General features: G+C 41.0%; 2 protein-coding genes across 3 annotated transcripts; one reads left to right on the top strand and one right to left on the bottom strand.

Moving 5' to 3' along the window:
* The first annotated feature begins 200 nt into the window (after positions 1–200).
* Rpp30 (ribonuclease P/MRP subunit p30) lies at positions 201–23886 on the top strand. Of its 2 annotated transcripts, none has more exons than XM_090346282.1 (11): positions 201–310; positions 3028–3083; positions 3803–3859; positions 5110–5184; positions 8646–8717; positions 12431–12520; positions 19362–19478; positions 19889–19918; positions 20689–20726; positions 21123–21202; positions 23700–23886. In XM_090346282.1, exons 1-11 carry the CDS (start codon positions 229–231, stop codon positions 23807–23809), a joined length of 807 nt encoding a protein of 268 aa, XP_090202408.1. In that variant the 5' UTR covers positions 201–228; the 3' UTR covers positions 23810–23886. The 2 variants fall into 2 exon arrangements, with proteins under 2 accessions (XP_090202408.1, XP_090202409.1); XM_090346283.1 differs by lacking the exon at positions 201–310 and adding an exon at positions 398–706.
* Positions 23887–26106: 2220 nt separating this feature from the next.
* Ankrd1 (ankyrin repeat domain 1) lies at positions 26107–33369 on the bottom strand. The gene is made up of 9 exons (XM_090346929.1): positions 33291–33369; positions 32489–32668; positions 30997–31134; positions 30794–30901; positions 29925–30023; positions 28455–28553; positions 28183–28281; positions 27976–28074; positions 26107–26951 (listed from the first exon to the last, which is right to left on the bottom strand). The coding sequence occupies exons 1-9, from the start codon at positions 33315–33317 to the stop codon at positions 26841–26843; spliced, it is 960 nt and encodes a 319-aa protein (XP_090203055.1). The 5' UTR covers positions 33318–33369; the 3' UTR covers positions 26107–26840.
* Positions 33370–60948: the final 27579 nt, after the last annotated feature.

The raw sequence follows: 60948 nt of genomic DNA, 5'->3' as shown, positions 1-60948 counted from the left end.
TGCCCCGGGGGGAAAGCCCATTCACAGCGTTGATAAACCCAGATTCCCAGCGTGTAGCTAAGGGTGGGAAATGGGCGGCTGTGCAGAAAAACCACAACTCCCAGCATGCCTCGGGGGGGGGGGGGGGGCAAGGCCACTTTATAAATAAACTACAACTCCCAGCATGCCGCAGGGTTAGGTACAGCGGCTGCGCCGACAGAGGCACGCGGGCGCTCCTGGGACGTCAGCATGGCGGTGTTTGCGGATTTGGACCTGCGAGCGGGTGCTGACTCCAAAACCCTTCGCGGACTAGTCGAGACCGCTGCTCACCGTGAGTGTGTCTGGCTTCGTGGGTCGCAGCGCTTGCCCCTCGTTGCGCACGTCGGGCTCTGCTCAGTAGTTCTTCCAGGCTTCTCGTTCAGGGCTCTCCTGGGGGCCACTGAGATGTCAGTGCGGGGGGAGCCTCGGGGCCGCTGTTGATCCCTCTCATGAGGAAGGTTCTGGAAAACATTTACCTGCCTCTGCTCTGTGTGCCTCGCACTGTGAGGGAACAGGCCCGAAGAAGACCCCGCAGCTGGACCCCAGGGGTTCCGTCATCAGCTCGTGCTTTGAGTTAAACCACCTCCTCCCTGACTCTGACGACAAGAGCTGGGCATAAGCAGGCAGGTGGGACACAGGCCGAGAGTGTCGTGGAGGCTCAAAGAATGCCGAAGGAAAATGAGGGGTGGTGAGTGTTGCAACAATAATATTTAGAGGGAGAGTAGGAGAGGGGCGGAGGACATGGAAGTACCAGAGCACTCATTGCTTATACTTCGCAGGGGTGAAGCTAGAAACAACTCCTTTCTGCCAAGTGCGTCACTATTTCTTCATATCCCCGTTATGAAGTACAGTCTTCCTGATCCTGAAAAGCTACCAACACCTACATCAGGTCCTTTGTACCTGTGGTCCCGAAAAATGAGTCCAAGATACAGAGGAAGAAGTATACTGGCAAAACTTATTGAAGAAATAGATAAACAGAGCCCCTTCTAGACAAGAGGTCACTAGGAGACGAGGAGGACACTGTCTGGGTTATGTCATTCAGGGGTTAATAAGGTGTCTTCCGGAGAAAGTGACTTGATTCTCAAGATCATTAGACAGCCTGCAAGATTTATCAGTCCCGAGTCTCCATGCATCTTGCACAAGCTCCTCAAGCATTGTTCAGCCCCTTTGGCTGGATGCCCCTTGAAGGTACCCCACTGGGATCCAATCAAACCTTTGTTCACATTCAAGTCTTCCAGGGGTAATGAGCCATCCATGACGTGATGGGCCAGGGGCCTCATGTTCAACTGACCAAGGCCATAGCAATGTGCCCGTCTCAAGACCTGCTTACAGGATTGCTCAAGTCCTGGGTGAGGGATGCAGAGCTACTAGATGAGGAGGCCTTGCTCTGATTGCCCACCAAGCTCTTTTTCTGCTCAGTCTCATTCCCTCTGCAAGAGGATTGAACCAAGGCCCATCACACACTGCAAATACACACACATCCCAAAATTTACAGATACTGTTGGCTTCTATATAAATAGGGTAGTATTTGCATATAATCTGCACACCTCCTGTAATCCATCTCTATAGATTGCTTAGGATACAGAATAAGATGAGAATTCTGCATAAGTACTTGTTATAATGTTTTGTTTAAGGCAGTAATGACAAGGAAAAAGGTACATGATCAATACAGGCACAGTCAGACCCACAACCCTTATATTTTCTGTCCATGTCCACGTATGCAAAGCTGACTGGGTCTGCAGGAGAAGCACTCCCTGTAAAAGCCACTAACTGGCATTGCCTTTTGGAAAAAAGGCAGATAGACTCGAAGACCAGATCTGTAAAGGGCTAGTATTCCTAGCAATTCCTACAAAATAGGTGTTCCTGAATGTTATTTCTTGCGAGTATTATCTTCTCACCTACCCTCTTACTGGATACATAAGCATCCTTAGAACAGGTCCATGTGTTATTCATTCTATTTCTGTACAATGTTCTGCAAAGTGAGCCAGCAAGCGCTGCACATTATAATTACTCAGTTAATGCGTAATAGGCAATAAATGAAATACTTTAAAAAATAAATAGTAAAAGTTGTATTTTTCTTTAGAGAATCGCCATAATTTAAAATAGGCTTGAAAGAAATGTGGAAAAGTATGTGCATGCTTAGCCAGTCTTTATCTCTTTAAAATGAAATTCATGACAGGAAATCACTTCCACTTATTAGGCAAAAGGCAAGAGACCAGTTGGGAGCCAGTGGCCCACACTTGTAATCCAATCTGAGGATAGAAGTGTGAAGCCAGCCCAGGCAGAACGATCTGAGACTGTCCAGTTAACTACCAAAAAAGAAAGTCCAAAGTAGAGGTGTGGCTCAAGTGGTAGAGCACCAGCTTTGAGCAAAACAGCTGGGCCAGGATATGAAGCCGTAAATGCAAGTCCAAGTACTGGCAGGAGGGGGTGGGCAGGGAGGGAGGGAAGGAAGGAAGGAAAGGAGGAAGGAAGGGCAGGAGAGAGAAGAGAGAGAGAAGACCATACCCAATGTCTGTTTATGCTATGACATTCAAAATTAGACAAAAAGATAATGATAAGCTTCACACATATGCCATATAAGTAAGAAGTATACCAAAAATTCCAGAAACTACGTGGGGAGTTGAGTTTCTCCTACAACAATAGATTAAGACTTTAGGAAAAAGTTCTGTAGAAGAATAGCTTAATGGCCAAAATGACATTTCAAATGGATGTAGTAGAGCGTAACATGGGAATGATACAGATAGAAAACCTAAAATGTATTTGGATAACTTCATTATATTTATATTTGAAAGCAATGAGATTTTTTTACCCACAACTTCTCTTCTTAGTTTTTTCTTTCCACTAGTAGGGATCAAACCCAGGACCAGGTGCATACTAGGCAAGCATTCATTCGACCACAGTTAAATGCCCAGCCTCATCTCCTAGTCTTTACATCTAGAATCTGAATGGTTAGTGTGTATAGGAAGGAGAATGTTTCACAAGAATATTCTTTTTTTTTCTTTGCAGTTGGATATTCAGTTGTTGCCATCAATCATGTTGTTGACTTTAAGGAAAAGAAACAGGTAAAAAAAAAATTCTGAAGTTAATATGTATGAAATACTTATAATTGGGCCAGGAGTTTGGCCTACTGGTAAGAGTGCTTGCCTAGCATACACAAAGACTCAGGTTGGATTCCTTGGTACCACATAAACAGAAAAAGCCAGAAGTGGTGCTGTGGCTCAAGTAGTAAAGCCTTGAGAAAGCCCAAGGACTGTGCTCAGGCCCAGAATTGAAGCCCCAGAGCTTCAAAACTGGCCAAAAAAAAAAAAAAAAAAAAAAAGAAATACTTGTAATTACTGTGGAGATATTTCTTAAATGCAATCCTTTGTGTACTGTTAAATTATCATTTTATGTTAGCAAGTCAGCTAGTTTGTGTACTTGTACACCTGAGCTGTAACCACAATATTTCTCTTAGATTATATACACACAAACTATATAAATTATATATATGGACACAATATGTGTATACGTGCGTGTCTGTGTGTGTGTGTATTTCTCTTTAGGCCTATCAAGAACTCTGTCTTATAGATATTTTCTATCTAAAAATTATTTTTAGTCGCTTTTATACATTGATATGATTAGCTATTTACCCTTTCTTTAAAGGAGGGGGATAAAAAAGGATAATCTTAGTCTATTTTGAATGCCAGAAATTAACTTTATTTTTTTGCCCCTCGACACCTCTTATGCTCATGCCTTTAACATGTACAGTTTAGGGTAACTTTGTTTTTGTCATTTGTTATAGGAAATTGAAAAACCAATAGCTGTTTCTGAGCTCTTCACCACTTTGCCAATTGTACAGGTAGGTATTTTGATGTTTCAGAAGCACTCACTTTGAAAGGTATTGTGTAGGAGCACCGTGCCCTCACCTGGATATACCACCCTGTGTTACCAATCTTGCCTTTCTATCAAGACTCACCTCTTCATGACATATATTCTTTGCCCGCTCAGTATCCTCCCCATATCCTACAACTCCTTCCCCCCTCCCAACCTCCCATGAGGGGATTGAATTCCAAGCCTTGAACTTGCTAGGCAGACCTTTCTCAACGGAGCCAGGCCCCTAGCCCTTTTTCTCATTGATTTTCTTTTAACCTGGATTAGCTAGGACTTCAGTCCCACTTATGCTTCCTAGAGTCACTGGGAATGATGTGTGCATGCCACTACAACCAGCTATTGATTGAGCTGGGCGATGGGCATCTCGTGAATTTGTTTATACTTTACCTGGGCTTAAATTACAATCTAATCTCTGTCTTAGCCCTACAACTTTTAAATGCTCTTGTTATGTAGATTAAGAGGCCTGTTTTTTGTTGTTGTTGTTGTTTTTTTTTTATCATTCCTCCTGTTTTATTGTAAACTCCTAGAGAACAAAAACTAGGCTACAAAGAGGTCATAATTCCATAAGTCAGATTATGAGGACAGTGCATCTTGAGCAATGTCCCCTTTCTATTGTTCTTCTCCATTTTCCCACAGTGAAGGCCTTTTGATGCGTGCTTTCCACTTAAAACAGGAAAATTAATCCATTGTGATTTATACTTTTTTATATTTATATATTTTATTATATAATGTAATATACAACATATATTAAATATTTGATTTTTGAATTTATAATATAAAACCATGCTTTTTGTAAGGGGTTTTTTTTTTGCTTATAGAGGTTATATAAGTTTAATGGATTCCTATTTTATTGAACTCAGGTTCATTTTTTCAGTATAGGTGCTCTGCAACTTGAACCAACCTCACAGCCCTTTTCTGCTTTTTATTTTCATGTAGGTTTCATGTTTGTGTCACAGGCTTCATTTAGGGTTTTATATTGATGTTGCAGGCTTGTCTGAAATATTACCCTCCAACCTATGGCTCCCATGTAGCATGAGTATATTGTATGCCACCATATGCAGCTCTTTTTTAGGGGGGTTAGAGGAAAAGGAAAAGATAAATATTTTATTGTGAACATCTAAGGATCATTGGATTCTATCCACATAATGCACTTTTTCATGTATAATAAATCACTTTTCTCTCAGTAATTTGATGTACGCTTTTTGTTTTTGTTTACAGGGAAAATCAAAGCCAATTAAAATTTTAACTAGATTGACAATTATAGTTACAGATCCATCTCACTGCAATGTTTTGGTAAGTTAACTGTTTTTCCTCTTTTGGCTTGGTAAGTTGTAGTGACTACTGTTGAGCATTGTTGTACTTTATCTTACCCCATTCTCACAACTGATGACACCTGTCTTTAGAAATCACTCTGTATATCTATGACTCCTGCTCATATCACCATTAAAGAATTTGTTCACAACTGTTACTCATTGAATTTTATGAACCAGACACAGGGTGTCTGGGAGATTGCTGTGTATAAAATAAACATGGTCCTTGAACTACAAAGCTTGCAGCCCTAAACAACAAATAATTGAAGATGTGAGGAATGTTTGAAAGGCACAAGAGAGGGAGGGAGTAGCAGATTAGAGTGTTCTGGGAGTATATAACCTTAGTAAATTGATGTTCAAGCTGGGACCAAAAGAGAGAGCAATTGTCAAATAGCTGACAAACAGGAAAGAAAGGTAATTTGTTCAAACAAGATGAATTACCCACAAATCTTGTAGTCAAGGAAAACATGATATGCACTAAGAAATGAAATAAGACAATCTGACAGAGCCTAGTAAGCTGCCTACCTGGACTAAATTTAGAGAAGCAGGAAGCAGACCTAGCTCAAGATCCAAGGGGAAGATCTAGAAGCTTTTAACCAAGAAAATAAGATGGTGAGATTTTCTTTACAGAGAAGAGATTAGCAAGAGAGGATTTGAGCTGTATCTCTAAAGGAGGATTGAATGGATTTGGTGATTGACTGGATATAGAATAATACTCCCTGGATTGCCTGAGAAGCTGGGTAGACAGACAGTGCTACCATTTATTCCTTTGTTCCTTTGGTCTTGACTTGTCTCACTCAACATGATTCGCTCTAGATTCATCCACTTCCCTGAGAATGCCATTATTTTATCTTGTCCGTTGGCTATGTAGAATTCCATTGTGTATATATACCACATTTTCTGTATCCATTCATCTGCAGTAGGGCATCTAGATTGTTTCCATCGCCTGGCTATTGTGAATAGTGCAGAGATGAACATGGCTGAGCAGGTGTCCTTATCATATCTTGGGTTATGATATTTAGGATAGATGCCCAGGAGTGGTATGATGGGATCATAGGGAAGGTCAATTTTCAGTTCTTTAAGAAACCTCCACACTGCTTTCCAGAGTGGCTGAACAAGCTTACAATCCCACCAGCAGTGCAGTAGGGTTCCTTTTTCTCCACAACCCCGCCAGCATGTTATTATCTTGAGTTCAAAATCTTGGCCATTCTTGTTGGGGTAATGTGGTATTTTAGGGTCATTTTTATTTGCATTTCCTTTATGACCATGGATGATGAGCATTTTCTCATATGATTTTCTGCCATTTTAACCTCTTCTTCTGATAAGTCTCTCTTTAGTTCCCTTGCCCATTTAATGAATGGTTTGTTGGGTTTGGGGAGGATTAGTTTCTTGAGTTCCCTGTAGATACTGGATATTAAGCATTTGTCTGATGTATTATTGGTAAATATCTTTTCCTAGTTGGTTGGCTGTCTCTCTACTTTTGTGGCTATGCTTTTATCTGTGCAGAAACTTTTTATTTTTAGGTAGTTCCATTTATTGAGTCTCTCTCCAATCTGTTGTGACCCTGGGATTCTGTTCAGGAATCTTTTGCCTATGCCTATGAGTTCCAGTGTCTCTCCAACTATCGTGTAACAGTTTCAGGGTTTCTGGTGACATTGAGGTCTTTGATCCATTTTGAGTTATGCTTGTGCATGGCGAAAGGCTAGGGTTCATTTTTAGTTTTCTGCATGTGGCTGCCCAGTTTTGCCAGCACCAATAATTGAATAGGCTGTGTTTGTTCTACTGTATATCTGGCTCCTTTGTCAAATACAAGTTGACTATAGGTACGTGGTTCTATTTCTGGATCTTCTATTCTGTTCCATTGATCTTCTGGTCTATTTTTGTGCCAATACCATGTTGTTTTTTGTTATTATGGCTCTGTAGTAGAGTTGGAAGTCTGGTATTGTAATACCACCTGCATTGTTCTTTTTGCCTAGAATTGTTTTGGCTATTCTAGGTCTTTTCTTGTTCCATATGAGCCTTTGGATTGTATCTTCTATATTTTTATAGATAAAGATAGATATGTTCACTGAAGATCGTGCTTGAGAAATTTGACCCCATAGGAGAACAAAAGCCATAAGGTAGTTAGTGAATAAAAACTTCTGTGTACAGAGATTTATTTTTAAACTAGGAGAGCTTTGAATGTTCCTGCTCGTAGAAAAGATCAAGTAGTGAGAGAGAAAGGGAGGTCTCTGAGTCATATTAATCTAGAATAGGACAGAAGTAAAAATAAAAACTGTCTTACTTCAGAATAATTGGCATTGATAAAGAATTTGTGAAAAGACCTAGTGTTTTATGTAGTTACAAGCCAACATTCTAGACGTCTAGGCCCAGATAGATACAAATGAAACTGAAATGACCTGATTCCAGCCCTATGTCACATTTACCCAGCATGCTCTCTTGCTTAATCAAGGCACCTGCTACTTCCCTGAAGCCTGCCTCCAATTATTATTATACTATGACTTTGCATAAAGTAAAAATTTAGATTGTATCAACAAATGAAGATATATTACAGTATTGTCCTTGTATTCAGAGATTAAACACTTGGACATGTATTTCTAGTTTTCACATACAAACCCATGTGATATAGTTTGAGATTTTCTTTTTTAAACACTAAGTCTTTATCTTTTACCAGTGTGTTTTTCTCCCATTCTAGGACTTTCAGGTGTTTTCTTGCAGATCTGACATTTTAATTTGCATTTAGCACTGTTCTCATTGTGAACTTAATTGTATCACACGTATTCAGTGCAGCACATAGCAAGTGCTCAGTAAGCCCTCCCACTAGTCTGTAAGATGAAGGGCAGCCAGGCATGGTGGAGTACATCTGTAATCCCAGCACTCAAGAGACTAAGCAGAATGAGGGCTTCCAGTTCAAAGCCAGCAGGAGCTACAATGAAAGATCGTACCTCAGATGAACAAATGAACAAACATACAAGAAAGATCAGGGCTTTTTTTTTTTTTTGGCCAGTCCTGGGACTTGAACTCCAGCCTGAGCACTGTCCTTGTGCTTTCTCAAGTCTAGAGCTCTACCACTTGAGCCACAGCACCATTTCCAGTTTTTTCTATGTATGTGGTACTGAGGAATTGAACCTGGTTCTTTGTGCATGCTAGACAAATATTCTACCACTAGGCCAAACTCCTGACCCCTCAAGGGCTGATTTTGATATCTCAAACATACTGGTATACTGTTAAAACATATATACTGTAGAGAGGAAGCATGGTTGATGGATTGTGTGTTGCTATCTAAATTCCTGTGAGCTTTCTGCCAACACGCAAAGCAAAACAGAAATGTCAACAACATATAAGAAGTCATGGTTGAAATGCTAAGCATAACTAGAACTGTAGGCAGAATTCCAGATGTACATTTCTTACTACTGTGGAGTAACACGTGTTTTCTATTACTAGAGAGCAACTTCTTCCAGGGTGCGGCTGTATGATATTGTTGCAGTTTTTCCAAAGACAGAAAAGCTTTTTCACGTAAGTAAAAGTTATTATTTTAAGTTGGATATTGTACCTTTGTACAGTTTTTATCTTGTCAGAAAACTCTTAGGACTACCCATAGAGTCCTGGGATTTCATGGGGATGTATTTAACTGTGTGCAGTTTTATTTTTTTTTATTCATCCTGTTAGATATCGGTGGACTCAGCTTGAAAGAGCTCACCAAGTTTCTTCCTGTTCCCTTATCTATGCTCCAGAAATTCTTCCAGAAATTTCCATAGTCAGCATGTATTGCTACGATTTCCTTTCCTATTTTGAAAAACATTATGCATTGCCTTCCTTTTATACTTGTAAAGTTAATGTTTTATTTTTAAATTATCTGCTTTTGCAGAAAAGCAGAGAGTTTAATATACATGCATCTCTTGTCATTTTAAGTGATCATAGTAAAGGAAAAAATATAGTTAGACAGCTACATATAATATGTATTATTTTTTTCTTTTTTGTTTTTTGTCAGTAGTGAGGCTTGAACTCTAGGCCTGCACACTGTCCTTAAGCTCTTCAGCTCAAGGCTAGTGCTCTGCCACTTGATCCACAGCAACACTTGGGCCTTTTCTGTGTATGTGCTACCAAGGAATTGAACCCAGGGCTTTGTGCATGGTAGGCAAGCTCTCTACTAATAGGCCAAACTCCCAGCCATGTATTATTTCTTGTAAAGACTATTTTACTGTGAAAAATTAAGTATAGCTACTTACAAAAATTTCAGTAAGTTGTATATTTATCTAGCCTTTAAAAAAAGATCCCTCTGGCAAAAGTGTATCTCAAAATCTGAAAGCAAAATCTGTTCTAAAATTATAGAAAGATTTTTTTTTCTGAGTTTATCCAGTAGATGGAGCTGCTGGCTAAACGTGACTGATAACTAGTTTTTAAGGTAGCCTATCAAATCTTTTTTAAAAAAATTTTGTGGTACAGAGGGATTACAGTTACCTAAGTCAGGTAATAAGTACATTTCTTTTCGAACAGTGTCACCTCTTCCAAGTTCATTTTCAACATAGAGTCTAGTGAGTGTCACTGCTATATTTGTTCACCTTTTGTCCCTCCATTTCTGTGCTGTCTCTTACCCCCTCCCCAAAGATAAATTTTCATACAAAAGTTACAAAAATCAAAAGGAGCAACGACGGAAAAAAAAAAAAGCAAAATAACATAAAACCTCTTGTTTCCTAAAGTTCATTTTAATAGATATTTTATATGATTAGATGAACATAACCATAGGGAAACATTGCAGGGTTAGCCATGGATACCTATTTTTTTTTTTAGTGGATTGCTTTATACAATACAAAAATAGAGGGGCTAGGAGCATAGCCTAGTGGTAGAGTGCTTGCCTAGCATGCACAAAGACCGGGTTCTATTCCTCAGTACCACATACACAGAAAAAGCCAGAAGTGGTACTGTGGCTTAAGTAACAGGGCACTAGACTTGAGCAAAAGTGTCTGAGGACAGTGCTCAGGCCCTGAGTTCAAGCCCCAGGACTGGCAAAATAATAATAATAATAATAATAATATAATGATACTTAGCGATTTTATTTTGGTTAAAGGGATGAGTGAATGAAATGCAAGTAGTAAGTTGGGCACATTCAGTCCTTATCACTGTAGTTAGGAGTTGAAGCTATGTTGAAGCCATAGATATAGATAGATAGATAGATAGATAGATAGATAGATAGATAGATAGATAGATAGATATAGATATCGATATATATATATATATACATATTTAGGTTCCATAACCAAAAGTGATTAGTGCTGAAACTATTGGAGTACACAACAGGAGGACCATTTCCAAATATGTGAAACAACCACAACTTAGTTTTGTTATTAAATAATAATAAAAGTGGGTTATAAATACCAGAAGTGGCGCTGGGGCTCAATGTGGTAGAGCAGTAACCTTGAGCTGAAGAGCACCTAGGCCCAGAGTTCAAGCCCTACAGCTGACTAAAAAAAAAGTTATGCACCTGTACCTTAGTAGTGATTATGGAAACAAAACACTGAAGGAACATTTGAGCTGGAAAATAATATACTTAAATAATCTTCTGAGAGAACTTATTTAACTGGGGCATGAGAACTTTAACCTAGCACATGTTAAATATCCACTTTACCACTGAACTGCACCCCCAGACATTTTTACTTGATTTCTGAGTCAGAATCTCATACGTTGGTCCAGCTGGCCTTGAACTTGGGATCTTCTTACCTTAGTTTCCTGAATAGCTGGTATTACAAGTATGTGTTAGTTTACCAATCCTTTACCTCAATATCTCCCTGCCTTGTCCTCTGAAATTCTGGATTATCGGCATGACCATACCTGGCTTTTATGGTTCTTTAAGTATTAGTTAAAATTTATGATTGACAGAAAGCAAAATGTTTTTGTTTAGAGCCAACTGGAGTGGTACTTTATATATAAAAGTTTATTTTAATTCACATATTTAAACCAACACAGATCCCTGTTTGATTGTGTACACCTACAGTAGAAACAGACTGGAGAGAGATGGAACAAAGATGTGTCCTAATTTACCTCCATTTGAGGGGGAGCCTTTAGCAGGATTTTTTTTTTTTTTTGGCCAGTCATAGGGCTTGAACTCAGGGCCTGAGCACTGTCCTTGGACTTTTCTCAAGGCTAGAGCTCTACCTCTTGAGCCACAGCACCCTACTCTGGCTTTTTTCTATGTATGTTGTACTGAGGTATCAAACCCTGGTCTTTGTGCATGCTAGGCAAGCACTCTACCACTAGGACAAACTCATGGTCCCCGCTTTTAAAAAAAAAAAAAACCCACAATATTTGTCTATGATGAACTTAGTAAAAGGGCATGCATAAAAACTATGCCTTCCTGTGGCTCAAGTGGTAGAGCTCTAGTCATGAGCACAAAATGGCTCAGGGACAGTGCCCCAGACCCTGAGTTCAAGCCTTACAACAAATGAAAAAAAAAAAAATATGCCTTCTGCCCACCTAGAATGTCCTCTCTTTTCCTCCAGTGGCAGTTACTACTACCATTCCTGTTATCTTTTCAGAATTACTATTTACCTAGCCCTTCTTACCTTCATTCTATCTCATTCCTCTTTCCTTATGATCATGTTCTTCTCAGCCAAAAATCAGTAATATCATGGTTTTCTTCATCATCATCATTATTATTATTATAAACTCAGGTATTTATTGATGGCAATATACTGGTAAGGAAACATAGTCTTCAGACACATAATGCCAAATTAATATTTCTTTTGCTACTTGATAGACTTACTAGGACTTCAGACCTAGGACAATTCATGGCATAAAGATGTTCAGTAAGCAGATTGTAGAACAGCTGGACCATGCATACATTCCATTTTGCTCATGGCTTCCCTGTGTCTTGAGAACAGTGTCTTATTTTGGAGACAGTCTGATGCAGCTTTTGAAGTGCTGAACCTCCCTCAGCAGCTCAGGCTTTTGTAGAAGATCATAAGAATCAGGGGTGTTCAGGTCTTATCTTTTGAGAAGGTTCGTGGCTGTGCCCCTCTTTCAGCTGGTTCTCAGTTAAACCATCTAAACCAAGGAATGGCTAAGCAATTAGCTTCATAACAGATCAGCTGTAGTTCAATACCGATGTCACAGAGCCTGTGGAGTGAGGCGTGCCCACTGAGGTTTTTCTATCAGGTGTGATCCCTGTCCTTACTCCTACTTGTGCCATGTTTTGGTTTATCCCTTACCTAATTTTTTTTTCTTCTTGACAGGTTGCTTGCACACATTTAGATGTGGATTTAGTTTGCATAACTTTAACAGAGAAACTACCATTTTACTTCAAAAGACCCCCTATTAATGTGGTAAGTGTTATCTCTTGAATTCTGTAACTTAGTCTATAAGAACTTACATTAGCAGATTGGAAAAGTAGAAATCAGTGTTCCTACAGGGAGAAAAGGGAAATAAGAAGGGGCAGTTTTAGAAAAGAGGATATTATTTGAAAGTATCCCAAGCTGGTCATGCTGTCCCAGCTACTCTGGAGGTTGGGGCAGAAGGATCACTTGAGTCCAGGAGTTACATAGTGAGATGCTGTCTCCAAAATAAATAGTGATAAATAAATAACCTATTTATTATCAAGGTGTTTTTAAAAGGCCTTAAAGTTTATGAAGCATGTTCATTTGTTTGACAAAGGGTCTCACTGTCTCCTTATATAGCCCAAGCTGGTTCAAACTCAGGATCCTTCTGCTTTTGCTTCCCTAGTGCTGGGATTATAGATGTGCATCAGCTTACCTGGCTCTATGAAGGATATTTTGTAAGATGATGGGTACTTACAGACTGAAAATTGTTGTAGGTATAGAGCAGTCAAAACATGAAAAAGGGGGCCAGGAGTTTGGCCTAGTGGTAGAGTGCTTACCCAGCATGCATGAAGACCACATACATAGAAAAAGCCAGAAATGGTGTGGTGGCTTAAGTGGTAGAGCTCTAGCTTTGAGGAAGCCCAAAGACAGCGCTCTGGCCTTGAGTTCAAGCTCTGGACCGGCCAAAAAAACAAACAAACAAACATGAAAAGGATAACACAAACTCTCAGGGTTACTTTCCTAATAACTCATTAGGGTAGTCATGTGTTTAAGAAACGTTTTACTTCCTCTTGCTATAGAATTTTTCTCATTCCCCTTCTACGTAATTTATCATGTTTTCCCATACCCTTCATCTTCCATCTGTCACATTGCCTTGTAATTCACATCCATTTTCACATCGGTGACTATTTCAGTAGCTGTAAGGTCAGCAGTTGTGAACTATTTGTTAGGGAAGTTAGAAATGCTGTTTTAGAATCGTAGCTACCAAAAATGTGGGTATGTTCTCAAAACCACTGTCAAAGAAAGAAATTTGACAAACATAGTCTAGATTACATACCTAGTTTTGTCAGAATTCGACCATCAGGTTTTTTGTTTTTGTTGGTCATGAGGCTTGAACTCTGGGCCTGGGTGTTATCTCTGAGTTCTTCAGCTCAAGGCTAGTGCTCTTCCACTTGAGCCACAATGCCACTTCCAGTTTTCTAGTGGTTAATTGGAGATAAAAGTCTCCGGGACTTTAGAGCGCCATCTTTGGTTTTCCATGTTGGTGCCAGTACTTCTAAATGAGCATTGAAGATAACCAAAATCATCCCATTTGATACTTGGAGAACTATGTTGTTCAGTAACTTGTCAGATGTGGGCTAACAAGAAGTCATTCAACTCTTCCGTCAGAGCAGTTAGAGCAGTACTGATTGGTTGCCTGTCTTCAGAAGTACCCCTGGTGTGTATGATGAAAGCACCTGCATGCAGTTTCCTGGCACATACTGGCTCTCTTCACACATAGTTACCTCTACCTTTGGAAGTTGGCCTCACCTTTTTGCCAGCTGCAACAGGCTGCCAACCCAGTCTTGTATAAACATCTCCCAAGTAAGGCAACCCAAAAGTTGTTATTCAGCCTTAACTTTTCTACCTTTTCGCCCTTGATGAGCTAGGAAGTCCATTTTCTGTGTCCTTGGTTGAAAATAGTGGCATGTGATACTAAGGCCAAATGCATGGAAAGGACAACAGTGCACAGCACATAATTAATTCCTCATGTCCCACAGCATTGGTGAGATTCCTGTGACTATTCAGTGAGAGCATTTAATTGGGTTTCTGCTAAGCATGCCTTAATGTGAACCAGATTGTTTCTTTGAGTGTATCGGCTGTGCCATGGTCCTTTTCTTAATTGCCCCAGCATCTTGCCTAAGATGAGTTTTTCCTGCAATCATTCTTATTTGAATCAGGATCTGTCTAAAGCACATCAGAATACAGCCTGGGACCCTGGCAAGCTATTTTATCATTAGTCATTACGTGGTTGTCATTGTTGGGCAGGAAGAGTGCACAGGGAGGGAGACAGGGCACTGGGGCAACATGAGGAGGAACATGGCATGCAGACAGAGGCACCAGCACAGTTCGCCACCGCCAGCCACCCCTGCACCCCCACCTGATTCCATCTGGACATACAAGAAAGCTGCTGCTGTATGATGGGTGTTTTGGGCATAATTCCCACATCTTTTTTGATTTAAAAAATTCTGAAAAGTAAAAAAGTTGAGAATTGAGAGGGAGAAGTGATATTTAACAGTCTACTTTTGAAAAAATAAAAGTCTAGTGTGAACATTTTACATATGTTGTTGAATAAAAACCAGATGATGGAGTATAAGGGAAGGCTGCACAAGATTTACTTTTAGCCTTCATCCAGTATAGAAGTAGACTGCTGATGTGAATTGGTCTGGAAGCAGAATAAGCCCTATTGATTTGTTCACTTATTTTTCATTTAAGAGAGAAAGGTAGAAACATACAGGTGTCCAAGCTTGTAGTTTGGGTAATAATAATCATTATATAGATGTATATGGCAAGATAGTACAGCATGGTGCATGACAGAAGTGTATGGTACAGAAAACTGCTTACCTCATGGTGGCTAGGATAAAGGAAGTGGGGGAAGGGGTAGGGAGTGAGACAGACAGGCAGACAGAGACAGAGAGAGACAGAGAAAGAGAGAGAATGTACATGCTCCAAGGTCCCAAGATACCCCCTTCAAGGGCCCACCTCTAAAGACCTAGGCCTAACCTCCTTCTACCAGGCCCCACCCCCCTGTGGATTTTCTCACCTTCTAGAACACCCGTAATCTGGCAACCAAGCCCTTAGCACGTGATCTTGAGAGACATGGAAATTCAAACCATAAAAGAAACGAAGTCCAATCTTGATAAGGAAGCTGTGCCGCTACATCCAGATGTTCATGTGCATTTAAAATATTCTCTGAACACACATAGCGTGTGATACTTACATACAGGTAAGTATCAGCTCTGTTAGTGTCGAGGAAGAACTTCAGCCTTGAGAAGTTGGTCATTAGCTGTATAGGAATCACTGGATTGAGTACATGAGGGAACAGCACAGATTTTTTTTTTCAGCATTGAAATTGGAACCTCATACCTACAAGACAAGTGCTCTGACATGGAAGACTGTACCTCCAGCCCTAGCACCAATCTGAGTTGGATTGGATTTTGTGCTCTTTTCTTTTGTTTTCAGGAAAAGCAGGAGGGTTAGAATAGGTAATTCATTAGTCTTTTATTGACAGGCCAGAAGTCATGTGGCAATTAGCATCTTAGAAATTGGGATTATGGAGGGTCCAGGAGCTAGAGTAAACACTGTTTACACCAAAACATTGCAATCTTGAACTTGACCAATACTAGCACTTTTGCCATCTTCGGCCACATGATAAGGGCAACTTTACAGTTCCCTCTAAATCAAAGCTCTCTGGAGTCTTAAGTAACTTGTATAGTGATCCTTAATCCATCTGAAACTTGAATTCACCTTCTCTTCTTTTAATTAAATGTCAGTGAAAGAGTTGGCTAGAGATTTGTACTCAAGGTTTGGTTCCAAGTATACAGTTATTCCCCACTGGTAAATTCTTTCCTTTAAGTTCTTTTCAGTCTTACTGTCCTAAAGCAATGGCTTCAAGTTTACTGAGTTATTTTAATGGGTTTTTCTGTGTGTGTGGTACTGGGGTTTCAACTTGTGATCGTATACTTGGTTAGGCACTGAGACACATCTCTGGCACTACTTTCTGTTGGTTTTGGGGGAGAAAATGTTTCAACTCAGTTAGGCTGCCCTCCAGTTGCAATCATTCCTCTCAGGCACTATATTAGTTTCCATAACAAAGTACCACGAGCCAAGTGGTTAAAACAACACAATTCATTGTCTCATAATTCTGAAGGCAAGTTATTAGCAAAGTGGAGCTCTATCCCATCTGCAGGGAGTCTTTCCTTGCCTCTTCCATGCTTCTGGTGATTTGCCAGTAACCTTTAACCATATCCAGCCTACAGTCACACTAACTCCACCCTCTGCCCCTGTGTTCACTCACAGTTTGTTCAGCTTTTTGTGTGTCTTTGTCTTCAGATGGCCTTTTTTTTTTTTTTTTTTTTTTTTTTGCCAGTCCTGGGCTTGAGCTCAGGGCTTGAGCACTGTCCTTGGACTTTCTCAAGGCTAGAGCTCTACCACTTGAGCCTCAGCACCACTTCTGGCTTTTTGCTATGTATGTGGGGTACCGAGGAATCGAACCCGGGTCTTCGTGCATGCTAGGCAAGCACTTTAACCACTAGGCCAAACTCCCGGCCCAGATGGCCTTTTTTTTAAGGGACACACAAGATTAGATTAGGACCCGGCCCTCTTTCGGTATGAAGTTTTCATATTCATTACTTCTGTAATGACTCTGTTTCAAAAAGTTACTGTTAAAAAAGTTACTGACTATGACTCTATAGACATAATGTTTTATTTCATAAATTAATATGTTTCTATGACATACAAACCCTTAGCCTAATTGTGATTAAGTTCTAAATACTAAGTCCCAGTGATTGTAAATAGAGAGTCCCTCCTTGAACACTGTATGTTAAACTTGTCATTTAAAATATGATGTAAAAATCAATGTTAATAAATTCTTTAAAAAAATAAACAGGAAAGTATTAATATAAGAAGAAAAAGTTACTGAGAATCTTAAGGGTTAGTAATATACCGTTAGGGACATAATTCATCTCTTAATAGCTGGCAATCCCTCTTTTTTTTTCTTTTTGAAAGTGTAGTGTTTGAAAACTCTTGAGCCATGCCCCACCCCTCCACAGGTATCTTGAAACAACCCAAGCCTATCAGTATATGCTTCTTATGAAAAATGCTCTACCTGTACCCAGTAGCATGTAGCTATAGAACAGAATGAGGAAATTCTTAACAAACATGGAAAAGCCAGGCAAGTCAAGATGGTAGCAGCCTCCTTAGTAGGTAAAGAAAAGAAAAAAAAATGTGTAGTCATAAATACTTACATTTGTATGGAGTAATTCTGGGGAACACACAAGAAATTATTGCAATTAATTGTGGGGATGGGGTAGGTGAGAGCAGGCAAGCAAGTAAGACTTCATTCTGTTTTCTTATGTTACTTTGTCTGTGAGTCATGAAATTACCTGTTTTAAAGAATGATGCACTGAAAGATTGTCATCCTTTTGAATTACTGAAATTAACAGGGAATCAGCACATTGTTCTCCTAATCAACTCCTTGTTTCTTTCCTCTTCTTTCTCTGCAGCTTTGCTTAGAATTGGAGTACTGAGAATTGTATTGCCAGTACTTTTGATTGAAATGTCACACACCTGCCCTTGGTAGCATCTTTATGACTATTATTTCCCATTAGTAAAGAAATCTGATTATCTGCCTATTCCTGAACCTTTGGTCAGACACACAAACAAAAGGCAATCAGGCAGGCCCTGTCATTCTGTATGAAGAGGCTATTATGAGCAATCATCTGATGAGCTAATAGCAATTTACATTCAAATGGCCTTAGAAGCAGGAGCCCAGGTAATGAATGTATTTTATCCATCTAAAAATGTAAAATAAGGTGTTATGAAAGAAATATTCATAACCTTCAATAGAACATTACCTTTTGGTTTCTCAAGAGTTTTCTTGGCAATTTTAAAGTGAACCTGATTGATGTACCAGGATCAAAGTCATGTTTAAAAAAAAAAATACACATTAAACTGATAATTATATCTGTGTTCCCCTCAAGAGGGGGGCACCTCCCCCTCCCCAATCCTGATAAATAATTAGAAATTTAGATTTAGTTAATTAGGAATATTTCAGGGTCTGATCATATAATTCTATATCACTCATATCTTATATTTCCTGTCGAAAAGGGAAAAGTAAATAAATGATTTACTTGACAGTCCTTCCCACCCTCTCCTTGGGACTTTTTTCAAACCTTTGTGTTTGTCTTCATTCTTGGGTCAAATTGGCAAGTCCTTGCATTCACTGAAGTAAGAATTCAGAGGCAGACATGCAAAGTCTTTCACAGAGCACACTTGTTAGAAGATATACGTGATCACAAAATAATAGCATGTATTTAAGGGAAACTGAGGACTGGCTGTTAGTCACATGCCTCCTCGTCTTTTCTCAGCACTGTTATAGACAGAATTTAAGGATTATGCCAAGGATATTTATGTCACAATAGAGTTTTCCAGGAAACAAGGGGGCATGTCCAAAAACCAGGGAGTGGGGAGTAGAGGTATCCTAAGAGCCAAAATTATTTGAGAGGGGGTCTGAGTCTACAGCGCCAACTATAATGAGATATAAATGAGGCCTCTGGCTAAACTCAGACTGGAAAACATCTCCATTGAAGTCGTTACTGGGGACCGTTGGTTGCTGTATCAGACAACAGCCAGCCTAACCACACAGTCAGCCATTGCTTCAGGACACTGGCAGAGCAGAATGCTTGGCAAATTGTACCCGTTTCCTGGGTTCTTTGTTTTTTTATTCTCTCTCTGCCTGCACATTTCATATTAGAATTGCAGTTAACCCTGCGGGTAATAAGCGCATCTATTTTCTTTTAATAGCTGGAGTGTAGCCTCTGTACCCCACTGGGACTTCCCTGCCTTTACCCTCACTGTAACTCCTGATTGATCAAGTTACTTCCCCACAGCTAACAAACTTTTTGTGACAAGTACAGCCCGGTCTGTTTTCTTGTGATGGTGTCTTTTGTGTAGGAATCTGCCTTTGCTTAAGGCAGTTCCTTGACATGTGGGAGAGGGTGGGCAGGGAGGTGGGAGATGAGGGGGAACTTAAATAGGATAGTGTGTATTTATTCTTGACAATTTATTTCCTTCATTTCCCCTGAAGGCAGTTGACCGAGGCCTGAGCTTTGAACTTGTCTACAGCCCCGCTATCAGAGACTCCACCATGAGGAGGTACACCATTTCCAACGCCCTCAATTTGATGCAGATATGCAAAGGAAAGGTATACTTGCAGAATTTCAGGGGGAGAGGTTCACCTCTCAAGGGAAGAATAACCTTAAAGAGAAGAGAAGGGTTGAAAGCATTTATCTTTTGATAAAGAGTTTACTCACTTGAAAAGAACCATCTAGATAGCAATTGCTTATGGGAGAAATTAAGGTTTTATGACCTTTACAACTAGACTCTTAAAAGCTAATTCATCTTGACTAAGATGTATTTGGAAAGCCTATTCTGTTTCTTTTTATAGGCTACCTTTAGTTTGTTGCAAAGCTTTTCATTTACCTTATCTTTAAAAGAAGTTGTTATCTGTGCCTTAAATGTTACAGTGGGATTACCTGTTATTTGTATTATAAAATTCTTCAATTTTTTGCTATATTTATTCAAGATTAATATTTATCACTTTCTGTTTTATAGAATGTTATTATATCCAGTGCTGCAGAAAAGGTAAGTGTAGCATGGAGGACTTTAATTTTACTTTTACAGTTATAGAATAAACCATGTTTATAGGATTAAAAACCCAAATAGTAATATTAAGAATTGCATGTTATCTGTTTTAACTGCATTTTCATGTAGTTATTGCTAAATAATAAAATTTATCTTTCAGAGCTTCAAGCTTTATCTGTAATTTTTTTCCCCTATGATGATACTGAGGTTTGAACTGGGCCTTGTACTTACTGGACCAATATTCTGCCTATTAACAGCCCCAGCCCCTTTTTTGCTGTTGTTATTTTTTGGGATAGGGTCTCAGGTTTTCACCTGAGACCAGCTGTCATTCTCCTGCCTATTTATTCCTTCAAAGTAGCCTACCCCTACAAAATACTTTTCAAGGCTCATTCATATTTTCAGCAACCTTGATCACGGTAAAAATTATGAGAAACAGGGCCAGGAGTTTGGCCTAGTGATAGAGTGCTTGCCTAGCATGCACGAGGACCCAGGTTTGATTCCTTGGTACCACATACATGAAAAAATCCAGAAGTAGTGCTGTGGCTCAAGTGGTAGAACTCTAGTCTTGAGAAAGTCCAAGGACAGTGCTCAGGCCCTGAGTCTAAGCACAGGACTGGCCAAAAAAAAAAAAAAATATTATGAGGAACTAAATGTGTACAGTTGGCTTTATTTGAATACTTAGGTGTGGCCTATTGATTTACTGCAAATAAAGCTGTTGAAGTGTTGTAAATAACTTCTCTCATACCTCTTTTCCCCCCATTTTCTTTTAGCCTTTGGAAATAAGAGGACCATATGATGTGGCAAATTTGTATCCTTTAACTTAGTAGGACATTGAAACTTTCTTTTAGGGAATTTGAACTATTCTTAAATTTGCATCAGTCTTTAATTGTATGTACACTGACTAGCAACTTCAAAATTGGATTTACTGTATGAGATTGTAGAGAATGTTGTCTTCTTACCTTGAAGATTAAGAGGGAGGCAGGAAGGGAGAGTGAGGGACTCTATGATAAAATCTTAGAGTTCATTAAATCTCTCTCTACTCAGATACTGGGTCCATCACTGGTTTCCAGTCTACATAGACTGCTGTAGAATTAATTAGGTTTCTCTGGAAGCAAAGAGGAGGTGAGCTAGTGTTTTCCGTTATGTTTGTGTTAGTCTCATTCTCTTGACTGATTCCAGTTGAAATCTTTAATGGTGTCACCAGAGGTTTGCTGTTTGGTCTCTCTGAGAATGATGCCAAGGCTGCCGTGTCAACAAATTGCCGAGTGGCGCTTCTCCATGGAGGTGAGCAAGATCTTCCACTAAAAACTGAACTGAGCCATATCTGCTTTGCAGAGTGCCTTTAGGGTCATCGTTTCTCAACCTGTTTTAAGACTCGTCAGTGCTTCCTCACTCTATTTCTGGTTTTCCTTTCTGTAGTTTATCGGATGAATATAGCTTGTACCATAAGACGACCAATGAATGTGTTCTTTAAGCTTCATTGGCTTATCTCTCCTCCCCACCCTCCTCTCTTGAGGGGCATGCTTTCTACACTGAAAAGCATAGTTTTGTTGCACAGTGGCTCACACCTGTAATCCTAGCTACTCAGGAGGCTGAGATCTGAGGATCAAGGTTCAAAGCCAGCCTGGACACAAAAAGACCTGGGACTCTTATCTCCAGTTAACCTCTAGAAAATGGGAAGTGGGGCTTGGCTCAAGGGTAGGGTAGTAGCCTTGAGCTGAGGAGCTCAGGGATTGCGCCCAGGCCAAGTTCAAGCACCATGATCCACAAAAAAACAAAAAACAAAACACTCTTTTAAGAGAACTGAGATGTTAGAAATAATATATTAAACTATTTATTAGGCAAAAACAGCAGGCACATTTTCAAACCCAACAAACAAAACTTTTAAGTTTTGCATTTATTAAAATACATACTGTGTCTTTTCTCAGTTTTATATATGGGGTCAAATATGTGCAGCATATCATGGAATTGAGTCATGGGCCTAGGAGCCTTCCCATATAGCCTGCTTGGCCCTGCACTGATGATTGTCATGCTTCACCCTCCAGAATCGGCGATTCTAAGCATGGCCAAAAGTCCTGAAAAGGTCGAAAACCTCACAAGAGGAATCATGGAAAGCAAAGCAAGACTGATTACCTACTTCTCAGTGCCAGTCAGAATCAGAGAAGCTCAAGGAAACTAGTGAACAACAGTTCTAAGGAGGTTGTAAGGAGTTCAGAGTCAGAGCCTTTGGCCTATGATTGATGGGTTTGGAGTCCTCAGGCAACCATTAGACCAAAATGGACCTCTTGGGGATGCGTGCTTTAGCTCCTATAGAACAGAACAGTAGCACAAAGTAGCTCCCTTAGAGCTGCTTTGGATTTTCTCAGCAAGACCATTTAGGAACTGCTGTGTATGAAAAACTGTACACAAGCTCCATTGAAATTAAGTTCTTGCTGATTTTTCTAAAAAGTGCTACTTTGATAATGATAAAAAAAAAAATGTGCTATTCCATTTAGAATCTGTCTGCTTAGGGCCGGGAGTTTGGCCTAATGGTAGAGTGCTTGCCTAGTATGCATGAAAACCCAGGTTCGATTCCTCAGTACCACATACATAGAAAAAAGCCAGAAGTGGTGCTGAGGCTCAAGTGGTAGAGCTCTAGCCTTGAGAAAGTCCAAGGACAGTGCTCAGGCCCTGAGCCCAAGCCCAAGACTGGCAAAAAAAAAAGAATCTGTCTGTTTAGATTAAGGAGGGTCCATTTCAACTGTGATTCTTTTGATTCTGCATTCTTTAAGATGAATGACCATCTCTCTAGTCTCCGTACTCCCATTTGGTTTCCAAAGGACAGTGCGTTATCTCTTTGTATGACATCATAGTCTCTCCTAGGCTGTCTCTCCTGTCCTCATTTCCTGTTTTTCATGTTCTTCTGCCAGACTCCCCATACTGTGCTCCAAATATCATGCCTGAGCATTTTCTCCTTACTTTTGCAAAGGAATACATTTTCTCCTTTGTTTTTTCCCTGTTTCTAGTGATATCACTATTTTTATATTTTGCTGGTTGATCCAAGCAGTTAATCGTTACATGTGTCTTCATTCCTATTATATTTGTTCTCAATGTATATATCCTAGTCTCCAGGTAGGAAAGAACACTGTTTTGTGGCTTTGAACTCCATGTGTGACAGTGCCTGCCTGTTAGGTTTTTAGCAGAATTAGCTAAGTTTTTGTTGAATAGTATCTCATCCTGATCTGAGCATGCGACATAAACCCCCCCTTTTTTTTGCTCATTGTCACCAGTATATAGAACATCATTGTAGTCATTCACTCAACAAGCATTGTCTACATGTTACTCTGTATCCAGGCTGTTGTTGGGTATAGGCAATACAGTAGATTGTCGAGAGGCTATTGACAGTGCAGTAGGAGATGCCATATTGTGAGGTGAATTATGACGCTGTGGAAGCCATACCATTGACTGCTGTAATTACCGTTCCTTCATAAAGCGATCCTTAGACCCAGTGCCTGCACCTTGGGTTCTGGCTGCATAAGACACCTGGACAGATACTTACACGTAGAGCTGCCCTGCAGTTCTCCCCAGGAGTTGGTCCTTAGGGATGAACTTGAAGTTGATGATGGACTGCCATCTGTGTCGCAGGGCAAGGGGAAGGATAATGTCATCAACATCTGTCCAAGTCTAGGGTCTGGGGTTTTGTCATTACTAATGCTCTAAGCCAAAGAAATGTGGTGACATTTCCACCTCTTCATGTCTTGCCTTGAAATAGTGTGATTCTTGTGATTCTTCCATTTTACAGAAACCAGAAAAACTGCCTTTGGAATTATTTCTACAGTGAAGAAGCCTCAATCATCAGAAAGGGAAGATGATTCTGTTCCAGCCTGCAAGAAAGCGAAATGCGAGGGCTGAAGAGGATGTCTCAGTGTGTCCGCTCTGCCTTCTTCCCCTCCACACTCATCCATGATGAAAATAAAACTTTTACAGGATATGTTGTTTTCATTTACAGGTAGAAACAAAAATGGTATACTCAAGCCATCGAACCAGCAAATAAAACCTAGTAAAGCAAGTCCTGCAAGGCATGGTAGGAAATGACACACATTCTCATTTTAAGCAGTTCTGGTGTGCAGGACAACTTAGCAAGACCTCATCTCAAAATTTTAAAATTTAGGGTTTGGGTTTTTTAAAAGGTTGGGGCAGGGAGGTGTGTGTGCGAGGAGGAGGCTCACAGTGTAGCTCAGTGGAGGAACATTTGCCTAGAATGTGTGAGGCCACAGGTTCAATCCCCAGTACAAAGGAAGATAGGTAGATAGGTAGGTAGGTAGGTAGGTAGATAGATAGATAGATAGATAGATAGATGTAGGAAAACTATTCTAATCTTATCTCACTTGTGAATGCAGGTGCCTGAATAAAAGCAAAGAATAACCATTAAAATGGGTGAGATTTATTCCAAGAATAGGATAGTTCAGTATTTTAATTTCTAATATATTTTATCAGTTATATATTAAATGGGAAAAATTAGAATAATAGGTATCAAAAAGACAATTGGTAAAATGTAGCTTCACTCCTGGTTTTATAAATAACAAAACCATTAACAAGTACAAGGCTTGGTGGCACACAGTAGCACGTGGGATGCTAAAATGGGCAGATCGTGAGTTCAAGGCCAGCCTGGGTTATAGAACAAAAACAAAACTCATGGCAGAAATACAAGTAGAGGGAAATTACACACCAACACACATGTGTAAGTGTGTATATGTGTGTGTTCATATACATATTAAGAGGCATGGTTCTAAAAATCTATTTGTACCAGTTGCACTTAATACTGTAAATTTGCAAGTTCATTTAAAAACTGAGGAGGGTCAAAGATCTCCCATTTATGTTGATGCTTTGGGAACACTTAGCAAAGGTGAGTCCTAAGAAGCAGAGCTGTGGCTCATACAGTAGAGCCAATTAACCACCAAAAAGTCAGATGTGGAGCTGCGGTTCACGTGGTACCACTTGGAACACAAATGCTCAGACAGTGCCCAAGCCCTGAGTTCCAGCCCCATAACCAGTATATTCACCAAAATGCCTTAACCAAGTACTTGATAGGCTTGGATAGGAACCACAAAAGTTAGTTCAAAACTGACTTATGCTACAAAAACAAGGCTTGGTCACAAAAGCAAAATCTCACAGGACAGATACTTTTTAGTGTCCAACCACAGCTGCTTTCCAGTCAACAAGCCTATCTGGCTGCTTCAGATGCTGCATGTTAGGGACATCTTCGCCTCTGGAAGAAGTCACTGCTCAGAATTTTGCCCTGTGGGTCTGGCCCATGCCAGTGACTGGTGCAGTACCGTCATAGCCTAACCTCTGAACCATAGGACGCCAGTTCTGATTCCAAGTACCTCTGGGGGATTAGGCTGAAGATTGCTTTCTACTGAAGCCACATGTGTGCCATTCCTGCCCTGTCCTCTCCCTCCTTGTTAAGTAAATCACTTGCACAAGAATCCTCATTTCAAGACCCATCACCTGACTTAGCAGAAAATTGAACAAAGTTAACCCCCTCCCCCCAAAATCCAATAAACATAGAATACTGGAATTTACTACTTTGGAAGGGAAAAATTACCCCCCCCCCAAAAAAAATGCCTGTTTTGCTGGTCAGGTTTGAACATATTTTAGTGTTCACCTATTCCAGGAAGGCTGAAAGGAACAATCTTTTTCTCATCAGTGGTTTTAGCACATGGTTTATAATCTGACAAGACAGCTCCCACCAGCAATCAAATCATTGACACTGGAAGGCCCTTGACCTTACCAGCCCAGGTCCATAACATAAAGATTGATAAACAGCTTTGATGGATAAACTTACTTTTTTAACGTGCAGAAACTACTCTGGCCACCTAGGGGCGCTCTTGCCACTCCATTGAAGGGAAAGAATTCCTCTGGCTATTGCGGAGGCCTTGCTGTTGTTAGGTAATAGTGCTGTCCTTGGCCTCCTTGTTGCCTGTTAGAAATAAAGACTCCCAGAGCTCCACCTGAGATCAGTGGAGTCCAGACCTGCAGTTAACTTCATCACCAGGTGATCTGTGGACATATTTTATACTGACTGCTGTTTATACAGGATAGTTCACAACTAAAAACTTGAAAAACAATAAAAAAAAAACCAACCCTCTTCCTAAGTGGACTTTTTCACATGAGATTCCCATCATACTGACAAAGGAGCTTAGAGGTAGAGGTTTTAAGTTTGATTTTATTTTGAATACAAAATATACATATAACACAATATACATTTATACATGGATACTTTACATTTCCTGTCATCATTTTTCATTAAACACAGTGGCCTCATTGACCACTTGCTTCACTGCCCTGCGCTCACCCTCATGACATGCTTTTCACCTTGGTACAGTGTGACTTGGTATTAAAAAAAAAAAATGCCACCAGGCCCAAGGGTAAGATGGCTGGCTTTCCCCTTCAGAGGTGAAATGGCTTTACTGTCACCTCCACAGAACTGCTTTTGTTCTCTTGTTATTCTGTTGTTTCCTTCACTGTCTCTACATGTCTTCCATTGCTTCATTCAAATATCACCATTCAAAACTCATGAAAAGAGGGTCGCAATAACCACCCTTGTCCTTTGAAAATACCCTGAAATATTATGTGAGTGAGGACACCTAAGACATGCGTAGGCACTCAGAACATTGCTCACGCCACAGTTTTGCTATGAGAAGGCTTAAAAGTGCTACATACAAATGGATGTTTGTGAAATTCTGCATCTCAAGGCCACTGAATAAATAAATAGGAATAAATACACATAGAATATGCATTTCATGAAAAGAAATGCAAATGCCTATCAGTGTGCTTTAAGGAACATCTTCACAATAAGTTGATAAATCAAAGCTAGTGGCTTTTGGACCATGCTTGCAAAATGCCAATGAAGAGCTCCCAGTGTGTAAGTGTGGGTCTCTTAGAATGTCACTATGCGAGAGGCTTTGTAGGAGCTGTCCTTGAGACTGTCGAATATTGCTTTGGTTCCATTCTGCCAGTGCAGCACCAGATCCATCGGGGTCTTCCCAGCCTAGTCAAAAGAGAAGAGGAAACTTGACTTGTTTCTGCCCTTACTTTCTCTACTGAGGTATCTGTGTAGCTGTGATGTGGTTTCCACTATGAGTAATTTGCAGTTGATTCAAACCAACTAGCACTGGGCTTTATGGGGTGCCTTTAGTGTTTTATATTGGTTCTACAGCTCCCCCCACCCTGCCCACCATGGAACTACCCCACGTATTAGTAAAAATCCTTCATCCCTAGACACTCAGTGGCAAGAATGCCTACAGACATCTCCACATGCTATAGAATGGGCCATGGGAGGTGGCTACATACTCCATCATATTGATTTGGAGAAAAAGCCAGTTTTTAAATTGGTGAGTATTATAGGTCTATGATGCTGCCTCCATACTCCTGAGCTGCTCCTCAAGGCACTTTCCACAACTCTTTAATGATTTATACTTATTCCTCCCGCTGATATTTTTAAGGCTCATAGTAAATAATAGTATCTCAGAAAAAAAAAAAAAAAAACAAAAAACTATGAGAGGAAGCTGCCTACATTCCCTTTTTCCAGATGAAATTCAGGGCAACTTATGCATAAATTCCTGGGACCTACATAAAAGAAACCATTTGGAGATGTGCACGTTTTAAAGCACAGTGGAGAATGGGGAGAAATCATCTGATTAATATCAACCAAGGCATGGCGGGCAGCAAATGGTGGCATTGTACATTGCTCAAAGGACAGAAGGGCTATCCTGGGTTATTCGGATGGGATATACATTAATTTAAGTTCATTATCACTGACCAGTGTGACACTTTGGCCCTCTTCAGACATGGTGGTGTCTGAATGCCTACCTGCCCTAGGATCTTCTCAGCAAGGTTAGACTTTCCCCAGGACCAGGACTGATTTTTTTTTTTAAGCAATAGGGTAGTCACCCCTTCTGTTTCTGATCATGTGACTCACTTCATGACCCAGGTCCTCCCCCCGCCCCCCACTACGCGATGGAGTATGTTCAAGACTTTCTGGGAAGGCTGAAAGGGGAGCCTGGTCTACTGACACAGTTCTTGACGTTGAGGTCGGCGCCGTACAGGATCAGCAGGCGAACCATCCGGTACCGGTTGAGCCTCACGGCGTCGTGCAGCGGGGTGTCTCCTTCCTGGGGAAAGTGCCATCTGAAGCGAGGGTGGCCCCCTGCCCGGGCCTCCCAGCTCGGCCAGGCCAGGCCGTCCCCCCCACCCGGTGCGGAGTCCCGCGGGCCACTCACCCTGTCCTTGGCTCCCAGCTCGGCCTGGCAGGCGATGAGGTGCTCTGCGCACTCGTAGTGGCCCGTCCTCACCGCCACGTGCAGCGCAGTGCTGAGCAGCTGGGAGGTGGGAGACAGGGCTGACTCGAGGAAGGACCGGCTCTGCTTCCACCACCACCACCACCACGCCAGGCAGGCCAGTCCAGACCCCTGCATCCGGGTGCAGGGGTGGGGAGGGAGGGGAGGTGGCAGGAAGGGAACCCCGGGTGTGTGTGTGGGGGGGGCGGTCATACCTTATCTCTGGCACTGATTTTGGCGCCTCTGTTCAGCAACAACTTTAAGACCTCCAGGTTTCCTCCACGGCACGCCCAGTGGATGGCTGTGGACTCCAGCTGTGGAGGAAAGGGAAAGGGACAGGACGATGTGGAGACGTCCATCCGAAGAGCTGTCCTTGGGCTGCAAGGCTCGGGAGGGCTGGCTGTGGGGTCTGTGATGGCTCTCCTCGACGTGGCTGCTTGTAACTATTGTTATGCTTAAGCTCCATCGTGTGTGTGTGGAGGGGGTGTGGGTGTGCGCACACGGGCACATGTGCCCATAAGTGTGCAAATATGAATGACGTATAAATATAATAACATTCCCCCCAAATGTTCATGCAGGTCTGAAGCGCCCTGTGGGATCCCTGTTGCTCTTGGCCCATCCCTCGGCTCTGCATATCCAGGGCCTGTAGAAGACTGACTTCTCTCTGGTCTCCTGCTGGCTCTCTCCTATAATCCTAGAAATCAAGAGGCTGAGATCTGAGCCTCTTGGTTCAAAGCCAGCCAAGTCAGAACAGTCCCTGTGAGTCTCTTATCTCCAACGAACTACCCAAAAACCAGAAGTAGAGCTGTGACTCAAAACCGTAGAACATTCACCTTAAACCAAAGAGCTCTGCCCAGGCCCTGAGTTCAAACCCCATAAGCCAAAAAAAAAAAAAAAAAAAAAAAAAGATTGACTTCTCTCTACTCTATCTGGCATCTCTGGCCATCCAATTTCCACATTCATGTCTGGTGCCTCCCCATTATCATTTTTCTAAGTTTCTTTAATTATTTTAAATATGTTTTGTCTTTGGATCCAGTTTAAAGCAATCCCTTTCGATTCATTCCTCCTATTCCTTTTCCATCTTTCCATGAAGATTAGGCTTCCCAGCACACTCTTCAGTCCATAAAACAAGCTGTGTCTGGACTGGTCTTTGTAGACATTGCAGTAGGTAAATTATTAAGGTCTGAACAGCAACTACTTTCCCTTTGAATCAACTCATTTAGTATGAGGTCTAGCTCCAAATCTCACCCTGGAGGGCAATTGGCATCTATCATGCAAAGGTTGGAGGTAGAGAATTCTTACACATTGCGAGGGGCTATGAGCAGGCTTCCATGTAGAATGCAGGGACAGGGACGTTGAAAGGCAAGTGTCAGCTGTATTTCTTTTCTCTGTAATGCCACTGACTTGATAATGACCCAAGTTGCTGGTGAGGTTATTGAATTCTGCTGGGCAGCTTTCACTGAAACACTTTTCACCTTTTCAGTATGTATGAAAATGCCTTCCATATGATCTGGCTCCATCTCCCAACTTTTCTTTGTATGAAGAAATGAGCTTTTGCCTAGTTCGCACAGATCAATTTTCAATCCAATTGGGCTAGGTTTTTGTTTTGTTTTTTTTTTTTTCCATTGTAAGTTTTCTTCCACCTACTTACTTTGGCTCATTTCCAAGCAAAGAAATATACTTACCATATCACGGAATTCGATCTGGGCTCCAGCGTCCATTAGCTTTTCCACAATTGCCAAATGTCCTTCCAAGCATGCTCTATGAAGAGCAGTCCGTTTATACTGTCAGAGATGTTTAAAAAAGATAGCATTGCATGTATAAATACACATAATCCTTTAAGAGGCATGAAACTGAGGGCCCTGATGACCTAACAGATAGAAACTTCAAATTAGAAATACGAGGTTTACTAGAATTTCAGAATTAGAGCAATTATCTTGCAGCCAGAATTGGAGCGTCCTGTCATATAGATTTCTAGGTGGTCAAAAACTAACACTGAGACATGTGTATCCTTGCTCCTAAACAGGTTTCCTCCAGCCATCAAGAATTGTTCCTAGATTAAATATGGGAAAAAACCCTGCTTCACTCATTTGTAAGAGAACAAAAGTGTCCGTTTTAGTGGGGTCTCCAGTTTAGTTGATAAGGAAAGAGCTCATGATTTCTGGCAAATTGGATCCATATGAAAGATGAATAACCTAATGGAGCTGAGGCAACTTTAGGCATTTCTTCTACTCCAGTGGCCTCTGCTTATAGATTAAGAAACGGAGGTAAGGAGAAAGTAAATGAGCTGCTCAAAATCAAATACAGTAGCCAAGTAATGGCAGAGCTACAACTTGAATTCCATTTTCTAGATTCTGTGTCTAATGCCCATGTATATGAGTCCAAACATGATGCTAATAACATTCAAAACTGATTTCTGACCCTTCCTTATTAAAAGCCTACCCCAAGATTGTAAGAAATTAAATTGTACTCGTATTAACAGAATTATGTGAGTACAAAAAACTTATGAGAAATAAAAATAATAAGTTTTTGTAGGACTTAATATCAGCCTTACCTCATCACAAACATCTGGGTTGTTTTTGTCTGACAAGAATTTTTCTACTACTGGCACTTTATTCTCCAGGGCAGCCTTCAGGAATGTAGGCGCATCCACAGGTTCTGTCTAAAGTAAACACACAAACACAAAGGATGGAAACTGACATTCAATCAACCCCCTGTCCAATCCAACACAACCCCACCAAACTCAACAATTCTCACAATGATTTCAGGTTCTGGTTCCTTCACAATGGGAATTTTAGTTTTCCTGTATTTTTTCCTCTTCTTCAGTTGAATGATGATTTCAAGGTCTTCTAAATTTTCAAGCTTGGATCTCTGTTCTAGTTTTTTCTTTTTGAGCTAAAAAGAAATTCATATTTTAAAAACAAGATGACTCCTCCTGACCAACTCTCTGGTGGTGTCTAAATAACACTTACAAGGTTGGAGGTAAGTAGATGGATCATTTGGGCAAAAGGAATTAAGTAAATCCTTGATTTCAATTTGTTTTGTATCCAATTATTTCATTGTCTTTATTCTTAATTTTTTTTACTTTGATTTAGTGGAAACTCAATCTAGCCTCTAAGTGATTTTGGAATGCATACTACAAACAAGCCCCAGATTTCTGTAGAATTAAAAAAAAATCATAGTCAAAAATGAAATTGTTTTCTAACCCCAAAGAATCAAATGATACACAAATTCTAAAATATCAATGTCACTCTCTTTCAGGTACCCATTAATTGGGAAAAGATTTATCCAGGGATACTCTCCCACCCCCAGCTAACTAAAGCACTTGTTAATGTCTGTTAGTAGCTAATGAAAAGCCAACAAACATGTAGTGTCAATAGATAACAGAAATACTGTAACAATGATCCATGGACCACAAACCAAATTATTGAGAAAATTATCTCCTTTGTTAAGCAGATAATTTAGGGCACCGGAAATTCATTGAACATGATTGTCTTCCCAAGCTTATCTTTCAACTAAAGCATGCTCCTAGCACACTAGATCATAAATATGGAATTCAGAAGTCATGATCTTACTTATTATTATTACTTATTATTTCCCAGCCAGGCACCAGTGGCTCATGCCTGTAATCCTAACTACTCAGAAGGCTGACATGTGAAGATTCTGATTTGAAGCCATAAGCCTGGCAGGAAACCCTTATTTCCAATTAACTACCAAAGAAAGCTAAGTGCAGAGATGTGGCTCAAGAGTTAGAGTGCTAACCTTGAAAAATTAAAAAATAAAAAAATGTTCATGGACCATGCCCAGGCCCTGAGTTCAAGGTTCAAGCCCTAGGTCCAGCACAAGAAGTGGGGAGGGAAAGGAGGGAAGGGGGAGGGGAAAGGAGGGAAGGGGGGAGGGGAGGGGAGAGAAGAGAAGAGAGAAAAGAGAAAGGGAGGGGAGGGAGAGAGAGAAGAGGGAGGGAGGGAGGAAGGAAGGGAGAGAGGGAGGGAGGGAGGAAGGAAGGAAGGAAGGAAGGAAGGAAGGAAGGAAGGAAGGGAGGGAGGGAGGGAGGGAGGGAGGGAGGAAGGAAGGAAAGAAACGAGAGGAAGGGAGAATTACTTCCCAAGTCTGTCCCACATATATTGAATTTGGTAAAGAGACATATTTGGATAGAATGAGTTTATTTCCTCTCCCTTCCCTCTACTTATACCCACCCCACCCAGCCCTCAAATACCCATGTGGAGTGGATTATATAGAAGGTTCTTACCTCTGCCTCTCGCTGCTTCTCGCTCTTCCACTGTTGCTCTCCCAGGCTCACATGCTGGGCTGGGAGTGTCTTTAGATCCTCCTGTTTCTCCAAAGTGACAGCAGCTTCATATTCTCCATCTCTGAAGTCCTCAGGAAGGAATTCCCCTGCCTCCCCATTGTTGTTTTTCTTCCCTGTGACCTACAAGGGACAGGGTGAAAGGGTCAGGGGCCGTGGGGCTCCCCACAGGATTCTGAGAGAGGTCTTTGGTCTTTGCTTCCTGCTAACAGCCACCAGACAGAGGCTCTGTGTCACATCTCAGCTGCAACAAGTAGCTTCAGATAGGCCAGAATAGCCTCTAGGTGCTTGTCCTTAAATGAAGTCCTAGATCAGGCTGAAACATTTTAATTGACTTTTAATGTACATAATCACACTTCTCCTGAGAAATGCATGCACCCTTACACTTACATGTCCTTGATGTTCTTTAGGTAATTCTAATCATTTCTGCCTTTGACTTATAGTTTCCATGCATTATCCTTGCTATGAAACTTTTATCCAAAGGCATTTTGGTAACTATATGTGATTCCACAGTCCTGTCATAAAAACCAATGAAAAGATAATAAATAAGAACTATGCAGCGAATTCATTCCTGGCAGCTCCAATGTTTTGTTTTTTTTTTCATCACATAAACCATCCTTTTTCTTCGTCTGACATTTTCAGACTTTCCTTTACACTATGCCTGAAAGAAAAGAGCATTACCACTCTCAAATAAAATCTAACATGAAGCAATTTGCACTGCTCTGAAAGAACGTGCCTTACATACCAGCTCCTCTACTTTCAGCGTCATCATGCTGCTGGCGGGGAGTGTGTCTGTATATTGTGCTCCTGTGGAAGCACGCTCTGGAAGTGGCCCTGTCCAGTTCCTCCACACCACTGCGCTTATATAGTTTGGGCTGGGTGAGATAATCTTCCAACCTGGGACCCAAGTAACACTCCCCTCCCCCTCCCCAATGGCCAACTCAGAGGCAGGTGAATTTTCATACCAGACTTGGTGTCTGGGAAGCTGGGGCAGGAGGGGGGGTGGTGGTGACAAGCCGGCCACACTGAATATGTGAATCAGAAAGAAATGTGAGAGGCCCATTCCTTTGGCAGTGACCACACCGCTCAGCAATGCAAGCCATCCTATTTATCGGGAAGCCCGGGACAGCTGTCTGTTGATATTACACCATCCATCACTGCTCCTTTTCCTTCTTTGTCAGCTTTCATATGACTAACCTAGCAGGGAAATGTGAATGTCCTGTATATCATCCTCTCACTAATATCTTCCTGATAACTGGACTTATCACGGCTTCACTTGGGGGACGTGTTGCTTCAGAACATCCTATCCCCGTGGGTAAACAGCCCGAGAGGAGAGGATCAGGGGCTTGGTGGCACTTGTCTATATCTGTTTGGAATTTTCTGGAGTGATGTCTGAGGCTAAAATGGCCCCATGACATGCCACCTTACCATCATTTTAAGATTCAGTAATGCACTTTTATTTTATGGTGTCACTGGCCATAATTAGCATATGACACGCTGTGTTCTAAAACAGAAAATGAACTGGGGAATTTTTCTTTCAAAATGGATCAGAGTAGTCCAGAGATAGATTATATGAGATGGTTATTAGCCAACAACATGACTTTGATTCTGTCATTGAGAAGACTCCGAAATGTGGGAGAGAGTCTCCAGGACTGAGCTTGTCAAAAATGCAGATTTTGGTCATTGGTAACATCCTTACCTAGCATGTGTGAGGCCCTGGATTCTATCTCAGTGATAAAAAAAAAATGAAGAAGGAGAGGAGGAGGAGGTGGAGGAGGAGAGGGAAAAGAGAGAGGGAAGGAAGGAGGCTCAATGAAGGGGAGGGAGGAGGAGGAAGGGAAGGGAAGGGCAGGGAAGGGCAGGGAAGGGAAGGGCAGGGCAGGGCAGGGCAGGGAAGGGAAGGGAAGGGAAGGGAAGGGAAGGGAAGGGAAGGGAAGGGAAGGGAAGGGAAGGGAAGGGAAGGGAAGGGAAGGAAGATATCTGGGCCTCATTTCAGGAATGGTGACTCCTCCCAGAACCTATTATTTTTTTTTTCAAAGCACTTAAATGATACTGACACAAGATTTAAGACAAAGGGCCAGAGAGGCAATATGCTTTGTTGTGGAGAAAGGTATAAAAGACCTGTGTTCTGCTCTGAGGTGTTAAGTTGTGAAAAATATTGTGGCTTTCCTTACAGTTCCGGGAGAAGCTGAGGTTTCTTGCCAAAGCCATTTAAAATCTTATCTTTTAAGTTAAAAAAAAAAGAATGAGAAAAAGGGCATATTAATGGAAGGCTGTGTTAATTACATTTTTTTCACCTTTTTGTGTGTCTCTCTCCTCAAACCCACCATTCAACAGATATGCTTTCATTTCTTGTCTCATCCCTCACAACCATCAGCCAGTGGATGGTATGCTTCTTGAACTTGCAGAGTGAGACAGCGCCTTACAAAGGAAAAGAGTAAAAAAGAGGGGTCTTCCTAATAATTCTTATGCTATGGGTTTTCCATGATAATGTCCTGTCATACAAGAGATATGATTAAAGGACATTTCACAGTCTTTTCTTTTAGGTCTATAAGTTGTTATAGATAGATAGACAACTATTCTGTCCATCAGAAACAGAAATCAACGAGCTCAGATCAGATTTCTTGCAGCATTTCCTACCAGGACCGGCCCAGTGCCCAAACAAAATTGATTACAAGTCTTTTCCATGCTCAAGTCAACTCGAACATTGCAAAATGGTTAGGAAAGCTGACCCAACTCCTTTCTGCTGCAGTCACTGCATTATTCCCCTCTTCGCTGCCTCCAAGACACCCTAGAGAAGACTTTGCAAGTAATTCCATTGGAATAAGTAATGGAATGAACTTCAGGCCAGCAAAATCACTGATTAGCCATCTTCCCTAGTGATGACCCAGTTTAGCATTATTAAGAGAGAATTCATTTTTTTGAATGTGTGTGTGCTTGGAGGAGCCCAAGTTCTCACACATGCTAGGCAACTCCAAACCTCCAACCCCAATGACGAGCGCTTTGGAAAGATACTTTAGACATATTTAGCTATATTTGTATCCATCATAATTGAGATTAAAATCTCTCAATAAGAAAAAAGCTCTCTGTGATTTATTTTAAGGGGCCTTCTTCCCACCAAAATTCACCTAGCAGATACATTTTTAAAATTGTTTATTTCACTTCATCATAGCCTCAGACTAGGCATAATTTTTTCTTACCTAGATGAATTAAAGCAACAAAGCTCCTAATTGGATCTCAAATCACTTAATAATTCATTGTTTACATCTTTGACCAGAATGACTAGAGAATGATCCCTGAGCTCTGCTGGTATTGCTACAGAGCATTTTCCCCTCCTCTCCAGATTCATGCATTTCAATGGGGGAAATGAGAAGTAAGCAGACTTATAGCCCTGTCTATGGAAAGAGGAAGCTAGAGGCTGAGAAGAAGATCCTGAAGCACTTATTGCTGGCATCTAGGAATGAGAAAGGTGCCTAGATACCACCTAGCGTTCATGTGCCATAGCTTAATAACAAGGACAATTTTGTCTTTTTTTGAAAATAAAATATGGCAATATTCTGTTTTTCTTTTCTGTTTGTATTTATGTGCTGATATTGGGGCTTTACCTCCAAGCCTCACATTGTCTCTTTCTTAGCTTTTTCTCTCAAGGCTGATACAACTACTACTTAAACCACACTTCCATTTTGGCATTTTGATGGGTAACTGTGGAGAAAAGTCTCATATGCCTGAACTGCTTTTGAATCTCCATCTTCAGATCTCAGTCTCCTGAGTAGCTAGGTTAATAGACATTAGCCACCACTGGCTTGGTATATTTTAATTTTATATTTTATGTATATATGGTTATTAAAAATTAAAATAGCACAGGGAGAAAGTTGCTTAGTTGAAATCACACTGACTGTTGAACTGATACTTGATTTTTTTCTCAGTAATGTCTTTGAGAGCATCTTCTATCAACACAAACAAATCCCATTATTTTAGACAAGATGGTTTCATGTGTGGGCAGAGCATTTCTTACTTGCCTAGTTCCTTTCTATGAACACACAGGCTGTTTTTCACAGGGTCATCTGAGGGGATGGTTGAGAGAGGGTCTCAAAGCTGGCTTTCAATTCACAATCCCCCTGTCTTTACCTCCTTGTTGCTAGGATTACAGGAGTGAACCATCTCTCAGGGATTATTTTTATTTTCTGAAGTTTTATAATGTATAAGATTTTACTGTTATTAATACTTCTTGTCCTTAAAACACCTAGGTCAACACTAAAAAGGAAGAGCCCAGGGACTGTAGCCAGATTCTGACTTGAAAGACACCTTGTTCCACTGTTGTGCTTCTAATCACTCATTTGTCATTCTTCTTAAGAGCTACCCAGTCCCAGCTGTTGCTTACCTTCCTTGGCTTAGACCAGTGCTGACTCAGTTTGTTTAAGAGTCCAGGCATCCTCCAAGCCAAGCATACTTCAGTTACACATTCAAATATGCCAACGGCAGGTCAGTAAAGTGAAGCAACCAGGGTTTAAGGTTGCTGCCCCTCACTTGGGAATCCAGGAATGGAACTGCCTGATTTTGAGAAACAGAGATGTACTGGAAACATCTTGTGGCATCATTGTGACTTTATTTCTTGCCAAAGGACAGAGGGAAAACTAAAATCTTTCTACCCAGACCCCTGGGTAAGAGCCAACTGGACTGCCCATCTTGGAGATTTTCTTTTCTCAATGCCGGGGGCGTCGGACACCTGAAATAAGTAAATGCTGGAAACTGCATCCCCTCCCTCACCCTGTCCTCACTTTCTAGTAAGTGCTTTGTCACAGTAAGTCAATGTATCTTACTCATATCAGCCAATAGATATAAAGACCAACGTAAATGATCTATACACTCAAAGAAGCTTGGTCCTCTGTTCATTGAGACATGGGACAATACAAAGTCTGACACCAAAAGTGTAGTCATAGCTAAGCTAATACAATTGCGTGCCAGCTAAGGGCATTGGGTCCCACTTCAGGACTCAAAAGGCATGGGTGAAAAGAGCTACAGAAATATTTAAATGAGACTCAGCAGGAATCTCCCTTTCTTTTCCATTCCCTTTTTATTTAGAAGTATACTGGGTCTAATGGTAATTAGCAAAAAGTCTTCTCCTACCTGCAAGTGTGATGCTTGAGCCCTCAGTTCATTAACATCTTTCCAATGTCACTGACTCTAACAAGGGCAGTTTCCCAGCTGGAGTTCCTGAGACCAAAATTGTCATTTCCTAAGGGGAGTGGTTTTAAAGGTTGGGTACCACTTAAAAGACACTTCGAAGCATTGTTGTTTAAATGCCCTTGGCACCTGTGTAGGTGGCTTATGCCTGTACTATTAGCTACTCAGGAGGCTGAAATCTGAGGATCACAGTTCCCAGCCAGCCTACGCAGAAAAGCCTGTAGTCTGTGAGACTCATCAATTAACCTTTCTTTTTTAAGTGGCACTATGGCTCAAGTGGTAGAATGCTAGCCTTGAGTAAAGAAAAAGCTCTGGGACAATACTCAGGCCCTGAACTCAAGCCCAGGACTGGTGCTTGTGCACGCTTATGGGCATGTGGACACACACGCGAGTGCACACACACACACACACACACACACACACACACACACACACACACAGAGTTTTATGCTCCTCTAGGGGATGGGGAAGTGGGAAGTTGTTTTCACTTGGAATTTTAGCTATTTGGGGGGCTGACCATTTAGAAAATGGTAAGGGCAACAGTTACAATTTAAGAAAGAATGGGCCTGTGGGTTAGAATGTGAGTGCATAGTCGGTGCGGTGGCTCACGCCTGCAATCCTAGCTACTCAGGAGGCTGAGATCTGAAGATCAAGGTTCAAAGCCAGCCCGGCACAAAAGGACCTGAGACTCTTATCTCCAATTAACCTCTAGAAAACTGGAGGTGGGGCTTGGCTCAAGAGTAGGGTGGTAGCCTTGAGCTGAAGAGCTCAAGGACAGTGCCCAGGCCAAGTTCAAGCCTCATGACCACCCCCCACACACAAATGTGAGTGTGTATAACGGCTGGGGACTGATGAAGAGTTGGCACTAAAGAACTTTAAAAAAAAGAAAGCAAAGAAAAAAGAAAAAAGTCTGATTGTCATAGCAACACTCAGAAAAGATTTTGATGCAACTTTGGAATTACTTCACACCCAATTACATAGGACTTCCACTTGGAATGAGAGATAAATGCTTCTGAGGCTGCAAAGAAAAATCCACTTAACAGTTTCAGCCATTTATTAGAGCAGAGGAGAGTTATTTTCAAAATGCAGTTTTGGAATTCAAACAGGATTATTGGAAAAACTATTTTCTCTGTGTAGTTTGGATTCTTCTAATAAAAAAAACAACAGAAAATGCTATAAGGCTTTTTAACCATAAGTACTATGGCAAAGAGCGGGGTAGTTATGGCTAGTTAGATACTGAACTGACATTAAAACCATCCGAGGCCATCTGGAAGGGCCAGGCTAGAGCAGGCAGGCAGGAGCCTCTTTAAGGACTGAGCCTTCCCTTTCTATGCTTCCTGGCTGGCATGAAGGATAGCAGTTCATCACAAATGCTATGGCTTACGTGAATCTCTGCAGCTGGTCTGTGCCACTCTAGCTTTCAGGAAGAGCATCACCATCAAAACCATTTACTGAGTTGGTTTTTTTACTTTAACAATGATTTCTACTAGTTGAAGGGGAAAAAGACTAAGCTGGAAGTTTCTGCCACTGAACAATCTTCCTGGCTCATAATTCCTTCCTTTCTCTTGTTTCTTTCTCTTCAAACATGAAAAAAAATCAATCACCATAGTTAATAGTAATATTTTAAGTATTTTTTTTTTGCCAGTCCTGGGCTTGAGCTCAGGGCCTGAGCACTGTCCTTGGACTTTCTCAAGGCTAGAGCTCTACCACTTGAGCCTCAGCACCACTTCCGGCTTTTTTCTATGTATGTGGTACCAAGGAGTCGAACCTGGGTCTTTGTGCATACTAGGCAAGCACTTTAACCACTAGGCCAAACTCCCAGCCCCTTTAAGTATTTTGATATAGGGTTTTACTATTTAGTCCAGTCTGGCTGGAACTTACTATAAAACTCAGACTAGCTATGAATTCTTTTGGTCCTGGTGCCTCAGTCTTCTGATGGCATATGCCATCACACCCAGATTCAAAAGATGCTTCACAAGTAGCTATTGCTAAGCTCTACTTTTGTTTTTGTTTCTGTTCTTGTTTTTTTAGGTAAAAGTTTAGTTCATTCTCCTAATTATGTACATTAGAGCATGGGACCCCTGAGGAGATTACACTCATCTATATTCTCTCTACAGAGAGCATTCTTATCAGCCAGCCTGTCATTGTGCATTTGGGATATGTGGCCACAGGAACTACGTACCAGTCTCTATGTACAATTCTTACCAAAAATGTTTAACCTTAACCTAACCACGAGGTAACTTTTAGACAATTCCAGAATGTTGGATGTTGAGCATAATAACTAGCTTCAAGTTTTGAAAAAGGCAGAACACGAAATAAACAAGAAACTCTTTCAGATGGAAAAGACTAAGGACAAGTTGTAGTTATGAACACAACTCAAGAGGATCACGAGTTCAAGACCAGTCTGAACAGAACTAATGCATATGAACCATGGTTGTATCTTATAATTTAAAATATAAAAAGCATATAATATGTTTTGAGGTATCTAGAGAAAGGGATGGTATTTTAGACACCATTAGTGACCATTAATAATGACCATTTCCTTGAGATTGGTGATGGTTTTCTGGCACTTGGCATCTACCCCTGTCTTTGGGACATGTATTCTAAAGAACTTAGGAAATGAAGTATCATGCTTTCAAATGGTTTGAAAAAGAGTATACAACTGTTCAATATATTCTTCATTCAAATCCCCACACTTTCCAAAGCCTTTAAAAAGACATTTTAGTAAACCAGACACTCCAAAACTTGACTTCTTGGAATTAAGAGATGCACCCCTGTTCCTCTCACTGCTGATGCAGCCCTTAGAGCAGCCTTGGCACACAGAAGACATTCATTAATTTTTTCAAACAAAGAAGGCGGCAGGCTAGGAATGTGGCTTAGTGGTAGAGTGCTTATCTGGCATGTATGAAGCCCTGGGTTCGATTTCTCAGTACTACATACACAGAAAAAGCTGGAAGTGGCGCTGTGACTTAAGTGGTACAGTGCTAGCCTTGAGCACAGAGAGGTTCAGGGGTCGTTCCCAGGTCCTGAGTTCAAGCCCCAGTACTGACAAAACAAGAAAAAGAGAAAGAAGAAGAGGAACTGGAAGAGGAAGAGAAAGGAGAGGAGGGGGGAGGAAAGAGAAACAGAAATGAAGGAAGGAAGGAAGGAAGGAAGGAAGGAAGGAAGGAAGGAAGGAAGGAAGAGGGAGGGAGGAAGGGAGGGAGGGAGGAAGGGAAGGAGGGAGGGAAGTCAAACTGGAAGTCAGAGAGAGCCACTATGGGGGTACAGTGCCCTGAGGCTCCTCAGGAACAAGGATTCTGTAGGGCAGCACTTTCCAGGCCATGTCATGTATTTGGTGCTGGCAGCTAGGCAGAGTTTAGGGGAGAGAAAACACATTTAGCCATAAGGCCTCAGCCAAGGCCTGCCTTCTCACCATTTCATGGATTGGACATGGCTGCAGAAATCTCTCACTTTCTGATGGGATTAGTATAGAAATAGAGCTGCCCACAGAAACTACTGGTTCTCTCACTCCTGATATTCAGGAGAAAGTTCCAGTATCTATTGACCCTCAGGCATCCTCAGATTATGAGCCCCACTTGACAATAAGAAGCAAATGGTGACACTGTCTTATCATGAGACAAGAGCTGACAGCTCTCTTCATTCTGTCTCCTGTCATGCCACCAGAGTGGTATTTTGTTGGTTTTGGGGTTTTAGAGGGTATTTTTCTTCCTTCCTTCCCTCCTTCCTTCCTTCCTTCCTTCCTTCCTTCCTTCCTTCCTTCCTTCCTTCCTTTCTTCCTTCCTTCCTTCCTTCCTTCCTCTGTCCCTCCTTCCTGCCCTCCCACCCTCTTCCTCTTCTCTTACATTTGTTTCAATATGTCTCCAGGCATACCCCACAATCCCTTCTCCTCCAAAACTTCCATCTGAGGGCTGAGAACCCAGTACCACCCCTCTCACCTCCCCTCCCCACACCCATTTCCTGGTGCATTTTCCCCACTAGTAGTGATTCATTGAGAAAGGTTCAGAGCTGTTTAACTAACCCTCTACCCTGCTCCCCAAGCATGTCACCTTGTCTAGCGTCGACCTGAGAAGGAAGAAGTGATCTTACCTCTAGCTTTGAAGGAGCCTAGCAGTGCTTTCTAAACAAAATTCACATAAGAAAGAGCAGGGCTTGTTTGGGAAAACTGTCTTCTGCTGCCAACATAAGCAGGTCTTTTAGCAGGAGGGAAGCGGTGAACCCCTTTGCTCTCCCTAGGAGCCCAGGCTCTCAGATTTCATCGAGGAATTTAGAGATCAGACTGACGCCTCTAGGGTTGGAATCAGCGCTGGACTGAGTGGAGAGCAAGAAGAGGGACGGGCACCCTTCTCTGGCCTGTGCAGCCTGGGATTGTTTACCAAGGGATGAGATCGGCCTCTCCCTGGCTCATTGGGAAGGAATGTTGGGCAAGGAGCTAGCATCTGCAGCCAGGAGGAAATGGCTCCCTGAGGAGCCGGTTTTGGTTAGGAAGGGATCAGAACTACCAGCCTGCACAGATGGCACTGGGTGGGGCAGGAGGTGAGAGCTGGTCACAGGAGCCTGGAGATGTTTCAGTCTTCAGAGGGCAGCTGTTGACTTTTCTAAGTAAATTATATATTGAAAAAAAGGAGGGAGGAAAGGGGCAGAAATAAAAGGAAAGTTTGATGGATTTGTGTGTCTCCTGCCTAAACCACTTAATGCCTTGTCCAGATCCTTTCAAAACCATATTTAGGGGATGCTGAGATGATACGGATGAGCTACTCACTCGCTGATATCCGCACTTGGAGGAGGTAGAGGAAGATATCATTCCTTATTTGGTGGCTCTGAAGCCATAATCCCTTCTCATCAGCTGAAGTCCAGACCATGGACAGGCCCCACCACTAGCATTTCTTTATCTCCCAGTCTTTGCTGCGGAATTCCAAGGCCACCCAGGGATCCGGATGTACTCCACTCCAGGGCCTGCCACTTGGCTTCCCAGGGGATGACAAGCAGATAACATAGCTTACATGCCTTTTCCTTTCCCTGCATACCAAACCAGACCCCAGCTCTGAAAAGGAAGCAACCACAAACCAACAGAGATACTTTATTTTTATACAGACATTGTTCAAACTTCTGCCCCAAGCTTAGAATTTCAGTAAAGTGCTTTCCTGTGTTGCTTCAGTTAATCCTGGTATTCTTTTCACAAATGAAGAAATGAATAGGTTTATAGAGAGATGAACACAATGTCACACAGAAAAGTACATGTGGAGAGTGTGGGGAGGATGGAGGGTACATTTCAAAGTTACGACCAGTAGTTCAGTGTGGTTATAACCTAGTATGACCCTGCTGGTAAACATTAATCAGGAAGCTTTACCAAGTTCTAACATCACTTACTTTGAGGCAATCTTCCTGGCAGGGTGTTTAATGGTACACTTCTGTGGTTGCATCAGTATTACCGTGGCTACAACCACAGCTCATTTGCAAATTGCCAAGAATCTACAAGAAGGTAAAGAACATATTTACTGAATATACTAGTGCATAAATGGTTAAAAATATGAGACAATGTGAAAGGAATCTATCCAAATAAGTAAATATGGATGAGTTAAATGCCCTTTTTATAAAAAATACTTTTTTTTTTTTTTTTTTTTTTTTTTGCCAGTCCTGGGCTTGAGCTCAGGGCCTGAGCACTGTCCTTGGACTTTCTCAAGGCTAGAGCTCTACCACTTGAGCCTCAGCACCACTTCCAGCTTTTTTCTATATGTGGTACCAAGGAATTGAACCCGGGTCTTCATGCATGCTAGGCAAGCACTTTAACCACTAGGCCAAACTCCGGGCCTCAAAAATACTTTCTATCATCAGTGGAATTGCAAACAAGATGTAGTATGATAATGCACACTCATAATCCTATATTCTTGGGAGGCAGAGTTGGGAGATACCATATTCAAAGCCAGGTAGAAGGTTTGCTACCCTTTTTGAACAAGCAAGTTGAGCCTGGTGATATATGCATGTAATTCCAGTTACCTGGGAAGCACAAGTATGAAGTACTTTGGTGTAAGGCTTAGCCCCAGGGCCAAACTAGAGACTCTTTCTAAAAACAAATAGAGCAAAAGGTCTAGAGGCATAACTCATGTAGTGAAGTGGAAACCCAGCAAGCCTAGGGCCCCGAGCTCCAACCTTAGGCATGAAAAATAAAAACAAGCAAGCAAACAGAAACAGTAACAAAAGGAATAAAAGAAATGTAACCCCCAGCTGAATTAAGGGTACTGGATCAAACCGGATGCCATCTTGACTATGTGTTGGCTGATAGGAAATTGGCTTTAACTGGCGCCATTTTGTCTTCAGATGATGGGCGTGCCTGACAGGCCAGGGCAGGGACTTGGACAATAGGTTACTGGACTTGCCAGTCTTAGGTCAAGCTCCCTGTGACCCTGCCCCCTGCCCCTGCCCTTATTTAGGCCTGGAGCAGCTCAGGCACCATGCCTCCTATCTCCTGGTTCCCTTCCAGTCACCATGGCGTCCCACTTCAGCTTCCCATTGGACTTGATCTAGTTTGTTAGTATTGTTTTTCTGCTCTTTCTTTCCTCTCCTGCCCTCATGGCTAAGTTTTCTAACAACCTGAAGTGTGTCTGAGAGGCTGCAGGTCTTTGGAACAGGAGTCCACCTGCAGTCGCTGGCTCTCCAATGAAGACTCCCAATTAGACCTCTCAAAATGGGGCTTCTCTGTTTCTTGCTGATCAAATTCTCATACAACACAGCTCCACACTCTTTGTAAGAGATACGCTTATACCAAAATGATATTGGGTGGTTGAAAATAGGGGTGGGCAAACATTGCATAGGAATGCTTCCAAGTATGCAGAAAGGACAATATAGTACGTACGTACGTACGTATGTATGTATGTATGTATGTATGTATGTATGTATGTGTGTGTGTTGATATATGATAGACGTGTGTGTGTGTGTGTGTGTGTGTGTATGTGTGAGTGTTGCTGGTCCTGGGGTTTGAACTCAGGGCACGTGTGCTATTTCTTAGCTTCTTTAGAGTAGCACTCTACCACTTGAGATACACCTCCACTTTCATATTTTTGATGGCTAATTGGAGATAAGACTCTCTCTGACTTTTCTGCTTGGAATGGCTTTAAACCTTAATCCTCAGATCTGAACCTCCTGCAAAGCTGTAATTACAGATGTGAGCCACCAGAGTCCAGTTTGTTATTATTGTCCTTATTACAATTCTCAACCAAAAGTACCAAAGAGTTGAATGAGACCAAGAACCCCAAATCTCCCAAGGTCATGCTAATAATATTTTGTAAACTATCTAACTACCAAATCTGTGTGGTTAGAACAAGTAAATAAAGTTTTAAAAAGTATTGTTTTGGCACAACAGGAACTTGCTGTCTCTCCCACTGGATAATTTGGCTGCAGTTTATTTAAAGCAGAGAGCTTAAACTCAGACCTCCAGATTGGCAAGATTCAGATTATTTCAGGGAGGAGTTATTCATGCTCTATGGGTGTTTTACGTCAGGGAAGCATTACAACAAATAGACCGTGAAAATCATACCACATCCTAAGGAAAAACAAAAAAGCCACAGAAGGTTCTTGGAGTGTCTCTTCAGGAAATCCTCAGGCACTTCAGGCTCTTGCCAGTTAGGATAATGTGTTCATAAATTTCCTCTAACAAACTCAGTCCAGAGTCAGAAAAATGACAAATCAATCAAACTTGAAATGATTGATGGCAAAGCTGTTCCAGGATGATGGGCATGAATCCAGGGAAGAAATCTATGCCAGCACATTGAACCCTTGCCTGCCAAAAACAAAAATAAAGACCAACGGAAAGTAGCATGCACTTCATTTCAACTGAAAGCCACCACACTAGGTGAAAGACCGAAAGGATGGCTGATTGGTCTTCAGGGCCAAGATGCAATTTCCAGCCAAAACAAGGCCCCCAAGTACTCAGTTCTTAAGAAAATCCCATCTTTCTTTGCAGAGATTAGGTTAGTTGGAGGGTAGGGAATCAGAGAATGAATGGCAAGCAGTGAACAGGGTACCTGGGCTTCTAAAATATACATCTGTCTAGGGGACAGACTTTGAGTCAATAGTAAAGGAAAATCTCCAAAGTAGTTAGGAATAATAAAAGAATTTTTATGGTAAAAAGTGTCTATTGTGAATGAATTAGGAATTCTGAATAAGTAGTTTATCAAGGGTGTGTGTGTGTGTGTGTGTGTGTGTGTGTGTGTGTGTGTGTGTGTGTGTGTGTGCCGATGTGCTGGTACTGAAACTTGAACTCATGGATGGGTGCTGACCCTTAGCTTTTTTTTTTCCCCTCAAGGCTGATGCTCTACTACTTGAGCCACAGCTGCACTTCTGACTTTTGGGTGGTTAATTGGAGATAAGAGTCTCAAGGATTTTCCTCCCAAGACTGGCTTTAAATAGCAGTCCTCAGATCTCAGCCTCCTGAATGCCTTAGATTACAAACTTGAGACACCAGTGCTAGGCCACAAAGAGGCGAACTTTGACAGTAGGATTCTATTTGAGAAGAGCTGTTACTTGGTGTTGTTGAGCTTTTTAGTGTCTTAAATTCTGTGCCAAATCAAATCAATACCTCCAAGCTTCTTGGAAACAGAATGGTCATTGTCAGCAAGTAGAACAAACGTACAAAGACACACACACACACACACACACACACACACACACACACACACACACACCTGCATATATAATCAGGTATCAACCTTGTGTGGCTTTACATCCCTCTCTCTCTCCTCCTTCCCCCCTGCCTTGCGTTCTCCTTTCTTTTCCTCCCTGTCTTGTGAGTCTAGATGTTGGCCTCTGTTTGAAAGGAAGGAAGTGTTTTTCTCTCTGTGTATTTCTCTCCCTGTGACTCAGTGTATTTCTCTGTCTCACTGGCTGCCTGCCCTCTCTGTCTTCCTCTCTCTGCCTCCCTCCTCTTTCTCCTGCATTCTGCTCTGGCTGTGGACTGCTGCCTGCTGCTGCTCAGATTCATTTTCTATTGATGGAATGAGCATTAAGGAGGCCCAAATATGGTAATGGGTTTCAGTTGGGGCTGAAATCTCAGCAGGCAAGCAGTGCTTGCCTCCTGTACTATTCTAGGGAAATGTGGAGTTGTTAGAAACACTGGTCTGCCTTAAATCTGGACACCTAAGGTCATGAAGAGACAGTGATATAGCCAAAACCCTGTTTATAAAAGGCAGCAGGAGCTTTCTGTGGGCAGCTGTCACTTGTCACAATACAGTCAATTTTCCATCCCACAGCAATTTGCATTCATGACCCTGTTATGATCTTTTTCCTAAGCCCTGACTGGAGAGGAAACCATCGTTTTAAGCATAATTTAGGTAATTCGAGGAAAGCCAGTGGATAAGGAAAGATCAGATACAACTATGGAACTACTGAAAGATCTTTTCTCTTCCTTTTAAAAAGAATGTTCAAAGAAATTGCCAAATAAAAGTGCTGAAATGTCAAGAAATTCCATTATTTCCAGCTGTGACTATAGCCAAGAACCTTCTAGAACAGTAATTTCTTATTCCATAGAATAAAGGATAAAGGCTAATTTATTTACCTGAGGATTTTACCTCTCTGAGAAGTATTTATCCAGGGTGCTCCTTGAAGTAAAAGCCTGGCTGAAGGAAAAAACTTTCAACCAACCCACAGGGAAATTAATATTTTTATTAAAAAATACTTTGATGAATCGAGCATTTCTCCAAGGCATTTTAGGGAATTCACTTTTATTGCATCCTTTTAGAATGTATGGAAGATCTTCAAAATGTACCACAGACTTCAACCCCAACAGAGAGCTGAAAATTAGGCTACAGCTCCCTTTTCTACATTTCTTTCTGCAAATTTTTAAAAGGCGGGGCTGCGGGTGTGTGTGTGTGGATTCCCAAGCCTCATTAATAGATAATATAAGTAGATATTTGAAATGGATGGGTGGGGTCAAAGAGCAGGGGATAGACAAGAGAAGTAGAGGAGAATGTAGTAACAGATTCAATGTATATCCTACAAAATTAAGAAAAGTGAGGGAAGGGTGGGTTGAGGTGGATGGGTAAAAATGTTAAAACAGGTTATGTGGACCAAGATGCTTTATATTTTTTTTCTGCCAGTCCAGGGGCTTGAACTCAGGGCCTGGCACTGTTCTTGGGCTTTCTCAAGGCTAGCACTATACTGCTTGAGACACAGAGCTACTTCAGCTTTTTCTGTGTCTGTGGTTCTGAGGAATCAAACCCAGGGCTTCATGAATGCTAGTCAAGCACTCTACCATTAGGCCACACTCCCTGCTCAAGATGCCTTGTATTCTCAAACTGCTTTGTTGAATGGAAGGCCCTTTGTACATTTATGTAAAGTTAATAAAAACATGAAAATAGAAACAATACACAATAAAACTTACTTATACATATAGTTTACACTCCCCAAACTAATATAATTTCTTAATTTTATAGAAGTAACCTAAAGGGGAAGGAGTTATAATTAAAATAAACAACTCCTTCCTGCTACACCACAATACTAAAAGGTTGTAATGAAACAGTCAGATGTTTAGATCTTACAGCGAATAAGTTTAGAGGTTTGAGATTTTTTTTTTTCAGTCTGATGAGCTACAGGGCCAATACTTGGCCTGGAGGTAAGTTTGAATTTCCTATCTTATTTGACAGGTCATTGTACCTGTCCTAGTCTACCTAATAAAGTTACCCACCACCAAGAGGATGTCACCAGACTGTCTCTGTGGAGCTGAGGGAGGAATGGAAGCAGGGCCTAGAATTGAGAGGGGAGGAGAGGCAATCTGCTGGCTGGGAGCTGGATGGCAGGGGCATCTCTGAAGAACATCTGCCAAATACCACATTGAAGGCATGGATATAGGAGCTGGCTAATTAGCAACACAAGAGACGGCCTGCACAAGTTCAAGGCAAGTCTTTCTTCCCATCCTTTCCCCCATCCTAAGCCAGTTAAGGAACAAGAACATTGAAGAAGGGTGTGTTGAACCACTTAGGAGACTTTAGATAGTACTAGACTGAATTTTAACACCTGAAAAAATAGATGGTTATGTAGCTTATTTAAGATATTGGTAAAGAATAAAGAATGACTTGGAATAATTGGGATTTAGGAGTATTCATTGAAAGAAATCAAAATGTTTCATAGCTATTATCCAAGTTGAGGCTCCCCAATAACTTAGTTATATACCTGACTTTGTCTCATAAGAATGTAAGCTTATAACTAAAGACATAACCTGAATAGAATAGTACTCAAGAATAAAGGAGCTCATGCCTATAAGCTTAGCTACTTGGGGTGCTGAGACATAGAGAATGGTGGATTGAGGCCAGACTAGGCAAACTGTTCACAAGACTTCTTGACCAATAGGCACATGCCTGTCATTCAAGATTTGTACTCATAGTACAAATCATAGTACTCATAGTTTGAACTCATAGTCTCATACTTGCTAGGGTGGAACCTACGTGAGCCATCCCTTTAGCTTTGCTATTTGCTGGTTATTTTGGAGATAGAGTCCAGTAAACCACTGACTGGGCTGGCTTCAAACCATAATCCTCCAGACCTCAGCCTCTTGAGTTGCTTAGATCAAAAGACATATGAAAATAATATTGGGAGAACCATGAGAGTCATACACAATTCACATTTCAGAATCCACAAATAAAGCTCTCTGGTAACACATACTCTCTTGTTTAGGTATTAACTCTCATGACTTTTGAACTCTAATGGCAGACTTGAATATTTGTTATAGAGATCATATGACATGGCTTAAAATATGGCTGGCCTTCTCTATCCCTAACTCCCATCTCCGAAGATAAACTCTCTGAAGTGGAAAAAAACCCAAAAACTTGTGTTAGTGTTGAACATGTACAGAATTTTTTCTTATCATCAATCTTACAATGCTACAGTAGAACAACTTTATGTAGCATTTACATTGTATTAGCTATTAGAAGTAATTTATAGATGGCTTGAACTATAGGGGAAGATGTATGTAGGTTATATGCAAATATTATACTATTGTATATAGGGACGAGCATTGTGGATTGTGGAATCCCACAGAGTCCTGGGATGAAATCAAGTACTCAGATAATGAAGAACAGTTCTTCTCAAAAGAAGTGTCTCCACTGCCTGTCTTAAGGCACAGACAGCTCTTCAGCTTAACACGAGTGCATAAGTGAGACAAAGTAAGAGGAAAGGACACATAGAACAGTCCAACCACCATGGATTGTGTGATCAGTAATTCCTATTTTAAATGGACAAGTTGAAGGGTAGTTTGTAATGAACTAACAGCTAACCATGTTTTAGAAACTTTATTTTCTTGCCTCCTAATTAGATGAAAAAATACTTTTATGTGCAGCCAAAGTGAAACATGTCTTTTTTGTTTGTTTTATTTGCTAGTATTTGGATTTGAACTCAGTGCTTACTCAGTTTGTGCATGCTTTGCTGGTGCTCTACCACTGAAGCCACACCTCCATCACAAAATATGACTGTTTAAAAGAGAAAAGAGGGCTGGGAGTTGGGCCTAGTGGTAGAGTTCATCTAGCATGTACGAAGATGTGGGTTCAATTCCTCGATACCACATACTTAAAAAGACAGAACTGGTGCTGTGGCTCAAGTGGTATAGCTCTAGCCTTGAGAAAATCCAAGGATAGTGCTCAGGCCCTGAGCTCAAAAAAAGAAAACTACTAAAACACTGAGCACTTGGGATCAAATGTAAACTTTCATTCACGTGCATAGGTGCAAGTTTTATAGTAACTATTTATAATTGTAGTTTAGAGAAAAAAAGATTCCTGGAACCAAAAATCTTCATTAGTCATGTTAAGTGCCTTGGTTTACACTGAGCTTCATTCTCAATGCTAGTTTTCTGAATTTCCTGTTGACTAGGGGCCTCAGAATTTGACAAGATCAACTGACCTCGCTCACTCATTCCTTGCACACTGGTGGCAGAATTGAGCTGCTCTGAAATGAACCCAGTTTGTTTTCTGAGCCATGCTACAGTTAGCTGACTTCCTGCGCAGAAGACACAGATGTTGATTAACCACAGAGATGTAAAGCCTCACACAGAGAGCTGGGAAGACCTGGGACCTAACTTTCCCACTTAACCTGAAGCACCTGCCCTCATCACGGTAGCTAAGTTTCCACAAGATGCCAGGAAAAATTATTGAATTAAGAGGAGAAGACTACCTTACACCTCTTCTCTATACTTAAGAGGTTTAATGATAGGTAACATGTCCTGCATTCAAATATTGAAAGTAACCATGTACCAAGTATTGTTCTGGAGACTGAGCTGTCAATGAAACCAAGTCTTCGCTGTTATGGAAGAGATAGAATTCTGTGGTGGGAGGAGCCAAGCAAGAAACATATATACATGTGAATACTATAGACTATATGGTAGGTAAGTCCCATGAAGGAAAATAAAGCCAGATAAGAAGTTGTCAGGACCAAAACATGAGAAAGGGTATCAATGTTTGTGAAGTAATGCACCTTCTATCTGGTGGATATAATGTAACCCTTCTATTAGTTACAATAAAAATATACGAAAGAAAAAATAAATAAAAAAAGAAGTTGTCATGTGGCCCTCGGCGCCTCTTTTGGTGACAGATAAGAGGGATGTCTTAGAGCCTATGTGGGACTTTCTTTGAGTTCCCACAGGCTTATAGAGACAATTAATGTTGAATGCTATGTTGTTTCTATATTATAAAGCAATCAAGAGCAGGAAACATCTCAATTGCATCAGAAATAACAGTTGTTGAAATGAAGAGATTTTTATTTGTCCCTAAGCATTTTCATCAGAGATAGGGAATTCCTATAGTCAGAAGAGGATTAGAAATATCTATTCCTGATTGATGCCAAAGTGAGGAATAAAGACACTCACTTAAAATAACCTTCCCCGGACCAAGCAACTTAACGGTACCTTAACCTCTCTGTGAGCCATTTTCTACATTTGTAGAATGAAGAGTTAGGAGCAGGTTCCAGTGGTTGAGTGCCTGCCTAACAAGCACTGAAATCACAGCGCAGCAACCACCTAACATAGATCCAGATCTGTGCAATGAGTATTGAATTACAGTCTTCAGAGTCTTCTGAGTTTCCAAGGTTCTAAGAGTTAAGATAATAGAATGTGATGATGCTAATATAAATAAAAGAAGGGGAAAATTAGCTATTTGGAAATCCCCCATCACAACTATGACTAGAGATAGAACTCAGATTTAAAGTGTAAGATGATCTTTGCTATCTCTTCAAATGTTCACAAGTTTCTTTCTGGCTTACTGTTATAGTCACCTATAGATTAGGCCAAATCTATTCTATCATGATTAGATAAGAGCAAAACTGAGTATCGTGAATAAGTAAGTAAACTCATAAACCTAGAGAGATTAGCAAAGTTGATACTAAAGCTCACAAAAGTAGAATCATGACTTAGGTGACAAACTAGTAATGAGCAAGGGTGTCTTTGTCCAGGACAAAGTAGGCTTGTGAGAAGGGCACCTGGAATCTCCCAAAGCCCAAGGGCACACAGGGTAGAAAGGACTGAAGCCAGTAACCAAGAAATAGCACAGTCCCTTTTGCCAACTACCCAGGCACATGGTCTCTTATCTCGCCTCTCTCTGTATATCTACTTCCCTCACGATGAGGGCATGTGAGCTGGGCAGATATATGGCAGAAGAAAGCACACATGTTCCAAGCAGGCCTGTGTCTTGGGAGTTAGTCACAGCTGGTGCTGGCTTTAAAGAAGTTTGCTGCTCTTTGAAAATCACAAATAAAAACAAGCGAAACAAAACACACAACCCCCAAACAAATACACAGTAAGAAAGGGAATTGATTAAAAATTGTCAACTTCCTGGAAGATCCAAGCCAGGCTTGAAGGATCCTGTGCCCCTGGCTTACCATATTTCAGAAGACACGTGATCCCTCGGTTGAGAAAAAAAAGTCATGCAAAAAAAGACAGCTAGAAATAGTAAGTATTCAGCTGACCACTTTCAGTCTTGAAGGCCAGCTTTCCACCAAGAAAAAGTGGACCTTCTCTAGTACTCAGATACCTTTGGCTTCTTCTTTTTGATAATAAATTCCAGATCCCACAATCATATGTGCCAAAAGTTGGAGAAGCAGATCCTAGTTCAGGCTTTGTTAATACTTTTTTCCAAAGCTTTTGCTTTGAGAAAGGATGAGATCTGGTATCTTGTACATGAGCCGTGTACTCTTGCCTGGGTGCAATCACCTCTCTGAACTTTTCTCACCCAGAAGACTTGATTTGCCAGTTTGCTTTTCAAATTATGTGAGTTGTCACTTTCACTAGTTTACCTCTTTAAAAGTAATGCTTCACACCTATAGCATTTTGTCCTGTGTCAGCTACCATTATGAGTGCAGTATTAGGTTGGGGGGGAAATGTGTTAAAAATGTTCAGGTAGACAAGATGCTAACTCAATTGGCAGGGGTTTGCTCCTTCTTATAATCTCTGACTTTGGAGGAATTGTTTGGGGAACAGAAACTGTCAGGAGCAGAGCTGTTTTCTGGGTGCACAATTCTGCTTTCTGGTGTTTTACAGATATGCTCCCATCGTACACCCTTCTGTCCTAAAAGAGATGTGTACTGGAGTCCAAGAAATTAGACAGCAGTTTCCTCCAAGGTTCAGTTCATTGCCTTGAAGATCCTGAGCCGGGCAACAGGAGGCAGCCTTGCCCTGCATATGCTCTTGTTCCACCTTGCTCTTCTGTACCACTTAAAGGGTTGATGCCTCCCCTGCATGCACTCAGGGCTGCTCCTACCAACACCTCTGTATCTCTGGCTAGTTCTTGCTGATCTTCCAGGGTAGAAGATGGGGTTGGAGGAAAAACAGATCTGGTTCTGTGGATGCAGGAAAAGGAGGCAGCCCAATGAGAAGGAGCTGGAGATGGAGGGAAGGAAAGAAAGACTTCCATTGCCCCCTCCCCCCAATTTACAAACCATACACTTTTTGTCTATAGAAGGAATTGCCTTCTGATAATAATATCAATCCCAGTGCAGCCTGGGTGAGGGATTCCTTTTCCCCTCTGAATAGAACTTTGGTCCTGTTTCTTGTGAAACAGTAATGCTGGCTTTATCAAGTGAGAGGTACCTGTCCTCTCTGTATTCTGGGTTATTGTGAAGCTTCCTGGGATAAACTGACAAAGATAGATGCCAACTTTCCCTGATTTTTCCCCCTTCCCAAGGGACAGAATAGGAGGCAGGGAGGAGTGGAAGATTCAGCCAGTCTCTTAACAAAGAAATATAGTGCTGATGTCCATTCAAGCAGTATTATTCTGCAGAGGTCCAAGGAAGTATTTATTAGGCTTAAGAAATTGTGGAAGACGATAGCAATCTACTGAATCTGGGTGTTGATGACAGTCTATGATTTCTAAAGAAATTTCTTGAGCTATCCCTTGCTATATACTAGGTACACAGTATGTGCCCAATGTGCTTTATTCAATCCTACTACTCTGCAGCTTAGACTGAGCTACTTGATTGCAAAAAACCATTCCCCATCACTACAACCAACCAAGGCCAAGCTACCTCTTCACATCACCAACCACATCATACCACATCTATTTTGTTTTATTTTTTATTTATTTTTTGTTTTTGGCAGAGGAAAGGAATTGTAAATATCTAATAGATTCAGCATCTCTTCTTTCTGTAAGCCATCAAGGTTGGGCTGTAAACCCAGCCCATGATTGATAAAGCAGGATATATAAAAAGACAAATAAAAGACAGATTGTCTTCTAGGCCTGGAAGGAGGAAGTAGCTCTATTGGTTCATCTAAAGCAGTACAGAGTGAATGACACTGTCATAATCAAGAATTAGACAACAGTAGCTAAGGGCGAAAGGGGGGGTGCAGACATCATATACCTGAAACATGTCTCCAGGGCTGCTGCACATCTGCTACCTGTCTGTTAAGTTGTGCAGACAGATAATTCCACTCAGATCATAGTTTAGTCACAAGTACAGCTCCTCTTGTTCTGGGCAACTTGCTTACTAAGCAACTGACAAATTACAATGTGGGATCCCGTATATTTATTAATGGCCCATGTTGTTATTAAAAGGTTATATGGGCCGGGAGTTTGGCCTAGTGGTAGAGTGCTTGCCTAGCATGCATGAAGACCCGGGTTCAATTCCTTGGTACCACATACATAGAAAAAAGCCTGAAGTGGTGCTGAGGCTCAAGTGGTAGAGCTCTAGCCTTGAGAAAGTCCAAGGACAGTGCTCAGGCCCTGAGCTCAAGCCCAGGACTGGCAAAAAAAAAAGGGTTATAAAGGGGCTTTAAAAAGTGTATATACTTCCGTTAAACAACAACATAAAAAAAGGAATGAGAACACATACTGTGGGTTTTACACATGTCTTCCGTGTGCCTATTTTATCATTATTCTTCCCTATTTCCTCTAGGGAAGCTATTTCCCACTCAGGTGGAATCCATCACAAGTTCCAAGAGGAAATGTGGACCTCATGCCTGGCTGATCCTTGGACTTAATCCATCTGCTTCAGCAGCTTGGATGGGCCACTCCCAAAAACTGAATGCGACTGTCTACAAGATGGGAGAGGACAGAACTGCCAAGAAGGAGGCAAAATGGACCTAACCCAGAGTGGCCAGGACTGAGAGGTGGAAGGAAAGGAGGCTGAGTACAGAGGAAACTTGGAAGAAAAATTCCCAATTTCAGTAATGGCTAAAAGTTGTCTAATTTCTGGAATTTTTCAGTAGAAGTTTCTACCCGTTCTCAATGAAAGGCTCTGATGAATTCAGCAGATGAGAAAAATGGAGTGAGAAAACAAATGTGGCTAGAGAAGAAAGTGTGTAATGATTAGTAATATGAGTATATGTCCAATATGAGTATATGTCCTCTACTCCCCCCACCACCCCCCAAAATGTGCTTGGACAGAAATTCAGCATTCTTGCAAGTGTGAGCCCATCAGATCGACTCAAACTTTGCCACTATCAACACTCTAAGCCATGAAAATTCCAGTGTCCAGAAGGCAATAACCAATCAAGATGTTCAGAAGCAGTGATCAAACGAATCGGAGATGCTGTGTGGAGTGATCACACCCTCTACAATGTTCTTTCAAAAAATACAATAATAAAGCAATGGATTTCATAGCATGGCTTCTTCAAACATACTGCTAGTAGACTTGAGGAACAAACAAACTTAACTAAAAAACAAAACAAAACCCCCAGAAGCTTAGGGACAGCACCCAGGCCCTGAGTTTAAGCCCTAAGACTGGAACAAAAAAAAAATACTACAAAGCAAACTGATAGCTAATACCAAGGTATTATGAGACCAATTTCCTTCTCTCCTTCCTTCTTTCCTTCCTTCTTTCCTTCCTTCCTTCCTTCTTTCCTTCTTTTCTCTCTTCCTTCCTTCCTTTTGCTCTTGCTCCCCTATCTGGGGTTTGTGAACTCAGGGCCTTGGCACTGTGCCTGAGCTTCTTTGTGTTCAAGGATAGTGCTCTACCACTTGAGCCACAATGCCATTTCCAGATTTTTCTGACTAATTTATTGGAGATAAGAGTCTCAAGGACTTTTCTGCCCAGGCTGGCTTTAAACTGTGATCCTCAAATCTCAGCCTCCTGGGTAGCTAGGATGACAGGCATGAGCCACCAATGACCAACTGAGGACAGTTTCTTAAATTGAGGAATGATACAAGTCACACGCATGTTTGTCATGTAGACTGGGATAGTAAAAAGGATGGACCAGTAGAAAATTCTAACTTGGTGTTACTGCATAGTTCAACATTCTCACTCAGTTAAGATTCCTTAAGATCAGCTCAGCGAAGCTGACTTGAGTCTTATAGGAGAGTTAAATAAGAGATTCTTATTATTTAGTCAGAAAAATTTTACTACGATTCTAAAAAGCCAGGTCTTGGGCAAAGAATGTTTTTCTGTTTATTGTAAGTGGGTTTCTTACCCACTTCTAGAAGGAATCCTCCTCATTTCAAAGGCGCTATCCTACCTGAAATGTTGCAAAGTGTATGTGTGTGTGTGTGTGTGTGTATTTCATGACATTAACTGTGTGTGTATGTGTGTGTGTATATCTCACAGCATTAATTGTGTGACTAACTCTGAAGTAGGCCACATAGATTGAAAGACAGTGCAGCTAGTCCCTGTTTCTTATATAAAGTGTGACAATCATACACTAAACATATACCTAATAAAGGGTCTCTGCTCCTATTGATAGAAATAAAATCCCTAATAACACTTTGCCCTCTGGATATAGTAGAAGTCAGGTTTCTAACATGTTGTGCATCCAGCCAGGTCTTTATTTAAATGTTCATTATTTTGAAAAACGTATAAAAAGTTCATCTCTTGCTGCTATAAATTTTAATGTCCTTTCCCCCCTCATTGAACTGAATTTCCAGTCCATCCACAAAACTTTATTCTAATATATTCTTATGTTTGAAATGCATTGATCAATGCTTATCTTGAATGAATACAAGTTTCTACATTGAAATAAATTGTTTTTTTTCTTGTGCTTTTTTTCTTGTGCTTATAAGTTCTTATTGTCGAAATTTTATCTGGATTCACTTAACATTGTAAAAGATATTACAATATGATCGATCAAAATGTAACTATATTACAATTTTTAGTAAGTACTTAAACATAAATTTTATTTAGTGGTCTTCTCTTACTGTGACTTATTGGGACTATATTTTCAGTTTGTTTATATATTCATGGGTAAATATTACTTATTGATGGAAAGTAACACAGGATATAAAATCACTTCAGTTTCTCATTTATATTTTTAAATGTAGTAAACATCAAGAAACATAATTTATCTAAATAATTAAAAAGAAATGGAAATTTCTTTATTCTCCCAATGCAACTGAACTACTTAAACTCCTTTTGTATCATATTCCCCCCAAATCATATAGCATTCCACGTTACAGTGCTATTTATCATTTGATCTTTTTTTAACACTAACCATAGACTGATGGTTTCACTCAGTGCATGTGCCAGTCCTGAGGCTTGAACTCAGAGTCTGGGCACTGTCCTTACACTTTTCTCAAGGCTATCATTCTACCACTTGAGCCACAGCTCCACTTTTGGCTTTTTTGGTGATTAATTGGAGATAAGAGTCTCATAGACTTTTCTGGGCAACAGGCTTAGAACCGCGATCCTTAGGTCTCAGCCTCTAGCACCCAACTATAAACTGTAATTTAAAAAATTAATCTGACTAGCCTAGCAAGAAAAACTATATCTGAATAGTCTCTTGGTCCCACTGTAGAAAGTATTATAAAATGACTGTTATACAAAAAGGAGCATATGATATAGTCAAGGAACAGTACAAATGTAGGAACAGAGTATTACAGAGAGGTGATGAATAGCTCATTAATAAAATGCTCAACCAGGCACTGGTGGCTCAAGGCTGTAATCCTAGCTATTCAGGAGGTTGAGATCTGAGGATCACAGTTCAAAGCCAGCCCAGGCAGAAAAGTCACTGTGAGCTTCTTATCTCTAATTAAACAACCATAAAAAGCAGCACTGTGGCTCAAGTGGTACAGTGCCAGCCTTGAGCACAAAAAGGCTTACAGAGAGTGTCCAGGCCCTGAGTTCAAGCCCCATAATGCACACAAAAAAAAACACCTATTCACTCCAGGTGTGGTGGCTCATGCCTATAATCCTAGCTGCTCGGTAGGCTGAGATCTGAGGATTGCAGTTCAAAGCCAGCCCAGGCACTAAGACTGTGAGACTCTTATCTCCGATTAATCACTAGAAAACCTCAAGTAGCACTGTGGTTCGAGGGGTAGGGCGGTAGCCTTGAGCTGAAGAGCTCAGGGACTATGTCCAGGCCCAGGGTTCAAGCCCCATGACCAACAAAAATAAATAAATAAATAGATTAATTAATTCAAATGTTCAGTTATCTATTTTGATTTTGTGAAGAAAGTACTACTTATCAGTAGTATAATATTTGCAATTCATGATGATTTGACTGAGTATTTTTCCATACTAAATTTACATGTACATCTTTTAATTTTTCATGTTAGAGAGTGTTTCTAGAATTATTAAAGTTTCAGGACCACTAAGCCTAGGCCTATTCCTGACTGTGGCATGACTAGTAAGATAGAGAAGGCTTGGTATGAAAAACAAGAGAGCTGTGTAGCAAAGAGATCAGAAGGGGGACAGTTAGGGACATGGAGATTAGACTAAGTGGCAAATGTCCACTGGACATCTAAATGAGTATTGACAATCGAATAAATGGGCCTGCATTTCAGGAGTTTGGACAGTCATTGTTTAGTTGGTATCTGAAGTACTTAGATACCCTGCAGTTTCCTAGGTAAAACACAGAGAAAGAGAGAGTGCTCTAAGACCCATGACATTTACCATTGTATAGAAAAGGAGTCAAAAGGACGCTCAGCCCCAGTCGCTAAGGTCAGAGACGGGAAGGTAGGCAGATATGCAGTTCAGAAGCCTAGAGGAGAGGGTCTCATGGAACTAGAGGAATTAGTTTGGTGTAGCCAGCTCTCCTGGGGAGCTTAGGAAGACAAAGACAGGGCTAGCCAAGAGCCTTGGCTGTCAGTGACAAGAAGAGGGAAGAGAGGAAAGAGGAGGGGAGGGGAAAGAAGAAAAGAAGGGGAGAGGAAGGAAACATATATGGAAATGTATAGGAGACCTGGGATCAGATACAAGCCAATTCTAAAAGTTTCTCAAGGTGGACAGTTGGTGGTAATGTCTCCATTATAATGTAAACATACTTAATGTATGCAGACTATATATTTGATGTATTTAATGCATGCAACCTGTATATTTAAACAGTTATAGTAGTAAATGTTGTGCTATTCATACTTTGTCTAAATAAATAATATATATGTGTGTTTTTAAAAAGTGAACTGGATTTAGTCATGATTTTTACTTTAGTTTTGCTTTGTCTTGAGTTAATGATTCTAGAGTTTAAAAACAGGAGCAGCCTATTCTTTGGCTAACTCGCTTTTTTTTTCCTTCAGAGGAAAACAATATTACTAGAATTTTGATATTCTTCCAGTGATATGTTATGCATTCCCAAGCAAATACATTAAAGAATTTTGTGTATCATATTTTACATACTTCTCTGCGATTTGCTTTTTTTTTTAACCTTGCTGAAATTTCTCAGGGAATGTTTCCTATCAGTACATCAGAGTTCTAATATTTATGTTATATACTTTTTCAGTGCACGGATTTCCACAGTTGACTTAATCAGTTCCCACTGTGATGCAAGTCTGGGTGATCTGAATCTTTTGGAATTCCAAACAGTAGATAGTCTCTTATACATGTCAATTCCCTTTTCTACCTACTTAAAGGCAAAAGAGATACGCAATTATCTAATTGCAGTTCGAATTGCTTTCCACATAGGCAAACCTGACCTCAACATCGTTGAGCAGACATTTGGAGTTTGATCTTAACTGACAATGACTTATAATCTTGTCAAGAGATCCTATATGTTTCATTTACAGAGCACGGATCCACAATCATCTTGGGAAACTGAAATAAACCCAAGAAAATAATATCAATTAAAAATGGTTTTCTATTCTGAAAGAGAATAATTCTGAGTTTATACATAGTAAATGAGACATTTACTTCAATCACAGTGGACAAAAGAACTCCAAATTCTTTGAAATTGCTTTGTCTAGCCTTGATGTAAAAAGGAGTCTGTTTCTTAGTCTTATAACAAACTATTCCAGACCTTGCTGTGGTAACAAAGATTGGCTTCTCATCCAGGTCTTAACTGGGTGAGGTTTGATGGGAAAGAAACTTTCTCCATGTAGTCATGTATATGGCATCGAACATGTATGTCCACATTCCACGGGCCAGGCCTCACTGGCTCCCATTTTCTGAGGGGCTACAATGACTTGTTCTCTGTGTTCTAATGAAGAAATGAGATTGGGGTGGACACATAGTGCTCTGTTCCATCAACATGAAGGTAGGAGGCACAGAAGAGAGTAACAAATGTATGAGAAAGGTGCAGAGAAAAGAATGCAGATCTGAGCGGGACTGGATAAAGATATTTGCCTTTAGACAAGTCTTCGGTAAAAAATGGTGTGGAAATTGATTACAGAATTTTTTCACATCATATTATGTATGTCTTGTGGAACATAGCAATATGTTAGATCGACTGTGAAATGAACTTTACATAATTTTCATTTCATAGGTGGAGCCAATCATTCTCCATTAGCCTTTTTATTTTTTGCTGTCTTTATCAAGTTCTGGGATAAAGAACCTTACTGGATATTTCTAACATAAAAGAATCTGGGCTGGGAGAGTCAAGATTCCTATCCAGACAC

Source organism: Megascapheus bottae, chromosome 15 (genome assembly GCF_031878675.1).
Source record: "Megascapheus bottae isolate mThoBot1 chromosome 15, mThoBot2.hap1, whole genome shotgun sequence".
Taxonomy (NCBI): domain Eukaryota; kingdom Metazoa; phylum Chordata; class Mammalia; order Rodentia; family Geomyidae; genus Megascapheus; species Megascapheus bottae.
This window is presented reverse-complemented; position numbering and strand designations above follow the sequence as displayed.

Bases quoted from the DNA above. Each gene is read 5' to 3' on its own strand.
- Ankrd1 (XM_090346929.1), bottom strand. From the start codon at position 33,317: ATGATGACGCTGAAAGTAGAGGAGCTG. The intron at 30,902-30,996 runs GTGAGAATTGTT...TGTTTACTTTAG, and splicing joins AACCAGAACCTGAAATCATT to ACAGAACCTGTGGATGCGCC. The intron at 28,075-28,182 runs GTGAGTGGCCCG...CACTTTCCCCAG, and splicing joins AGCTGGGAGCCAAGGACAGG to GAAGGAGACACCCCGCTGCA.
- Rpp30 (XM_090346282.1), top strand. From the start codon at position 229: ATGGCGGTGTTTGCGGATTTGGACCTGCGAGCGGGTGCTGACTCCAAA. The intron at 12,521-19,361 runs GTAAGTGTTATC...TTTCCCCTGAAG, and splicing joins AAAGACCCCCTATTAATGTG to GCAGTTGACCGAGGCCTGAG. The intron at 20,727-21,122 runs GTATCCTTTAAC...TGGTGTCACCAG, and splicing joins CCATATGATGTGGCAAATTT to AGGTTTGCTGTTTGGTCTCT.